We start from the raw sequence: 72,089 nt of genomic DNA on the forward strand, positions 1-72,089 counted from the left end.
CTCCCTCTCTCTCCCCTCTCTCTTTATCCATCCATCTCTCTTTCCTCCTCTCTATACCTTTTCCTCACCCCTCCCTTTAAAAATAAAAAATAAACTACATTTTTATAATTTTACTTTTTCCTCCATATCCCATTCCTGGTTGTTCCACAGCCCAAGAGTTATTAACTGAAAACAATTCCCTCGAAATGAAATCAAACAAACAATACGGGTTTTAAAAAACCGGAGTGGCGTTACTTTTAAGCATTTGTTTCCCTTCGGAAATATGCGATGATATTTGAAGAAAAAAAACAACTGTGAATATCACTATAGCACAGGGATTAAAATAGGCCATTTGAAAAATCCTAATGGTCACCATTATCGATCCTTCTGAGATTGCCCGTTTAATCGCCGATCACGGGTATCGTGAATATAGTTGATTCTATCTCACGATTCGGGCGAGTCAGTGACGTAGATATATTGTGACGTCGACAATGCGCATGCACTGTCATAAAGAATGCTTGGGAGGTCATTATTATCGGGCTATGACTTTGTTTATAAGGCAATAATGATAATACCGTATTGCTCTCTATGCATATAATAAAGGCATTACCCCCAATGCCTTAGCAGATGCACGGTATGACTCATATTATTTTCATAATTTCATTTTATGGATAAACGAAGGCGAAAATTCGTTATGGCAAGGACACCTACACATTTCCCAATTTCCTAAGTAAGAATCCGTGTTATGACGTCATAATGCTATCAGTTCAGAAAGTTCCATTTATTTGGATTTTGTATAAGCCCGGTTGACCATTAAACAATCACACCTACACCTAATATCAGTCTTTTTGTCACCCGTCTTTGCAAAGTATTCTAAAAGACTTTATAAATTACAAGGGAACACTTTACATACCAAACCACGACCTACAAACACACTCGCACAAACAATTCCCTCCCTTTCTCTTTCTTTCTTTCTATGTTCCTCTTCTTCTTATTCAGTCTTCATCTTCTTCTTTTTATTCTTCTTCTTCTTCTTCTTTTCTTCTTAATCTTCTTCTTAATCTTCTTCTAAATCTTCTTGTTCTTTGTCTTCTTCTTCTCAATTTTTTCCTCTTCTTCATCATCATCATCTTTTCCTTCTTCTCCTTCTTTTTCTTCTTAGTCCTCTTCTTCATCATCATCTTCTACTTATTTAATCATTCTTCTTCTTCTGTCTTCCCTGTTGACTTCCTCCTCTTTCTTCTTCTATATCATCATCATCTTCACCATTACTTTATTCTCCCTTTTTTCATATTTTCTTCCTTATTTTTTCTCACTCTAATCTTCTCTTACTTTATTACATTCCCGTATTTAACTATTCCTCTTTTCTTCCTCCTTTTCCCGATTTTTTTCTTTTTTTACTTCCTTGTGTATTTTTCTCTGATTATCATTCGTTTTCATCATTAATCTACCTCTTTTTCTTTCATTTTGTCTTTCTCTTTTTGCCCCATTTTGTTTGAAACACATCCGACTATAACCCATCCTTTCTCTTTAAAACTCTATTTTATTATAGTCGATACATTTTATGTTAAGACACGAAATTGCTCAAGATGTTAAGTGTTTACCCTTTCTACGTTAACTTGCCTGTGACTTATTCCTTCCCCCATTTGAGTTTCAACTTCCGCCTATCGGTTTTCGGCTTTTCTTTTCTTTTTCTATTCTTTCTTTCCTTTTGTCTCTTTATTTTTCTTGCGTAATTTATTTCGTGGAAAAAAGTTTTACTTCAATGACTTTCTTCCTCATATAAATTCGTTTGTACGTCTGATACACACTTAAAATGTTGGGCATCATACTGTCCACTGTGTAGGGTAATGTATGTCGTTGGTTATATAATTATACATATATATATACATATGTATATATATATATGTATATATATGTATATATGTATATATATATAGTATAGTAATACGCCTATATACATATATATATATATATATATATATAGGCGTAAATAATTCAAGCATTGACGCTAGACGTAGCTTTCAAGTATCTCATTTATTGCTAGCTTTCGGCCAGTAGGGCCTTCCTCAGGCCAATAAATGCATTGAAACAAACAAAATCATACAAATAAAATCGTAATAACAACAAAGTAAATAGTTAGTACTGTGAATAAAAATAGGGGATAATGTTTCATGTAAAACGACAACTCGTTTCAGTATTATTCTATATTTTATATTTGAGTACATAACTATATTGATCCGTTTACGTAGTATTCAAGAAAGTGGTGATACAAGTTATAGTCTGAGAGTTTGACATTAAAAAGGTACATTGTCATGCGCAGGGAAATATATACGTATAATTAATATTGATGTTTGAGCGGTTTGAGCGGTTTGAGTCGTTTTACATGAAACATTATCCCCTATTTTTATTCACAGTACTAACTGCACAAGACTTACTACTCCTCCAGATGCACATAAACCCAAGTTAATTTCAATGCTGGTAAATGCCTTGTCTTTCTACACACTTAAGTTACCCAATCGTTTCTATTGTACTCAACATTCTTGTTTAAGTCATTACCCCCTCTGTTGTTAGTTTTTGTTATCTTACTGTATAATCCTTCTGTTCTGTACCCTTTGTTACCCTTTATTTACTTTGTTGTTATTACGATTTTATTTGTATGATTTTTTTTGTTTCAATGCATTATAGGCCTGATGAAGGCCCTACTGGCCGAAAGCTAGCAATAAATGAGATACTTGGAAGCTACGTCTAGCGTCAATGCTTGAATTATTTACGCCTATACATGGAACATGACGCGCTGCAACACACGTTGTGCAAAGGGCCCTCTTCCTTTGTTTATATATATATATATATATATATTCTGGGCAATTATTTTCCAATTGAGCAAATGTATTACACAATTAATAGTTTTTATGACCCAAATTGGACAGATTTAAACCAATATTTGTGTGGACAGTAAGTGCCCAGTGATGATTAAAAATTGGGCCTTTTTGCCCAAAGTTTTTAAAAGTGTATTCATTTTGATCAGAGTCTCTCAGAAATGTTCGATATTATTCAATTTTCATTATATTAAAATATTATCGATTATTCTACTTTTTGAACTTAACAGAATTGCTGTGACGATTACAACATATTTGCTTTATAAATTCCTATGGAAACTAAAATTTTAGCGTTGAAACAGAAATATCGTTATCTTGTGAAATTAAGTTTTCTGAAAAACCTATGCAGATGTATCCTTAAATGATGAAAATTCCACCCCATTTCCATATACATTCAAAACTGTGTTTGCCACGTTCGGACGTAAAAACATATTCAATAAATTCATTTGATAATTTTTTCATTTAGTATATTAACCCCCTTCAACTAAGGTTTTCCTCAAGTTGGAAAAACATTATTCTTCGACTAGACGACCTAATCATATGAGTATCGGTTTGATCATATAAAGTGACTCGATTCTAAAAGTGATAATGACCAAGAATATGTTACACTCTTAAAAAGGTTGGGAAAAGAGGCCCAATTTTAACCATCAATTAGCAACATACTGTCCACACAAATATTGGTTAAAATCTGTCCCAATTGGGTAATAAAAAGTAATAATTGGGTAGTAAATTTGCTCAAGTGGATAATAATTGCCTAGAATATATATATATATATATACCAACATACATGTCCTAACACAGTGGACAGTATGTTGCCCCATTATTTTAAGTGTGTAATATCTCCGGGTGATCCTTGACAAAATAACAATGTTCTAGTCGAAAGTTTTCCAATCGCCCAATTCTGGTCAAAATGACCTGATTCTACTCAAATATTTTTAACCAATTGACATAATCATATGGTTATCGGCATGAATCTGGTCAAAAATTCCTTTTTATTATATATTGACATATACCATATTGTGCAGTATGAAAAAAAAATCAATTCATTTCTAAATCGAATCGAAACTAAAGTGATAATGAAAAAAATATGGTGAAGTATCCGAATGGTGCTTCACAAAAAACGACTGTTCGAATCGAAAGTTTCCTTGCTGATTAAAATGACAAGATTCTGTGAAAGAAATTTTGACAATCAAATCAAAGAGAATATGCGCAAAAGAAACCTCAAAAGAATAGGTAAAAGGGTTATCACTTCAAAAAAGGTTACAATTATAAAAATTCTGGTGATGTTTTGTTCCTTTTCATTTTACAAGTATGTAAGGCCTACTGAAGGGAGTGCCGAAGTAAAGCTGAAAATTACCACGCCGAAATTGCTCTATTAATAAATTCCTTAATGTAACGCTTTTCAAGTTTTACTCTGTCATTACAGAGCAATATTTCACTTAATTTCTTTTAGGGAAGCAATTAGAAGGGATGATGCAGTGCATTAATGGCTAACACTCATAGGTCTGTATTTATAGTCTAAGATAATTGATATTCTTCTTTTGAATATCAACCTATTCCCTTTTTTCTCACCCAAAATTCCGTTTCCTACAAAGTTTAACTTTTGTTTTCAGATGAAATGGCATTTGTTTTATTTCAATCCCCTTCTAGCTCCGTTTGTCGTAATACTTATATTTCGCTCTATTTCGTTTGTGATGAATCACTTTGACAAATGCACAATAATGTTTCAATAGTTGGCGAATTGCATCATACTTTTGGTTTGTGCACAATTGATTCCACAAGTGACATTTAGATTCATTTGCATGATTTATAAAAAAATAAAATGTGAATACAATGGAAAAAGTATGCATAGTAGAAATGTAAATCTACCGAGAAAGTGCGATATATTTAAGCAATTTGAAGTATTAAAAAAAATGAATGTTTTTGCATTATTTTCATTGAAACTCCGTAAGTGTGATCGATCGCTTAAAAGATCATGTCGCGCATTAGAAAGTATCGTTTGCAATGACACGTAAACGGAAAATCCGCGCCATCTGAAGTGTTTACCGATTGATCGTGTTGTGACTGATGCCGTCATTGTAATCGAGAATATTCTGCCGCCCTCGCAAGCGGTTGTGCATGGAACGTTGATTGATTTTCGTATCGGCTTTAGACATTTAAAACCATATAAAGACTTCCATTTGCCCATTCAGATTTTTTCCTTTACAGGAAGAAAAATGTAATGCGATGTGAAGCCTTTCGAGAATTCTTGGAATAAAAATACTTGCCCTAATGTATTCTGTAATGACCTTTGTCAACGTAACTTTATATTCGTACTACTAAAATATTCGTAGGAGAGAGGCGAAGAGAAATAGACAGCGAGATGTTTCAGTATTGTCAGACTTTGAATGGCTGTATATAGGAGATAGTCCAGGATAGGCCCCATAGAAAATTGTCCAAACCTTGTTTTTTCATATATACAATGTTTTTTTATGGTTTCTTGTCAATTCGAGGGTGCTGATTACGAATCTGAATGATGCCACTCGTGTAACCTTGAGCATTTTCCGCAAATTGGCAAATCCAATATGGCCGCCAAAATATGCAAATTACCCATTAAAATCATAAAATTGCCCGCACATTGGTTATAAAATGTATGTATTCGTGTTGTAGGAGTGAAATACTCTCTGAAAAAAAAACGATTTTTGACATATATGATTTTGACAGAATTTGGCTTTGCTTGACTATAAGTATTGCATATAATTGTGATGTAAGAGCGAAATATTGTCTAAAACCATGGTTCCTAACGAGGTATATCATATCTGGTGTATTTTAGGTGATAAATGCTGCATTATGAAATGGAAAATGGCCACCATGGGCCCTTATTGTATTATGTACAATTTGAATGAGGACAGATAATATTCACAAAAGGGCATATGGCGGCCATTTTGAATTTTGAAACATAACATTTATCACCTAATACTGTTGGGGCCTGTAGCGGCCATTTTGACTTTCAAAATACAGTATTTGTCACCTACCTGGCAGAAGAAGTGATATATCTTGTTAGAAATTATGCTTTCAGAAAATATTTTACTCATAGATCACAATTACGTGCATTTATGGTGCTCACTCGTGTAAAAATTTATTACCTAGTTCGCATTGTAAATAATACAATCAATGTCTATGGCGGCCATTTTGAAAGTCAAAATACAGTATTAAAACACAAACTTTAAACCTGAATGGTATATTTCGTTAAAAATTATGTTTTTTAGACAGTATCCCATTTATTCAACACAAATAAATCCATTTCAGTGCTCACTCTAGACTTGTGATTTATTTGGTCCTCTTTCTCATTGTACATACTGTTAGGGCCTTTGGCGGCCATTTTGAATATCAAAATACAGCATTTATCATATACATTGCATATTAAATAATACATTTCGTTAGCAATTGTGTTTTTGGTCAATATTCCACTTGTTTCTCTTAATAATATGCATTTTAGTGCTCACTCTTGCGATTTTTGTTGGCCCCTTTGCCATAGAAAATAAGACTATTTGGGCCAGTGGCAGCTATTTTGAATATTAAATACAACAATTTTTCCATACATGACATAATAAATAATATATCATGTTAGCAATTCGTCCATAGATCACAATTACTTGCAGTTTAGTGATAATTTTTGTGAAAAATTAATTTTCCCTATTCATGTTGTACATAATAGGGAATACAGAGGTCTGTGGCGGCCATTTTGAGTATCAAGAAATAAAGATTTTGTCAAAAAATGATTTTTTTTCATAAAGTATTCACTCCTGCAAAACAATTACATACATTTTATAGCCAATTTGCTAGCAATTTTATGATTTTCATGGGTAATATTCATATTTTGATGGCCATATTGGATTTTGCCAATTTGCGGAAAATGCTCAAGGTTACACGAGTGGCATCATTCAGATTCGTAATCAGAACCCTCGAATTGACAAGAAACCATCAAAAAATATTGTATATATGAAAAAACAAGGTTATGCCTCTTCTATCCTGGACTAAGAGGGCGCTTTCCGTGTGCACTTTTATCCCCTCCCATGTGTGACCGGCGTGTTGGCTCAGTTGGTAGATTATCCGTCTCACAACCGGGATGTCGGGAGTTCAAACCCTCGTCACGTCAGACCAAAAGACGTGAAAGGATGAGAGTTGCTGCTACCCTGTTTGGGGTTTAACAAGTAAAGGGATAGAGCCTCGTCGATCTGGCGCTGCTGGGCCCACTATCAATCGGCAAAGCAAATTTGCGGAGTATTTCATTTCATGTATATTTCGAAAAATAAAATATAGATTTTCATCTTTCATATTTTTTCGTATTTTCTCGGGGGAAATAAATGTTGTAATATCCTAAAAGCCACTTATTTAGCGTATTTATGTTTTATAACATAGAAAATGGACGCCCCCCCCCCCACCCACCAATGATATTTAATAGTGACAAAGAGATTATAAAAAGTCGAAACCAACGAAAAAGCAAGTAATGTAATAAACTCTATATCACCCCTGGGCGCCGTTGCATAAAAAGTTACTGTTATTAAAACTTTGCCATCCAATTGTAACTTTCATGGAGTCCTCGATTTTGATTGGAGTCCTTAACTTTAATGCAACAGGGCCCTGCCATTAAGTTAAGAAGTCATATAGGCCGTCACCAATCCCCTACCCCCTTCTTTATGATATAATACCATTTTGACCCCCCCCCCCCCTGGTAGTTTATAACAGTGGTTAGTGAAGTCTGTGACATGATTCGCCAAGTGTAAATAGCTTTCAAACTTTTTTCTTGATCACTGACTGAACGAACCCGCTGCTCACAATCTATACAACACCAGACCGCAAGGTGGCGCTATGGCAAGGAATAATTGGTCAGAGTCAGACATGCAAGAGAGGTCATAATTATGATTGAAATGGTCAGAGCATTTATATATGATATAGGGCAATTCCATAAAATATGTACGTCCGAATTCCTTATATATGGGACCTTCATGAAATTTTCTGTCTCTGATTTCTTGTTCTTTTGACAGTCTGTAATGTTCTCAATGGACCATGACTTGGTCAGTTTATGAAGTTAAGCAAGACTTGAGAAAAATGGGGGTCGGACGTCCAAAATGATGATCATTTTATGGAATTGCCCTAAATTTATCTGTTTATCTTTACTTTGCTTCATTCACTTTGGGGTTTGGTCGTGAATTATTTTAAAAGTGGGTTAAATAAATACAATATTAATAACACAATATGAAAATTAATGATAACAATCAAAGTATATAGTTTTAAAATCATCATTTCATGGAGATTTATTTTTTTTCATTTTCACGAATGATGGGCGGAATCATTTCAACGATGATATTTTTAACCTTCATGTTTGTCTCACCTGCATAGCAGATCGAGACTATTAATAGGCGCCGGCGGCGGCGGCAGCGTCAACACTGAATCTTTATCATTAGGAAGTATATGGATCCAGTTTATGAAACTTGGACATAAAGGTAAACAAGTATTACTAAACATGTCCTGTCTGAGTTTAAGGTCACAGGATAAATGACAACGGTCATTAGGGTAAAAGAACTTAGACCATGTCGGGGAATCAACATCGAAATATTAACCAAGGTTAAATTTTTTAATTGCCATCTTAACTTTAAAAGTTTATGGATCTAGTTCATGAAACCTAGGCATAACAGCAATCAAGTATCACCAAACATCATGTGCGAGTTTCAGGCTACATGACCTAGGTCAAAGGTTATTATAGGGTCAATGAACTTTAACCATGTAAGGGGAATTAGTTGAATTGCCATCATAACTTTGAAAGTTTATGGATCTAAATGTAATGAAACTTGGATATAAAAGCAATTGAAGTATCAAATTATGCATCAAAGACCTATTGTAACTGGGGGAAGTTCCATTGACTATATGAAAAATCAAAAGAAGGATTTTAAGACTATGCGTTCCTTCAGGGGCAACCAGTGAAGAAATTTCAATATAGGGGTGATGGCTGCGCTTGCTAAATAGAGTTACATTACGCGCAGCTGCATTTTGCAACATTTGCAATTTTCCAAGTTGAGAATCTGGTAAGTTGTAAAGGAGGCTATCACCAAAATCGAATCGTGAAAAATGAGTGAGTGTACCAGTTTCTCTGTTTCTAAGCGAGTGAGATATTTTCTTATGAAGCCAATATTGCGCAATTGATAACGAACTGATCTGCAAATGCTTGTAAGCTGGTTGGACATGGACATGTGAGAATCAAAAATAACACCAAGATTACAACATGATTTTGACAAGGGGATGTCATTGCCTGAGATAGAAATGGAATCAATGTTGAATTTTTGTTAAGTTGAAACTTTGAGCCAAAAACTAAAAACTCACATTTACTATGGTTCAAAAGTAACGAGATTGTCTTCAACCAAGTGACAATGTCCATTATGCATCTTTCGAGATTACACAGGGCTTGTGTGGCACTAGTTTGATCGGGTGAAAACGATACAAAAATCTGAATATAATCTGCATATAAATGATAGTGAACAGAGTGACGTTTGAAGATATCTTGAAGCCCTTTGAAATAAATGGAAAACAAAGTGGGCCCTCCAACAGACCCCTGGGGGACGCCGCAGACCAGTGGCCTAGATAATAATAATATAGGTATATTTATCCAGGGTAGTCACTTCAGTTCCGAAAACTGTTCTCCCAGCGGGCCCTGCTATTATTACCCGGCTAAGCTAGGCTACCTATTCGGTGCACACAGCTTTTTGAGGAATTACTTCCTGCCGGTACCCATTTACCTCACCTGGGTCGAGTGCAGCACACTGTGGATGAATTACTTGCTGAAGGAAATTACGCCATGGCTGGGATTTGAACCCACGACCCTCTGTTTCAAAGTCCGGAGACTAATCCACTGGGCCACGACGCTGAAGATGAAGAGGTAACACCATTAATGAGGACTGACTGAATGGAATGAAATGAAAGCTAAGATTTCAGCCATTGTAAGGCCCTTGCCCTGAACACCTAAACTAGTCAGAGTGTTAATAATTAGGGTGTGGTCTACGGTGTCAAACGCGGCCGACAGATCTGGAAGTACCATTGCTGTGACAGATCCAAAATTCGTAATGTAAATATACCGTTCTGACACAAGTGCCCCCCCCCCTTTTATTTTGAGCTTGTCAGTTCTTCCTGGACGAAATGACTTTAAATTATGGGTGAAACTTTTTTGGGTGGTTTGTCAAAATGTCCCCCCCCCCCCTCTCCCCTTTGTAAAATCCTGGATCCACCCGTGATTTCAATACAGTCACACCGTTGAATGTGTAAGATAAACAATAGAGGGACAAGTTCCTTATTTGCAATACAATTCATTTATATACAGACAGCAATATAGTTGATGAAGTTGTTGAATATTCATTACATGGCAGTTAATGAATATTCACAATGGCTATCTGTAAATAGTCTTGGTGTTGACTCATTGCAAAGCAAATATATCTTCCTGAAGATGGGCTCACTAAAAGAGCTAACAAAATAATGTCTAAACGTGTCTTGAAGACGTTCCAGCTTGATAACTGGTAGGACTATAGGAGCTGAGCAAAAGCAGGCCATTGGACCCCCCCCCCCCCTTATATTTTTTTATAACCAACAAAATAATAAAAGAGAGAATAAAGAAGAAAAAAACATAGTGGAGGGGGTTAATGAGGACTATCAACGAAGAGCATTTTCTTTTTTACATTGACGTCGTAAATATTTCCTTTAAAAATGGAAGGGCGAATCTCAATATTCTTTCAATATAATTATTCAAAATTATCATCATTAAACTCTCAGATTTCGATCACGATTTTTAAAAACCCGCTCGACCAAACCCAATCTCCACCCACCCACAAACCCCCGCAGACGCGACGCATGATCCATGAACAAGATCATTTTTGCTACGTGTAAAATCTTACTATATACATCGATTTTGTATTATTATTATTTATAATGGTAATAATGACAGCTATGCCTCCGTGATACCATTTTCCTATAAGATGCGTAATAGGCTTCACGTATAATACTATAACGAACGAGCGCGCTTCACGCACAGATGACGACACGTTCGGATAATATTCAGATATTGCATACGGAAATCTTACAGTGTTTACTTGCATAACAGGTGTAAGTTGTGTTGATAATATGGAGTAATAAGCAGCACTATTTAAGCTAATTGAAATGCGGGAATACTTTGGCGATCCGGGACAAGAGACTATTGCACAGAATATTGTTATTTTGACTGATGTCGATGAGTAGCTCTGGTGGCGAATCCCAAAGCGCCACGAAAATGCAGTTGCTGATTTAGTGAAGAATAATGAATTCAGCAGAAAAGTGAGAATCGAGATAGTTTGCTCTGGCGACGTTAGAAACGGGATGCAATTATGACTGCCGCAATGGAAAGAAATTGTGACATTTTGGTAAGTGAGCCTTGACATGGACGTAGGCCATAATGCGCAGTATAAGTAGGGAAGGTTTCAGGGATTTGATTATTATTATTTTTTTCAGATAAAGTGGTTTTCAGCTTTCGCCGATATTCTAAAGACCATTTCGAAATGGTGTATTGCATGGTATTTTCTCACTAGGAAATATCATGTGTGCCTATCAAAAGATAAATATATAAATTCAATTCAATTCAATATGTGCATAATCTATTGAAATTGTTTTGCTCTTTTCTGAATCCCCCCCCCCCCCCGTTCTGCCCCCATCATAAGTTCAAATGCTTTGAAGTCGAATTATCCTAAAGCTTTATAGCCGTTCAGTCGTCATTATCGTAAGCATGATACATTTTGAATCGCTTTAAGTTTGTATATAATAGCTTTTAGATTAGATCGGCTTGTATATATACGGTCTTGTTGATTTGATCACGTTTTTTTCAGAAGAATCTCATTGCCAATTTTCCAAAGTAACATTTAGGTGAAATTACACACAGGATGTAGTCATTGATGCATATCAACAAAACAGCTATTGTTAAGTAGCCTCGATTACTCTTTAAAAGGTCCTTGAATTCAACTTTATCGTGTTTATATGCCACATCAAATCGTATTCAATGGTGCATGGGTCGAATGTATTTTCATTCTTTTATATACCTCTCTCGTTGCCCCCCCCCCCCCTCTTTCTCCATCTCTCTCTTTCCCTCTCTTCCCCCTCCCCCTATCCCTCTCTTTCTCTCTCTCTCTCCCCTCTCTCTCTCTCTCTCTCTCCCTCCCCTCTCCTTCTTTCTCCCCCTCCCCTCCCTCTCTCTATCTCTCTCTGTCATATTACCACTTCCTTCATATTTCCCCCGTATATTTTACCAACCTAAGCTCTCAAAAGTAAAGCAGTACAATCCACCCAACGTATAGGGCCTACATTTTTCAAGCAATCTGCTTATGATGACAATCCTTCTCCTGCAAATTGTAAATATCATATAGTTAATCATTTTTGTCTGAAATTATCTTTTTAATACTCTTTATTTATGATTCATGCCAAAAATGCTAGCATATTATGTTTATTATGTTATGAAAAAATGTATTATACCAATGTTATGGATGCAGAAGAAATAATAAATCAAATCAAAATACATGACTTGTAAGATCCATACGATCTCCATGTTCATGTATGTCGATCTCTTTCGAATAGACGATAGATATTTTTCTCAGTTTTATCGTTTTATCCTTTGAATATTCTTTATCACATTAACCATGTCAAGCTATATTAGAATGAAACTGAAATTTAGCTTTAAATTCTTATAGAAAGCGAGTTATCATATCAAGTCATCAAAGTCACTGAAGCACAATACGAAATATATATTTTGTTTTTATTCCCATATCGCCATAAACTAAAAAAAAAATATTTTCTTTAAGTCTGTACACATTTAAAATCTGATAACTATTCTCAAGGAAGTACCTCGACGATAAGATACGACAAAACCAATATTCTCAACAATAACCATCGTACATCATAATCAGTATTGTGACGTCACTCAGAGACCCGACCACTATATCTAATCAACCATACTATAACATAATAAGAACGGAGACTCCTCTGAAAATAGACCTGATTTCTGCATATTAATTGGGGCAATGCTGCACCAGACGAGCGTTCGTTAAAAACAGACCTTTGGGAAAGGTTTCACGGAAGCTATATATATCGATCGCAAACCAACTGAAACGATGAATATCATATCAACCTTAATGCCTGCGTTATCAACAAAACAACTAAATTACACCAAGTCTTTTTCGTGGAAGCAACCCCTGTTATCACACGTCACAATGCATATTTGGGGTATTTAACACGTGATCAGCCGTGTGGGAAGGCACCAGATGACGCCATTTATAGCGAGTTTATAATATACATGCATTTATTCTGTGGCAGAAATTTCTACTCGTTTGTTTTCAAAATTATATACACCTCGATTCAGAAATAAGCAAATACGAATTTCATTCATGCTTTATCAAAAATCCACTCACAGTCTTTTGATATACAGTTCTCTAGGTGTATAGATCCTATTTATTACTAATGTCATTTACATTTAATTTTTAATGACTGCACTCTAAGTCTAATCAGGTTTTACCCAACACATGATTTTTTTATCGAAAGGGGATCTTTTTGTGGGGAAAGCTAATCAAACACAGCGAAATTTTCAACCCATTACTCAATAATCATGGAAATTTACCCATACGACGTTTGGGTGTTTTAATATATTCATTAAAATTGAATCATTAGAGCATTTTGTCATTTCAATATTATCCCTGACTACGAGTAAATGTAATAGTAGGCCTAATAGCAGTACTAACAACAGTACTAATAGCAGTAGAAGTAGTAACTTAGTAGTAGTATTGGAAGTAGTAGTAGTAGTAGTAGTAGTAGTAGTAGTAGTAGTAGTAGTAGTAGTAGTAATAGTAGTAGTAGTAGTAGTAGTAGTAGTAGTAGTAGTAGTAGTAGTGGTAGTAGTAGTAGTGGTAGTAGTAGTAGTAGTAGTAGTAGTAGTAGTAGTAGTAGTAGTAGTAGTAGTAGTAGTAGTAGTAGTAGTAGTAGTAGTAGTAGTGATAGTAGTAGTGGTAGTAGTAGAAGTGGTAGTAGTAGTATAGTAGTAGTAGTAGTAGTAGTAGTAGTAGTAGTAGGAGTAGTAGTAGTAGTAGTAGTAGTAGAAGTAGCAGAAGAAGAAGTAGTAGTAGTAGGAGTAGTAGTAGTCGTAGTCGTAGTCGTAGTAGTCGTAGTAGTAGTAGTAGTAGTAGTAGTAGTAGTAGTAGTAGTAGTAGTAGTAGTAGTAGTAGTAGTAGTAGTAGTAGTAGTAGTGAAAAGTACTAGTAGTACGATATCCAAATTTATTGGGCAAAGTTTGTAAAAAAGATTAAATCAATGATATCATTCATAATATTTTCATTTTAATAACCAAGTTCTTCCCATAATTACGTTCAATATTATTGCCTTATATATAAACATAGGGCTAGGAAAACGCTCATTCATCTAATAGCTTTATATCCGACAGTATACACTTGACATTTCAAGAACACGGAGCTGAATGGATCATTGTTTGTCTTTTTAATCAAACATCAGATAGGAACTAAAATCTCTGGACAAATTTGCCATTCCCTTGTGAGTACACACCATCATGTAAATGGTATGCATGCATTACACCGAGGACTCGTGCCTCAGTCACACGAATACTACCCTTCCAAACTGATCAACGGCGTGCCGTTGCAAATAACGTAATAGCTTTGATCGGTCTGGAGTCAGGTTCGCTGGTGTGACTGAGCTGTCCGGCACGATGATTAGAGCCGAAATTGTAAAATGCATGTGGTTTTGTGACGAAACATCAATCAATTCAATCGATCCTTTGGTTCGGGCCAACGTCAGTTTCATATTCTACGCATAATTCACAATCGTGAAAAATACTCAATTTAGAGAAGAAAAAAATGAGAGGTAAATCAATAATAACATAATGATCGAAATTGATTCGAACTATATATATTTTCTGTTTTCATTCTGGGGAATTTGACTTTCTTTATTGAAACGCTTGGCGAACAATCAAGTGTCGCTCATTCACTCTATCGATATTCTACCACTCTAATATATTGTTCGTGCCTCTGAATTTATTATTTAAGCCCATGATGTACGCGTGAAATCTAGTTTAAGACAGAGCAATAATGCGGTGTAAGCATATATAGAGCGCGGTATATGCCCTCATGCAAGTATACATTTTCCCTTTATCTCCTTTAAAACTGAAAAAATATATTAACAAACTTGGATAATTTTCCAAAAAGTCGTTTCATTTAATTTCAATCATCTCAAATCCTAAACCACAGTTAGTTGCATCTTCAGTATACTAACATCACTGCAAAAACTCCGGTGTTGATTTAACACCAGCCCGGAATCTATATATGTCCACACAACACCACTTTGGAATCAAACCGATGCCGTAATACTAATTGGTGTTGTTTAACATTTGTCTGTTGTGGATATATAGATTATGGGCTGGTGTTTAATCAACACCGGTGTTTTTACAGTGAAGGAATATAAAGGAATAATTTCTGCTTTAAAACTAAAAGTAACCGTAAAAAATAGGGGATTATCGTTACGGTTTCTGATGATGCTTTTGATTCAGTTATAAGTCCATGCATCTAATCTATGAAATTAAATGGAAAAGAATCAATAAAAATGGATTCAAAATAAACGAGTAAATATTTTACCATGCATGCCTCCATCTGGCGTGTCAGTGACGTATTAAACATGATATGTTTTTCTCCTTTGTAACTTCGCATTGTATACAGTGGTGCGGAAAAGTTAGTGAACCCCACCAGAAAATGAACATATATAAAGTGTTCAGGTTCTGACATCTTATAGACATTTAATTGTGAAGTCAGGTGATAATATTACATTTAATAAAGTTTGTTTCTCTGGGCTCACCGGACATTGTATAGTGTTGTTGTCTACTAACATTCAACACTCAGCATGAAGGAGTGCATTTCCTACACTGCAAAAACACCGGTGTTAATTTAACACCAGCCCGGAGTCTACTGTTTGTCCACACCAGAAAAGTGTTAAACAACACCAGTTTGGTTTTGGTCTAACACCAGATAGGCGCAACACCAATTAGTATTAAAACTGCATCGGTTTTTATTCCAAACTGGTGTTGTCGTTCTTGTCTGGTGTGAACGTAATTATATATAGATTCCGAGCTGGTGTAAATCAACACCGGAGTTTTTGCAGTGTGGTGGGGTTCACAAACTTTTTAGCACCACTGTATATATGTTTCAATTTTGTAATTACTTCAGAACGAATTGGATAAAGAGCATGGTGAACAGAATGACTTCGAAAACCAATTAAACAGCTCTAAAGATGGGCCAGGATCACCAGGTAATACGGCTAAACATACCCTGCAAAAACTGGTTTATTTCCAATTGGTCTAATGCCAATTCGTCCAATTACCAACTCGTCTACTATCATTTGGTCTACCATCAGTTCGTTCACTATCCACATGGTCTAATTTCCATTTCGTCCACTCGCCATTTCGTCTAATAACCAGTTGGTCAAATAGCCATATACTAGTAGTCCATATACCATTTGGTCTAATTGGACTCAGTGTTAATTGGGCGAAAATAATGTAAAGAAAATGGGTATCAGGCCAACTGGTTATGAGACGAAATGATCATAGATGAATTGGTGATTAGACGAAGTGATTATTGGACCAATGTTTATTGGACTACATTGGTTGTTAGACAAAATGTTGATGGACGAAATGGCATTAAACTAAATGAAGGTAGACCATGTGATGAGTGGGGAGTTGGCAATAGACAAATCGGCAGTTTACCCACAAACTATATGGTGTAAAAAGATCGCTGTTTTGAGAGAGAACCACACCCTCAGCCTCTCGAATATATCACCAAATAATGTTGATATATTAACAGAAATGACATCAATTGATGTTGAACTGTCAACGTGGCTTTACCACTGGTGTAAAATACTTGGTGCAGTTCTCTCACACGGCATTCTCGTGGGACTTTAACTAAACGTTCGATATATTTTAGCACAAAATGAGGAGCACTAATTGCTGTTCAGCATACACTCGACTATACGGTGCAAATGCTTGGTGCGGTCCTCTCACAAGGCCAACGGATTCAATTTGAACTCCACGGCTTAATTCTTCAGCTTATATCCATCGCCAAGCCTTTCTTAACATTTGTTTTTTATTAAACTTTCGGAGTTATGCCTATTTGATTTTCTTCATTATTCAATGTAACGGTTTTGTAAGGATGAACTTGACCTTTTATTGATTGATTGATTGATTTTATTCGCCAAGAATATCACAGGTGATTTTAATGAAATTGAAGAATACCGTGACAGGATAGCCCGTGAAAGCCGAAAGGCTTATTTCCAATGTGGTCCTATTGTTAGTATAAAACATTGATATATTGTAACAACAAAAAGTATAAACTACAACAAGTACTGGAATATGGTTTAAAAAAATACATATCCATCAGTCGAATAATTTGCAAACACCTGTAATAGTACTATTTAAATCACGTCGACATGATCAACTTATAAGGCCGATAACTCGATATTATTTGGTTAACACTGACTACCTTTAGTTAAAGAATGCAAAATTGGTCGGGAAGCGTTGAACACACCTACATGCAACAACCTTCTTAATTATTGCATGCCTATTTTCGGTCTGTTAATTTCCTACCTCCGTAAAAAAATACCTCTACAATGTAGTTCTCAGGCTTCAGGGCGTGAAATATTGCGTCATGTATATGGTGAAGAATGTCATTACAGGCATATATCCAAAGAAGGGTCAACAACGGCAGGATATATACGCCCTATAATATCATAAACAGCCACATAAAATATGCATCGTCGATGTTTAACATGTCTATAAGTGAAACATGTTTAAAACTGCTAGAAGAAATTGTTAAATTTGAAAAATGCTCCATTTATTTTTCTTTAGAGTTGACGATACCGGCCGAGCAGACCAAACTAGACGCCGTCCGTCGAGTCTCGACAGGAATGTACCTCACAGCTTCGGAGGCTCTCGGTTACGGCATGGGCAGCGTTAAGCGTGCTGCATCAGGCATCGGCGCAGGAATCACCAGGGCGGGACAGAACGTCGCCGACAAGATGCAGAAGTCTCCGAAGATTCCGAAGGCGATGAGGAAGCGAGCCGAGGTCGACGACCTCAGCATGAATATGATTTCCGACGACAGCGATGACGGTCTCGACGATGATGAGATGCTGATGATGCCGAAGAAGAGCTCCAAGGAAGCACTGGTGAGAAAGAAACGCATGGACAGCAAGAAGAAAGAGAGTAAGCAGACATGGTAGGAGTGTCAAAGGTGTGGCAACATCTTGACGTGACGTCACAATTTGTTGGCAATGTAAGAGTCTTTAACTTCAACAGATACTACAAAACTGTAAGGAACTTCTGAAGACTCACATTTTGATCTTCCACTTATGAGAAAATGAAGTTTGTTCGACTAAAAAGTTTCGTATGGCACATGTTTGCTAAAGATTCGTTCTGACCTAAAGAGCGTAATTTTCATGACTACATACCATTTGCTAGACACGGTAAAGTTCAGGCCTGTTACGACCAACATAACGAATTGCCACTCGAAAACTTTCAAGTTAAATGAATCTGTGAACGCTAGGTCTACAGGTAATTGATTTGCCGAGATTTTTTTGTCAGGATCATTCAACATTGTCGACGTCGGCTTCATGGATCGAGGAATACTCCTGTAAGAAATCGTAAATAAAATTACGGCAGGGTCACCTCTTAACATGTTGATAAAGAAAGGAATATATTTAAATATTCAAGTTTTATTTGACTTTTTTTACTATGAATTGTAGGTTATACTTTATCACTGATGTTTTCGCGTGGTGCATTTGGTATTATCAGCCTTTCCTCGGAACGGTTAGAAAGTGAAAGAAGGGTATACTTGACATCCACATTAGGTTATGACTATATTGGCGTGTATTCGGCAGACTCAGTGCCACTAGCGTACCTACGGGGGGGGCAGGGGGCAGTCTGCCCCCCCTGACGAGTCACAACCCATGCAAAGGACGTATCCCTTCCCCCCCCCTGACGAGCTTGAAAACCTATTTTGCCCCCCCCCCCTGACGAGCTTGAATACCTATTTTGCCCCCCCCCCCCCTGACGAGCTTGAAGACCTTTTTTTTTTTTTGCTTGTCAAATTTTTCGGCGAACGGTTTTGCCCCCCCTGTGGAAAATCCTAGGTACGCCACTGCTCAGTGCCCAAAAGGGTTTATTCATAGTCAGAGGCAAAGGTCCTGGGCCTAGTCATGATAGTAATTCTTGCTGGGCGAATCTAGGATTATAATGACAGATAATGATCGATTTTCTTTTGAATAGTTTTTAAGCAAAAAAGGCTATCGCACCAAAAGAGCTTGTTTATCCACAAGAAAAATTGACAAGCAAACTACAAAGTCCCCCCCCAAAAAAAAAATTCCTACCTTCATAGAGCCTCGCCACCCCACCCCCACCCCCCCCCCCCTCCCCCTGGCCTTGGACCTGCGGTTGATTCAGTACTTTACGCTTGGTTTTATAGCAAGTGTATAACCTCTTGATTGAAAACACTTAGCTACCATGAAATAGATCATTGTCGTTCTTTCTGTTCTATATTGTTACTAGAATACGAATAAATACGAATCTTGTTTTACTATGTGTATTTGAAACAAAAGCGTTGAATATAATGATGGAAAGCTAATATTTTTTGTATCCATATTTTCTTTCTCTAATCAAAATCGAGCTGGCAAGGCGACGGCTTGCAGTCAACTATTATTCGAATCAAAGTGACTCGAATTTCTGAATTAATTTGTCTCAGAATTGTGCGGCACGAGAACCAGCATAATAAGTGATTAATTCGTACGAAGTTGGCTCCCAAAACTCCAAATTTTCTAGTCAAATTTGACTCAGCATAAAGTAAGAGTGTTATAACAAAGAGAAAGTGCAATTTATCCACCTTGTCATATTATGTTCAATTATTTATTTATTATGTACTACGAAACTAATTTTATTACTTTAGGTAGTGAAAAGTGTAGTTGTCTATTGCGTTATGCCTTTGCAGTTTTTATAAACATATTATAGATGCTGGTTCATGTACTTCCATATATCTTTCATGAAATATGATATTACCCGCATTAATTTGCTTGTTTTCATGTGAAGTTTTAATTGCAGGCCTGATCACGTAGTCATTACAGCTTATAAAGCCTTATGATACAGGAATGCGGTTAAAATATAGCAGACATTAATTTGTTCAAAGAGAAAATGCTTGATCATGTTTATGCGTTTATACCAAAGGGTGAGAGTAAATGTTTGTTCCTCTTGTTTGTAACTTTCCGTATAGTTTCTCAATATTTTTCATTTTCTTTTTTTTTTCATGAATATGTTAATTGTAGGTATAGCAGATGTATGCATGTCGAAAAGCTTCAGTATGTCCGCTTTTTTAAAGATTTGTTGCCAAATATTAGATAGTGATGGGGTACCAGCTAAATTTTTGTGATATAATAATGATGACAATATGATAATAATACGAGGATCTTTCTCTGTGCGCAATACTCGCTATTCATAAGGAATATCATGGAATAGTCTTCGGCAAGTCTTGTGCCTAAAGTGTACATAGTCTGTGTATATTAGTGCCACAAAATTGGCACAATATTGCATAGGATTTACGAATTCATTTTGCGAGATTTTATTTCAATCCAAATAATATGGTATGATATAGATCTCCATATTCCAGTATATGTGGATACACTGCAAACACACATGGCCGTACGAAGCCGGGGAAAGAGGCAGTTGCCCCCCCCCCCCCCCCATTTTGAAAACTAAAACTTTTTTACCGAAAATTTCCATTCACCAGAAGTGTACACAATATCAACTTCACTTTTGAAAATACAAGAACGCCCTCATGACACCTAGCCTAGGTCGCTTCATTCCCCCCTTCATTTCGAGTTTCTTCAAAAATTGTCATTCGCCTTGCCCCCCTCCCCGGAAAAAGAATTGCGTATGGCCATGCTCATCCACCCCCCTCCCCCCCCCCCCCCCCCCACCATGAACACCGAACGACACCCATGGTGTGCCGCCATGCAAACACTGTGGTGCTTATACTACTTCGCAGGAGTTAAAGGGATGCTCCGGGCCGACAAATTTTATATCTAAGTAAATGAGTAAAATTTCATTAAAATCGGATAACAAATAACAAAGTTATTGAATTTTAAAGATTTGCATTATTCCGGTGAAACAGTTCTTGGCATGCCTTCATGATTATTCATTAGGTGGGTTGATGATGTCACATCCCCACTTTCCTTTTTCTTATGTTATTACATGACATCATGATTGTTTCATTTTTTCATAAATGTGTCTCCTTTATAATGAAATAAGTTGCAGCAATGAAAGTTCTCGGTAGAAATTTTTTGAATAATGTAATTTCATAAAATACAAAAGAACAGGTGGTGATATGACATCATCAGCCTACCCAATAAATATCAATGAAGACATACCAAGACCATAACTGTTCACTGGAATAATGGAAATATATAAAATTCATTAACTTCGTTATTTGTTATCCGATTTTGATCAAATTTTCAGCATTTTGCTTTGTGATATCTCAAATTTATTGAGATATATGAGACAAAAATATCTTCAACCCGGATCATTACTTTAACATTATGGCCACATCAACCATTTTACACTTGATTTCACACCCATTGTTGTTATGGTGTTATTATAGCCCATTCTGTTTTCGTGTTACATTCAAATTTCACGGTTTAACGCCCAAGGATTTGGTCCTCCAAGAAAACGGACTGATGTTGTTCTTCATATATACACTTCTACAGTGTACACGTCTTAGTTTATTCCACGGTCTTCCAGTGCTGATGTTAATAAAGAACACTATAGATACATCACTAATACTATATGATGTACTATGGTTTTGTGTGTTTGGGAATTTATTGTTTATGTCAATAGAAAAAGTATGTATATCTATCGAAAAAAATAAATGCCTATTGGAAAATAATGATGAAGCCAATTTGTAATACGCTCCAAACATTTCAAATTTTTCATGGGTGGTGGAGTATAGGATTATCTTTTGTAATTTGGGGGATGCAACAATAGATCCCCCCCCCCCCCCTTGAACAAAGAATAATCCTCCGCTCCGCCGCCCATGAATTTAAAGTGTTTAAATTTAGGGTAGAAATTAAAATGATAAAGGTTTTGCTTAAAACACTTCTTAATGTTTTCTTCGTCATGTTTTTATGAAGGTGTCGTGTACGTATGATTGAATTTCATTTAAACAATTTATCAGACCACTTGATGTTAGGCAAGAGTTGGCCTTGAATAATAATGCATTCGAGACAAGAGGGACTACTTTGATCAAAAATAAAGTAAAGTTAGGAGTAGGGTACAGGATTTCATAATGAAAGACCGAGGGCACAAAAAACTTATTGATTTTGAATGGCAATTTTTGTTGACAAGCCAAAGAGACAATATAGATTAAGATTGTCACTTTCAAAACGGTAGGCCTATCCCCCAAAAAAAAGTAAATGGGAAGTAGATTTACTCATTCAAAATGGAGGGCATAAAAGTGAGTGAATAAGGGGCGGGGCTTCTCATCACAAGGAAAGTAACAGTGGATAACCTTTGATCAAAAGAGGGACACCCCTCCTGCCCCGCCTCCCGCCTCGGGTAGCAGAACTTTATGTTCTGCAACAAAAAGACTTGTTCATTTATTAAACCATCGTTTTTATTACAGATAATGTTGATTAAACCTGACTCCATGCCGTATACCGGTATATTTCGAAAGTGGTCAATTTTGATGAAGATGGTAAAAAAATGCCGCCCTCTCTTGAGCGAAACTATACGTTAGAAAGATAGGAGAAATCTTTGGGGAGTGTCAGAGGGGGAAATGTGTAATTTGTTTCTATGTAATGTTAAGAATTTGACCTTTAATCAATATGGATTATTAATGACATAGTTCATATTCTACTTTCTTTTGATAAAACATATAGTTAGAAGAAGTCAATGGATAATACAATAAAATCATGACAAAATAATACAGATATCATCTTGTCCATTGTCTTCTTTACAACAACCGTTGAACAATTCTTAAACTTTATTTCCTATACAATTATGTTGAATTTTTAATGACGTAAATAGCATTACCGCGAGAGAAGGAGCTACGGCCAACGAACATAATAATGCAAACAAGCTTAAAGCCCCTTTCACAATATTGATGGTGCGATTGCTTTTATACAACCGTTATCGCAAGAGCAATACCATGAATATACAAGGTGGTTTTCGCATTTACTACGGGAAAACTCTCTCCAACGCATCAATTCCTTTGAAAATCCAATTAAAATCACAATGGAGAGCTGAGAGGCTTTTGTCAAAAGTTGGTGGGCTGGGACAGCAGATCATCCGAAGAGTTGCACCGGACGAACAATTGCAAATATGTCGCTGTCATTTTCGTCACGATCGCGGGGTCAACGACCGAGATCATACACCCCCCCCCCCCCCGCCCTCTAATCTTGTTTAGCTTTCAAACAAGATGTGATGTTAGTGGTGATGTTAGGGTTAACTTCGGACTATAACCTCAACATCACCCCGTGAAGGACGGCGTCTGGTGAGCCAGGAAGTGGGAGCGATTGGTATGTTTCCGCGATGCCATCATATCCTTTAGAATACAATCAGAAGGGCGTATCTGGAATTTTTGCTGCTGAAGGGAAACGGTTTATTGATAGTTTTTCTCACTGTGTATGTAGCATGGCCGTACGCAGAATTATTTTTTTTTTGCTGGGGGGCAGGACACATAATTTTTTTCGGAAAAAAAAAAACTCAAAAGCGAGGGAGCGAAGCGACCAAACTGGTCATTGGGGCGCTTTTGCCCTTGGTAAAGTGAAATGATTTCTGCATTACTCTTGGTGAATTTTGTAAAAAAAAAATAATCAGAAAAAAATTGTAATTTTTCAAAATTTCAAACTGTAATTTTTTTCAAAATTTCTGGGTAGCTCCCCCCTTCCCTGCTGCGTGCGGCCATGGTATATAGCATACAATACGTAAAGAAAATATAACAAGAAAATATTAAATTGACTTCGTCTTCTATGCTCTTGATCTATTTTACTTTCTCTCTCGCATTATATCTTTCTTTATTTCTATTTTCTTTCTTTATTTATTTCCTACCTTCTCATTTCTTTCTTTTGTTCTTCTAATTTTGGGTGCGGGGCGACCGCCCCCACCCCTCCCCCAATTATTTTGACAACTTGAAAAGTGCGTAATGCAGAAATCTGCTTTTAAAAGAATTGGAATGCACTATAAAACTAATAAACTTAGCAAAAATAAACTATTACATATAGGGGAGCTATACAAAATTGTCCATTTTGAACCCGACTTTCGCGCAGAATTTTGTGTAGTAATAATTATGGACGCTAATTTTTCACTCTTGCCCCCACATTCGAAACGCATCGACGGCCCTGCTTTTGACTTCGGTATCTATTTTGTCCTTTTACGCCCTTTTCTTTCCTTTCATTTTTAATGTTTTTATCTTCATCCTCTGTGAAAAATCATTAATAAATGAGAAGGCAGATCTACGATATTTTCCCCCGCACATCTCTCCCTGCATACCCTAACCACTATCACAATCTTCAATTTATCATACGGTGCATTATATTCCCATTTCCTTCTTCATTTACCGTCTATTCTGTCTTTTCTTTTCCCCTTATTCATCACATTTTTCGATGATGAATAATTAATCAATCAAGAGCAGAGAGTGTAGGAGGGTGACATGTTTCATAAAAGATGGTCATTTTTTTTAAGATTCCGAACTCTTTCTAGGGGGTAATACCAAACTGCCCGGTCTCCAGCACCCCTCTCCAAACACCGCCACTCTTAAATTGATTTCCAATTGTTTTGGTAGACATATAGCAAAACATTGTTTCACCAAGCAAACCTCATTGTTTCGTTGAAGGTGAGGCACGCACTATTAGGTAAGAGATCGTTTTATACTTTTTTTTCTTTCAACGAATAAGATTTTATTTTTAATGTACTTTGAAAAAGGGATGCAGTGTTTTATTAGATATCGCGCTAAAATACTATTTTAAATTTATGTTTAAAACGGCATCAGCGTGTGTTATGAAAGCACAACCGACTTTTATAGCAAATAAACGTTGTGATGTTATTCCATTCGCCTGGTTATCATAAATAATAGTTATTATCTCACTATTCCTGCTCCAAAAATTGCCATTTTGATGGTATTTAGAATAATTATGCGAAGAAGAAGAAGAAAAAGAAGAAGAAGGAAGAAGAAGAAGAACAATAACAACAACAAGAAGGAGAAGAACAAGAACAAGAAGAATAAGAAGGAAAAGAAGAAGAACAACAACAACAACACAACAGCAAGAAGAAAAAGAAGAAGAAGAATGCATATATGCAGGGCCTACTGGAAGATTGGCTTATATACTGACGAAGTATAGTCCGAAGTATTAGCAATGATTAGCATGAAGGTAGTGCGTTAGGCTTGGGGCCAGTTGCAAAAAAGAGCTGAGGTCAAACGCAACTTCAAAATAAAATTGAATGATGCAAGTATTCAAATAAATAGATAAAAATTGATGACCAAGAAATAAACAAGAGAAAAAGAAAGCGAGAAGGGTGAAATTTGATATTATTTTTTGAATATTATGTCAAATTCTATAACAAGATTTGTTTTTTTTAATAAAAATGTCGATTTGTTTGCCCCCTCAAAATTTTGAGCTTATTAATTACTCCACTGATTCACATCACGTTGCATTGACTGTACATTTTTTTTTTTTTTTTTATAGGTTTTATTTCCACAAATCCGTTATGTTACAAGACTTTGATAACTTAACTGACATAACTAAGCTGAGCAACCATTACACACGTAGACTATATAAGTATAAATAGCAAGCATTCTTAATCACTACATATTAATACATGTTTAAGTACATAAAAACGGAAAAGTGGAGGAAACCTTAGAAGCAGAATGCTTGTAGATAAGGTTCCCTTTTTTATACATCACTTTTGATATAACTACTTAGTAATAATACACATGATTTCATGAAGTTGTGATTCTACTTCCAATAAATGCTCAAGACAAAATTACTTGGAGATAAATATTTCATTTTGCTATCACATCATAGGAGTAAGGAGGTTAGCCATGGATACCTCGAGAAAGGCTCGATTGCTAGCAGTCTTGATGATATTGGTGTCTCAATATGTCTTCGCAGACCAAGACGTCCCATCGGTGTCGTCTCCGAACTATCACGAACAACCCGAATCCGAACGACCTGTACCGAGACCTGAAGTCAATCCGAACCCTGAACTTGACCCGAAACCCGAAGTCAATCCGAACCCCGAGGTCAACCCGAACCCGAACATCGTAGTTCCTGAAGTGCCGCCGGCACCCGATGTCCAAACTGTCGAACCCGAGCAAGCACCCAATCCCGAGCAGAGCTATCGGGACTATCTCCAAGACTACGTTCGCAATAACTGCCACCAAGCCCCGGAACCCAAGTCAATTCCCGGTCCTCCTGGCCCGCCTGGGTACCCCGGTCCAATGGGTCCGAGCGGGCCTCCCGGAATGCCCGGGAATCACGGGAATAACGGGATTAATGGACTCAGTGGACGCGATGGTTTGGCCGGTGAAAAGGGAGCTAAGGGCGAGCAGGGGTATTCTGGCCTCTCAGGTAAGTGAGCTGATGATCTTCCTCAGAAGCACAAGAAGGGAGAGTGCGATCGCTGATTAGTCATAAATAAAATATTATAGATGAATCGTACACGTTTTCTTTGTCTGTAAGCACCCAGGAAATATTGAGATTCTCTAGCATCATGTTAGTATAAGGCCGAGATTGAGTACTCTAATGTATGAGCTTCATGTCATGTCATTTAGCAACTTTTGCATGCCAAACGTTGTAAGGTAGTTATATCTTGGGATCACGCAACCAGACACGGATGCAGTGGAGGTGCCCCTCCCCCTCCCTCATGTATAAGAGACGCTATTTTTCCAGCTTGTCGTTTGTTTAATACGAAAATGGTTTCCGTGATTGGACTACATTATATAAACTTGTTTTGGGATAAGAAGCTAGTACCCCTGGTATATCCTGGATTTACCTTTTGACTCAACAGCAATGTTGTACAATAGTAGTAATAATAATAACAATAATAGTAATAATAATACTAGCTGGATTTATTAAGCGCTTTTTGTCTGAGGATACAAAGCGCTGCTATTATTACCCGGTTTTAGCTGCGCTGCCATGTTAGCGCTGAAGCATTAAAGGAACTTCTTCCTACCGGGTACCCATTCCCCTCACCTGGATTGAGTGCAGCACAATGTGGGTAAAAATCTTGCTGAAGGAAAACACGCCATGACTGGGAATCGAACCCACGTCCCACATCTTAAGACGGGAGTTGTAACCACTAGACCATAATAAACAGCAACACTGACACCCATACGATTATTTTGATTTATAGGATTTACAACCTATTCATGGTATTAATTGTGCGTTTTTATTGTCTCAACAATTCTTATGACAAGAACTACCACTTTTCCCCTTTACAGGTGCACCGGGTGTACCCGGCATGAGGGGTGATGAGGGCCCGCGTGGATCCCCAGGGAATGACGGTATGATGGGCATGTCAGGGTCGGTAGGCAAACATGGTATACCTGGTCGACATGGACCCCCTGGAGATCAGGGCATGCCGGGGATTGAAGGTAATCAGGGATGTGATGATGATGATGATGATGATGATGATGGTGATGATGGTGATGATGATGATGATGATGATGATGATGATGATGGTGATGATGATGATGACGATGTTGATGATGATGATGATGATGATGATGGCGATGGTGATGAGGAGAAGGAAAATGATGATAATGATGATGGTGGTGATGATGGTGATGAAGATAATGTTGATGATGATGAAGATGATGATGGTGATGATGATGATGATGATGATGATGAATATGATGATAATGATGGCAATGGTGATGATAATACATGTGATGACGATGATGTCATGATGGTGATAAAGGCGTTGACGATGTTGACAATGAAAATGCTGTGGAAAGAAAAAGTATTGACAATAATGGCAAATGTGATGATGGGGATGATAATAAAGACAATGATGAGTATAATAGTGATGATAAAGGTGCTGACAATGATGATGCTGGCGATGATCATGATGATGTTGACGACGATGATGATGCAGATAGAATAAGTGATGATGATGATGATGGCATTGGTGGAACAAATAATATCAATAATCATGATGATGACGATTATAGTGTGGTTGATGATGATGGTGATGATGATGATGATGATGATGATGATGTGATATTGATCGTGATGGCGATGGTGGTGTTGGTGGTGGTGATGATAATGATGATGGTGGTGATGGTGATGATGATGATGTGATATTGATGGTGGTGGTGGTGGTGGTCATGATGATGATGATGGTGATGATGATGATGGTGTTCGTGATGATGGTGATGATGATGACGATGATGATGATGATAATGACGATGATGGTCATGGTGGTGATAATGATGGTGATGATGTTGGCGATGGTGGTGATGATGGTGGTGGTGGTGCTTGTGGTGATGACGATGACAGTGATGGTGGTGATGATAAATGACTGTGGTGGTGGTAGTGATGATAATCGTACATGTGATGACGGTGATGCCATATTGTGATAAAGGCGTTGACGATGATGATGCTGTTGATGGAAAGAAGTATTGACAATAATGACATATGTAATGACAATGATGATGATGATGATGATGATGACGATGATGATGATCGTAAATGATTATGAAGTAGACGTATATAGGATAATACACAATTCATTTTTTTTTGCTGTGTTGTAACTACTACTACTACTACTACTACTACTACTACTACTACTACTACTTCTACTACTACTACTACTACCACTACTACCACTACTACCACTACTACTAATATACTGCTACTACTACTACTACTACTACCACTACTACCACTACTACTAATATACTGCTACTACTACTACTACTACTACTACTACCACTACTACTAATATACTGCTACTACTAGTACTACTACTACTACTACTACTACTAATATACTGCTACTACTACTACTACTACTACTACTAATATACTGCTGCTACTACTACTACTACTACTACTACTACTACTACTACTACTACTACTACTAATATACTGCTACTGCTGCTACTACTACTACTACTACTACTACTACTACTACTACTACTACTACTACTACTACTACGACTACTACTACTACTACTACTATACTACCTAAACGATAAATGTCATGTCGTATAATAGATCGTCGCACCTTCTTGTTTGTTGTTGTACCACAGGTCCAGGGGGACCGCGTGGGTATAAAGGCGATCAGGGTGACCCCGGTGTCGACGGGGTCTGCAACTGCGACTCTCAACCGCAGCAACGGTACACACCCGGTTCAGGAACGTCGGCTTTCTCCGTCGCTCGGACTTCGGGCCTGACGGCGACGGACGGTCCGTTAACGGTGACGTTTCAGCATGTCTTTGTCAACGTCCATGATGACTTCGATATCAACACGGGGAAATTCAACTGCTCTTTACCAGGTAAGTTCGTAGTTACTTAATGAACAATTTTGGTCAAATGACCTTTCATTTCTTTCATTATGATAGACAGATTTCAAAGCAAGATATTACGTAAGCTTGCCTTACATAGCAGGGTGAAGAAATTGAATAGACCAGGTGACTAGAATAGCACATCAATGAACACTTTTGAAAGTATTTGTTGCATTCCCACTTTGAATGCACATCATAGCATGTTACACAATGTACTTGGCAAACTGTGAAATACCAGTCGTTCGTGGACGCATTGGTGTTTTTTTGTGGATGTAAATTAAAACCACAATTCAAAAGAATATATGAATAATCAAGACATCAAAGTTGGTGCTTATCTCATTAGATTTTAAACCACCATGTCACTTTAGTACAAATGACCTTCCTCTGATCATGCGTAGAATCTTTTGATCATGCGCAGAAAGGAACTAATGGACAAAAATCAGTTCGTATTCGGGTCGCATCGTGTATATACGGCGGGCTTGATTCCTAGTTTAAAGGACAAGTCCACCCCAACAAAAAGTTGACTTGAATAAAAAGAGAAAAATCAAACAAGCATAACGCTGAAAATTTCATCAAAATCAAATGTAAAATAAGAAAGTTATGACATTTAAAAGTTTTGCTTAATTTCACAAAACATTGGTTTTGTATTTTATTATATGAAATAGGGAATATTCTATTTTTCTCCTCATTGTCAAGTGAAACAACGATTAATTCCTCCCTGAACATGTGGAATTAGCATTGTTTAATACTATATGATTCAGTCAAGTTGGTCCTCATTGTCAAATCTATAAAAAACGAAATATTGTATATATTTTTTTAAACAATAAATAATTTTTTCTGGGCTGGACTTGACCTTTAAAAACACCAATTTGAACTGCTCAAAATCTTTTATAATAGCTGCAATCAGTGGCGTACAGATGGGGGCGCTCGCCCATGGCCCTGGGAAGTTGGGATGCTGCGTGTATTATGTATTATTCTCCATAGGCAGCACCCTACACAGCAAAAACTGTGGTGTTGACACTCTTTGGTGTTATGTTCAATCTCTAGGGTGTTATTTTAACACCTCAGGGTGTGGTCCTCTATTAACACAAATTGGTGTCAGTTTTAACACCACAGTTTTTACAGTGTACGTATTTTGGAAGATGTGTAAAAATTGAAAAAAATCATTTTGTAGTGAAATCCTTTTTTTTTTTTGCTTTTCAAATTTACATCAGCATTCCCAGTAAAAAAAATCGTTCCCAGTGCCCTACGCTCGCCCCCCCCACCCCCGCAAAACAAAATAATGAATAAATAAATAAAATATAAACAAGAAATATATTGTAGCCGAACCGACTTTCTCTCCTGACGAGCTGGTTCGTTTCGGCTGCAATATACATGTACAACCAGTTGGTGTAAAGTCCGTCTTTTTCACTTCTGACTCTTTGCTCCTCAGTAACTTAGATTATATCTCCTGGATTTCAAACATCTCCATCATTCCGTATCTCTATTATCTCAGTCATTCCAGTAATTAGTATCTCCATAATTTCAGCATTTCGGAATCTCAGTAATTTCAGTACTTTAATTCAGTTTCCTCACTCATCTCAGTATTTTCAGTAATGTCAGTATTCTCAGTTAATTCCGTATTGTCAGTATCTCGGCAAATTCACTATTTTCCGTATCTCAGAAAAGTCAGTATTCTCACTCCTCTAGTCAGTACTTTTGCTTTACCAACCATGTATACTTGTCGCTCCTTACAACAAAATAACCACAAGAAGGAATCAAGTAATTCAGTTCTTATATCTTTCTGAAGAGAAATCATGCTCATCCTGTCGCAGCAGGTTTCAATGAATATTGAACATAGTTTCGGTCAGAAACCACTTACTGCCAAGCATAGCGCATGGCTCGTAATCGAGCATGGAACTTGATTGTGCTCCATGATACAGGAGGGAGATTGTCAAGCCCTAAAATTTGATCATCTTTTAAAACTAGTTAAACTTATGATATAAATCTTTACAACAACGGCAATAGTAATTATCACTACTTGTAAACATCGTTATTTCTCAGCAAATGGAGGTGCCGTGGCCGAGTGGTCTGAGGCGCCTGGCTATACATGAAAAAGTCCGGGGTTCGATCCCCGGCCGCTGCAGCTATGCCCATGAGCAAGGTATAAATCTACAATGCTCTTTTATCCTGCTTTCAAATAAATGGAAATGCTATATGCATTATTGGTAACTAGGAGTGGACTTGTTTTTAAAAAAAATAATAATAATAAAATAGTGTTTATATACATCTGAAAGAAAATACCTATATGATCGATTACAAACGATTACTGAATTTCCCTATGCAACTATATACATGTATTAAAAATTATTCTACGTTCTTCACCGTTCTGAAACAATGTTAACAATTAAAATAAACCATTCATTTCGTTACAATATATATATGTATATATATATATATATATATATATATATATATATATATATATATATATATATATATATATATATATAAACAAACAAATAAATAAATAAAGGGAAAGAGTAAGGATGAAATTATTTTTTTAATGTTATCTTCGTTATTAATGTCGAAATTTTGCTCACTCGCGTCGCTCGCACGCAACTTTATACAAATTTTGCTTGATACGCCACATTTGGCCCTCATTGGAAATAATTTCAAAAGTAAAACTCTGAGCTAACATTTGTTTTCTGTTTTTTCATGTGCATGGTATGTTCTCAATGACATACATTTGGGTAGATGCTGCACGTGACGTCACAATAATCATGTCAGTTCATAGATTTGAGAAACATATTTTTAAGCCATGTGTTATATATAAGAAGAATTGTAAGAGCAATTACATTCATTTATTTAGTGATCTTCTGAAGAACATTCCAGAATGTGTTTGTAAAAGCTTTTGTTCTGCAGGCCTCTTGCCTATTTAAAGGCCAAGGATTATTGTTATTTTTTTAATAGGGAAAAGCAGACAATAGATTGCTACACAATAGCCAGCCTGCAGTGAAAAGAACAGTAGGATTAATTATGTTATCGACAAATTTCACCGAAGTCATTCAAGAGTCTTCCAGAGTGTGATTGCTCCAGAAAGAAGGAGAATGTTCTATCTAAAGACAATACTAGAAACCTCTAGAATAGTGAATAATCTGTATATAAGGACATCATATTAGATCGCTTCATCAGATCAGATCACTTCATCATATCAGATCATAACTCAGAGTTTCACTTCAAGAGATGTACATGTAAGACCAATATATATTTATTTATGTTTTATTGATTTATGAGTGTTATATTTCCTGTTATAAAAAAATAGGAATCAAATCTAAATTTCAAATTATTTTACTTGTTATTTGTTGCAGTATCGTAACACATTTTAGATATATATATATATATAAATGGGAACCAGTGTGAAATATATGGTGAAAAGTGCCGAAGCCTTCTGTCAGCCAGTTCTTGCCTTTCTTTTAACATTTTCAGGACTCTACTTCTTCACGATTAATGTCTACAAGTCCTCCACAGTTAACTATCCGCTAATCCAAATACTACTGAACGGTAAGTCTCGCCAAAAAGTTTGTCCTTTTGTACTAGTTTCTAGGTGTTCATGATGGAAAAATATTGTGTCATAAATGATATAATATTCGCATTGATATTTAGGAAATGGGGGGAGATGAATTGCATTTAAAACACAGTATAAAGTATAGGTCTACTTGTAAAACAAAAAATCATTTTGGGATGTAACAATGAAGGTGCACAGTTACGACTAAACAAGGCACGTCTTGTGGGAATTCTGTGTCTTTAATTTAGGTTGGCATATTCACTCGTACTGATTAGGGCGAGCAGGGTCCATCGACCCCATTGCCGTACGCATAATTTTTTTCCGGGGGCCGGGGGGAGGGACGGGTCGCTTAAAGGGGAATCCAACCCAGATAAAAACTTGTTTTTATAAGGAAAAGAAAAATCAGACAAGTTGATGGGTGAAAGTTTGAACAATATTGGACAAACAGCAAGAAAGTTATGAATTTTTAAAAGTTGTAAATATTGGTAATCACAATACCCATGGAGACTTCAAATTGGCCGCATATGGGATGTCATAGTGATGTAAGGCAAGACTACTCTTCCATGTACTCCAATACATATTATGGCTAAAATGTCATTTTTCCAAAAAGTTTTATTTCAAATTATATTTTTCTTTCATGAGGACATAAAACAATATACTACCTGGGTTATATTTAGATTACTGCCCCAGGGGAATGGGCACTTAGGAGAAAACCACTAATCCCTGATAATAAAGTACATGGCCTATGGGAAAGTTGTCCTTGCCCCTTATCATAATTTACTTACCCAGTTGCCAATTTGAAATCTACATAGTATTAGTGATCTCAATTTTAAAGCAGCTATAACTTTCTTATTGCTTGTCCGATTTCTTTCAAACTTTCACCATTCTGTTTCATTTATTTTTCTCCTTCCCAACACAACATTTAATGGCCAAGGCTGGATTCCCCTTTAAGTATTGGAAGAAACTGGAAAGCGAGGTACTGAAGCGACAAATTAAGTTTTTCATTGGCATGATTGGGGTGCTTTCATATTTTTTCAAGTGAAATTAAAGGATTTCGTGCATAATTTTGGTGACTTTTGTGTCAAAGATGATAAGTGTTCAAAATGTATTGGGGGCCGCCCCCTAGCCCCCCCCCCCCCCCCCGGCCATTGCTACATACGAGCATGCTTAGCACGTCTGACTGTTTTCACAGGTGAGCACCAGGCAGCGGTGATCGACTACGGGAGCACAGACACAGAGGATTCGACCACGAACAGCATCATCCTCAGCCTTAACCAAGGCGACCTGGTATGGCTCCAGCTCTACGATGGGCGCGAACTCTACAGCAGCCACTACAGATTTACCACGTTCTCCGGGTTCAGAATCGGCTAGACGTGTAACGTCTTAGCAAGCAAAGTGTTTATGGCGCACGTAGTTTAAGGGTGGATGTGTAGAAGCGTGCTTACAAAGATTGTTGTCTTACGATGTTAAAGTTACCAAGACAACTTTTCTTTTTGCTTTCTATACTTTTTTAAATACCATGTTACTTTAGAAGATGTGATTAAAAATCTTGGAAACCATTTCATAAATTGTTCATTGTTATTATAACAAATTTGCAATAACAATTTAAAGCTACTGAAATAATTCAAATTGATTGACTATTATGATTATAAACTTGTTATAGAAATTGTCTATTAGTTATTTTTATAAGTCTTTACTCTGAAAGGGACCCAGAAATCAATCTAGTTTCAGAGTGTGGTAAATTGCCAATTGGTCTAAACCGCTTTGCCTACTGCCCGTGTGGTCTAATCTCAGTACGTTAGTCCCACTCGACATTCGACAACCAGTCCAATTCGTCTAATAAACACTCTGTCTAACTTGCCACCTTGTCTATTTACCATTTCGTCTACCCTGTTATTTCACTATGAACCTTACAGTAGTTGTTTAAACAGTTTAGTGTTTAAAATCTTTAATTACAAAGTTTAATTTCGACTATTTTATCTTCAATAAATTGAGCATGGTTGTTAACATCTATGTACGATTCATATTATAGTAACCAGCGTTGTTTTAAATTTTTGAACAGCGTTTTTATTATGTCATTCTCATTTATAAGGCTTGGGCTATACCCATTTTGTCTAATATTCATTTGATATCTGACACCACGTTGTCTAGATGGCTAGCATGGGCGGAAATCCCAGGGGGGACGCGTCCCCCTACCCAAAATAGTAGGGGGACACGATATCAAATGTCCCTCCTACTATTATTAGTCTTTTATCATGTTTATGATGGAAAGAAATATATCATTCAAAATCGAAATAAGACATGTATTTTGGACGAGATGACCTTAATGTTTGGGTGATAAACTTTTTTTTTTTTTTTTTTTTTTTGCTCTTCAAATTCATTTTGGTCGAAATGACCTTACATTTGTACATTTGGGGTGATAACCTTTCTTTTTTTTTGCTCGTCAATTTTTCCAGCCCCTGCTCCCCCCCCCCCCTCCCTTACCTTTCGGGAGAGATTTCCGCCCTTGATGGCTAGATAAATTGTTCATGAACGGAACTTTAATTTGACAAAATACAAAAATTCAGACTAGACCTACTGGGCATTATATAGAGTAGGCCTAGACTGAAATTATATGAATAGGTTAAGTGTTGTGTAGACCGAACGGCAATTCTGGTAGTTGATCAAATTACGGGTTTAGCTCATTATAGTCTTAGACCTTTCAGAAATATCATGAGTATAGGCCAGCTGCTTGCCGTATAAATATGAATGCTCAGACTACCCCCCCCCCCTTATCACTTGAAGCCATTTTTTATAGTGGTCTTAAAGGGATGCTCCGGGCTGAAGGTATTTATATATCAATAAATAGAGTAAAATTCATAAAGCAAAATGCTGAAATTCGATCAAAATCGGATGACAAATAACAAAGTTATTGAATTTCAATAATTTGCATTATTCCGATGAAACAGTTCTAGGCATGTCTTCATGAATATTCATCAGGTGTGCTGATAATGTCATATCCCCACTTCTATTTTGTTTCTGTTTTTATTACATAAAATGAGGTTTATTCAAATATTTTTTTGTGTGTGAGGGTGTGCGGGTGCGTGTGTGAGGGTGAGTGTGTAAAAGAGAGTCTAAAGTTGTGCGAGTGGGTGAAACTGTGTGTGCATGTTACTCTTTTCTGCAAAACCCATTTGTTTTACTTTTAGAAAAACAAGCTTTTTTTTTTTTTTTTAATAAATCGATCAGTATTGAAATCATTAATGTCTTTTTCTGTTGTGGTAATTGTTCTTTTTTTCGTTGCTGTTGCCTTGTAGTAAAGAATGGTTATGTTTAAAGGTCAAGTCCACCCCAGAAAAATGTTGATTTGAATAAAAAGAGAAAAATCAAACTAGCAAAACTCTGAAAATTTCATCAAAATCAAATATAAAATAAGAAAGTTATGACATTGTAAAGTTTTGCTTATTTTTCACAAAACAGTGATATGCACAACTCAAATGAGATAGCAGATGATGTCCTTCACTCACTATTTCTTTTGCTTTTTATTGTTTGAATTATACAATATTTCATTTTTTATAGATTTGACAATAAGGACCAACTTGACTGAATCATATAGTATTAAACAATGCTCATTCCACATGTTCAGGGAGGAGTTAATCGTTGTTTCACTTGACAATGAGGAGAAAAACTGAATATTCCATATTTCATACAATAAAATACAAAATAAATATTGAGTGGATGACGTCATCAGTCTCCTCATTTGCATACCGATCAGGATGTTCATATAACTGTTTTATGAAGTTAAGCAAAACTTTAAAATGTCATAACTTTCTCATTTTACATCCGATTTTGATGAAATTTACAGTGTTATACTTGTTGGATTTTTCTCTTTTTATTCAAATCAACTTTTTGTTGGGGTGGACTTGTCCTTTAAACAAATCGCACAGAAAATTAAATCTACCCTCTAATCTTTTTTTATTTTTCATTTTATCGAAGATGGGGTCAAGATCATGGCTTTCTTCTTTTGTGACATACAGATATTTATGTTAGTGTATTATTAATGTAGTTATATGAAAGATAAAATTCAAAACTATTTGTTGTTGATTCAAAGAGCATGCGACTAATTTTTAGAAAGGAAAAAATACCCAAAATATGTAAATTTAGCATGGGATGGGACCTTCCCCGCGGGATGAGGAAACGTGCGCTCCCCCCTCTTTCTCTCTCTCTAGCTCTCCATCTCCCTTTCTCTTACTCTAATCGGGGAGAGTGTCTTAACCCCCCCCCCCATGCACAAAGCCAGGACTCTCGAAATTAGCATGCATGGATTTTAGAAATGCCTTACTTCTTCACGACTGCTTACCATCCCCCCCCCCCAAAAAAAAAAAAAAAAAAAAAAAAAAAATCGTAAATCAATTTTATTGAATTAAAAAAAAAGACAATGTGCGAGTTTTGTCCCACTTTTCACTCTTTTGCCCTACCCATCATCCCTTCAATGAGAATAGTCAATGCTCGTTATTTTTGTGTGTGTGTGTTGTTATCATTTTTTCATTCCGACGGACAAACCTTGCCTATTCGTCCGTAGCTTGTTGCTCGTTATTTTTTTAAGCTATAAGTTTGTTATTCCGAATGTTCACTATAATTATACCAAAGGTTCTTTATTCTGAGCTTTTGAAAAATATTTTAGTCCGAAAGAAAATGATTGCTCTAGGGACGCACTCCGAAAAAAACATGAAAGGGAGAGCGTAATCCCGGGGGGGGCACTCGACCAAAAAAGTGGTAGGGGTGTGCCGCGGGCGAGGCAAAAAACGGGGGCCTTGGAGCGGGCTTATTGTAAAAAGGAGGGTCCTCGGAGCGGGCTTCGGAACTACAAATATTTGTGAAAACGGGGCTCCTCGGAACGGATCTCCGTATCTCTGTGAGTGCGTATGCATCCCTATGGAACGGGCAATCGTGCATGACGCAGCTAGCGCGGCCTCCGCCGGGTGCGTTCGCGCTTAGGCGATGGTCGAAAAGCGCTCTACGGCCGCTTTTCACCAAAATTGCAGCTCCTTGTAGCAGATCAATGCGACCGGAACGGCGTAACGAAAAATATGCGAAGCTTTGGAACGGATTTCTTTCTTCTTTTTTCTCGATGATAAGAAGGAAATGCTATGCCTTGGAGCGGCTTTCTTTGTTCTTTTTCTCAAAAAGACAAAAATGCTATGCCTTGGAACGGAAATTTGAGTGAAAAAATGGGGGTCCCCTCCGCGGCACATACCCACTATGCATTATATACTGAGTGCCCCCCCCCCCCCGGGAGCGTAATGCAGTCGGGATTTTATTGGTAGGAATAAAGACAAGAAAAACTGAGGCAGAAGAAAGAATATCGAAAGAAAGGAAGGATCTGTGAATCTGCGGAATCTGAAAAGGAGGTACGCCCTCTACGTCGATGAAGCATACATCCTCCGAGGGAATTCCCCGTTCAAAATTTTTGCGCCCGCCATAATATGCACTGCACTCGTACTCGTACTCGCGCGAGTATTAAAAGCTAGCTGACTGCGTGTTGTTTTGTCTCGAAGGGGATCACATTCTTTGACTCTAGCTACTTCACAAGTTTTTTTTTTATCCAATGAATTTACTCTTGTCGAGCAAGTCCCGAGGCGTTTCGGCGTAGAGACCATCTGATTCTGAGACTGAGTGCACTCACAATTGCGAGGTTAGTAATAGTATAAATATTAATATAAAAATTATAATGATCTGAGACTGAGTCTGAGTGAGACGAGTGCCCGAGCCTAGCCTGGAGGCGTCTGGGGAGTGAAAATCATAGTACTAACGTACGCTCACTCCCCACTGACGCCTGGCTTCCTTGAGCATTGGTCTACACACACACTAGATTTATAAGTTAGGGTTAGGATTTTTACCCCCGGGGGGGCCACTTACATTGACGAGTGGATACCATGGCCATGCGCGACCCAAAAAACACGTAAAAAGGATGTCTTTTTCAAGATAGGGCACGTAACGTGATAAGGGTGTCAAAAATAATGAAAAAAGGGTATCTATTTCGCTATGAAAATTACGTGTTTAGGGTCAAATTTGCGGGAATGATAAAACAAAATAAAACAAAATTAAAATGTTTCATAAAGGATGTCCTTTTTGCCCCAACACTACGTGTTTAGAGTCCGATTTGCGCGAGGTGTGGAAGGTGGGGCCGTACTAAACCACATGATGTGTATATACAAGGTAAGACCGACGACCGAAGGGCCCGTGATAAAAATTCCTGTACTTGTTTAGGGCCACTAGGGGTTCATTTCAGGAAATATTAGCCAAGAGTATCGTTTTTTTCCCCAATACTTGTTGGGTAGGGTTTCACACGCCAATACTTGTTAAGGGGTGCATTTTCAGAATATGGAAATTACGTGTTTAGGGTGCTTTTCGAGACCCCATGGTCGCGCATGGTATCCACTCGTCAATGGAAGTGGCCCCCCCCCCCCGGGTTTTTACCCCAAACTACTGTACATGGGCCAAAACTAAGTTTTCCCCCCAAATTTGATATATTTGTATATATATTCCTTCATAGATATTATAAATATGAAAAATAATTAAGAGCACGAGCGTTGACTTACCAAGTCTGTTTTGGTCGCCATCTTGATCTCTTTGTTATCGATACCTAGATACCACACGTGTGTATAGCTGCCAATTTAAATTTAAAAAATACTTGCATCGGCCGATAAATATTTTTGATCGTAAAATACTTGTCTCGGTTGATAAATATTCTAAAATTGCTTCATGATGGCGGCTGCACAATCGCGAGCCGTCTGTGTACGAGGAGAAATAAAAAAAATTAAAATGTTAAAAACTCCTCGAACGGACGGCTGCCAGCTCTCTAGTTTACTGACTGTCACTCGATCAGAGCCAAAAGCGATGAGAGAATGATAACGTGTCTTGTACAAAAGAGCTCACAGTGCAAAGAACTAGAGAACCAAGAGTTACGATTTTTAGCTGGTTGGGCCAGCTCCACACTCATACTGAGTTTCAGAATCAATTTGTTCCACTTCCACTTTCGCCATGGGGCCAGGACCTAGACCTCGAACTCAGTGACTCAGGCTCGGGTTGACATATAATTTTTATAAGTCGAATCGGCGAGATATCTCGCCGTGTCGACATATAACTTTTTATAAGTTGACTTGGCGAGATACTGTTTCTTGCCATGTCGACATAATAAGGTTATTATGTCGACATGGCAAGATAAAGTATCTCGTCAAGTCGATGGCACTTTAAAGGCTCCGTAGAAATGCACGAAAAATAAACTTAAAAGGAAAAAAACAGTGACTTTGGCTGTCGCGCAACTCCCACTTCCCTGGTTTATCCGAACTTTGTACATTTAAGCATATGGCCATTGAGTCCCTGTACAGATCGAATTAGAACTTTGGTCTATGTATTGGTGAGTGGAGCCAATGGAGTTCAGCGGAACAACCAATATAACAGAGACCAAAGCTTTTGGTCTACAGTAAAACCAGCTAGGCCTAGTGGATTCCCAGTGCCTTTATTATTTTTTTTATTCATTAGAATATCAGGTGAAAAGCCAGATCAGCAAGAAGCTGTTTATCATCAATGATCAAAACCTTTTAATAAAATTTTATCATAAATCTAAGATGCTCTAAGACTAGACTCTAGTCTTATCATCCAGCCAAATGACACTCACACTAGTACAGTAGTAGATCTAATTCTTGAGAAATTGGCAAAACATGCAATGATTAAATAAATTTTGACAAGTCGGGTCCCTTTCCAATTAATAATCAGAGGCGCATGGACAATATGGGAGATTTTCTCCAATATGAGAGACAATTTCCCATATTGCAGACTTTATTTACAAAAGGACAAAAGAAACGACACCCATTAGAGCGTAAGTTTTTCCACCCAAAATTTTGTCTCATGAGGTCAGAAGCCCATTTATTTTATGTGTGGATGACAACAAAAGTCCTAATGAAAACAAAAGTAGACGGTGAATTTCTAAAGTAGACAGTGATAAGGGGTAATTAAATTATTTTTTTCAATTTAAAATGATTTTATCACTTCCAAATCTTTAAAACATACATTATGGTTTTCACAAGGTAAAAATCCATAATCACTCAAATTCATTGATGCGAAAAAGAAGAAATAAGTTTACAGAAAGCATATAAACAACACTGTTCCTTTTAAAGATATATAGCATGGATAATGGAATAACAATGCAAAGATAAAGTTAACACATTCAACAAAACACAAGGTAATACAGCAAACCAACAAAGTGGGGAGAAGTGAAGGGTGGAGGGGATGCAGAATATAGTCCCCGGGGGGGGGGGGAACGCGGTATATACTGCGTGGTGCCGCGGAGAGGGCCCCCATTTTTGCAATCAAATTTCTGTTCCAAGGCATAGCATTTTTATCTTATTGAGAAAAAGAACAAAGAAAGCCACTCCAAATCATAGCATTTTCTTCTTATCGGGAAAAACGAAGAAAGAAATCTGTTCCAAAGCTTTGCATATTTTTCGTTACGCACTCACACGCAGGTGACCCGTTCCAAGGACCCCTTTTTTTACAAACATTTGTACTTCCAAAGTCCTTTTTACAGTAAGCCAGCTCCAAAGCCCCCGTTTTTTGTCTCGCCCGCGGCACACACCTACCACTTTTGTGGTCAAGTACCCAACCCCAAACCCCCCCCCCCCCCCACCCCTGGAAAATAGTATACTTAGGTGAGGAACTATAATGTATAAATGATTATATCCAGAAAGTAGTTTCATTTCATATTTGAATGAACATAGACGTCACGTAATATTGTTTTTAAGAATTCCATAATCCATATTCTATATCAGAGACTGAGGAATCTGCTTATCACATTACCATTTGACACCAAGGTAAATCCTTTTGCAGCAATATTTTTTGTTATATGATTTCTGATTCACTTTTGTTTGTATATTTTGAATGTTCTACATTGTAAAGCGCTTTGATATGGATTTCATGAAAAACGCTATTTAAGACTAAGTTATTATTATTATTATTAAATGTAAACAAAGGGAATTGGTCTCCCAAACTGGAAACTGTCTCTGAAACTGGATACCCAAATTCCCAGGCCAAATTCTTTACAAAAGTATCTGGGAGACAGACTCCAATATTGATTTGATTTGATTTGATTTGATTTATTGATTTCCGTTTCACAATTGTACATAATTATGATAAATATGAAATAACAAGGTCGAAAATACTGCAAGACATAATAAAATATATATAATATAATCTTAGATTTAAGGAACACAATTCAATAAATAAAGTTACCTCAGATGACATTTGTATTTAAAAGTAAAACGGAGGGTCTTGCCGAAAAAAGCAAAGCTTGTACAAAAGGCAACCCCCTAACTTAGTTTCATTACAAAATCACAACAAAAAATATTGGGTCGTTATGATATATAGAACTTTTGTTTAAAAATAAATACAAACATTTTTTGTGCACTTTACAAAAAAAGTAACTGATGGATCGTGTGAGAAATATTTTGTTTTATAACTTTAGGGAGAGAGGGGGGAGGTGAGGAGAAGAGGGGAGGGACAGAGAAGTGCAGTGTACATTACGTAGAAAGAAAGCGGGCAGCAGGAGCAGGTACTTTGGCTAATTGCAATTTTAAGAAGAAAAAAAGTAATAGCAAATAATATACATGTATATGTATGTAATATGAGCGCATATATACACAAAAGCTGAGTATAATTAAATCAGTTATTCAGCTTGACCTGTTTGCAGCGAGTATTGGCCATGCAGCTCTACTGATGATAATACATTGCCCCACATGTGCTTATCTGTGTTAGTGATTTTTTGTGTGATTTTTTTTTTCAGCTTTATTAGATTTCATGATTTCACAGAGTTCATTTAATGTAACTGTAGGCCTACCTGGGTCTGGTCCTGTTCCATAAAATGGTTCCTATTATGACCCGGGGAGGGGGGGGGGCAGTCAATTACATTGCTGTACTCATGCGTGACAAAAAAACATGTTTTAAGGGGTGTTTTCAGTTTTGGACGCGCGTGCACTCGTTAAGGGTATCAAAAACATTGATTTAAAAAGGGGTTTTTGAAAAAGTGGTCAATGGTCAATCGCGGGGTCAAACATATTGGGGTATTTTTTTTTTCAAAGCTTTTTTTTTAAGGACTAGCCAAACGTGTTCAGGGTATGTTTATTCCACTAGCTTTTTTCCTGGTCATGAAATTTGTCACCTCTCTGTCCATGCACACGGCTTCAGTGACTACAAGTCTATGGCGGCAACTTGTTTAGGGGCCAAAATGTGTAAATGAAGCCCGCGAAAAACAAAGGGGGTTATTTTGCACACAGAGAAAAACTAATTTGGGGGTGTTTGGAAATAATTTGGTCATGCATGTGTACAGCAATACATTTGACTGCACCCCCCGGCCCCCCTCCCCGGGTATATATGGTAACTTTGCCATCCAATGGTACATGAAATCAAGGATTGCATGCAAGTTACCATTGGATGGCAAAGTATGCTACGGGAACCAGATCTACAGTGACATTTAGCCTTAACTAATAATTAAAGATTTTCTCATGAAATCAGACTGCTTATAGGCCTACTCTCATTTGTCTTTAAATCACAGATATAATTTCCACTACTGGGCAGCAGAAATTACTTGTAAATCTGTTCTGGCAAGGTTTTTCTTTCTACTTCAAGAAGCATGGCTCTAAAAAGCAGACAGGATAGCTACGTTGGTTTAAATGTTGGCGGGAAGATTTATCGAACATCTCACACAACTCTCTTACATTATCCAGACAGCTTCTTTTCTGGTTTACTAGACGGCAACATCCCATCTGCAAAAGATGACCAAGGGAATTACCTCATTGACCAAGATGGTAAGATATTTCGTCATGTCCTAAATTTCTTGAGGTATGGGAAACTATTGCTACCAACAGGTTTCGATGAGTACGACCTGCTGGAATGCCAAGCCGATTTTTTTCAGCTCTTATCGCTCAAGTCATCCGTGAAGAGAATAAAAGCGGGAATAGTGGGACTTGCTTTCTCTGATGGAAAGGTCTTTGAGACCACAAGAAAAACATTGATGAGAGAGAAGAACTCGTATTTCACCAAGATGCTCAGTGAGGAAGTTACAGTCTCCAGAGACAATCAGGGAAATTACGTCATTGATAGGGATAGCTCTGTGTTCCACCATGTACTTGGATATCTCAAAAAGGGTGCTGTACTTGATCCAATCACAGATGAGGAGCTGGATGCTCTCGACAGAGATGCCAAGTATTTTGAGCTCAAAATACTTGCATGTCACCTTGAAAGCATATCACGCATGAAAGAAGACTATCATGACTACTTTGAACTTTATTTCTGTCAGGGTTGCGAAGAACACGCAGCCTATATAAGGACAATTAACAGGGAAACATGGATTTGTCCTTGGGATGGCAAGGATTACCGGGTGATCGATATGAGAGCTAGAATAATCAGTCACATGTCCGAAATCATTCCTGAAGTGAGTTCTGGAATGGTGGGCATAAATGACTTCGGTCTTAACGAGCCTGTTAGTGCACAAGATGTGAAGAATTTGTTTGAACGTCATGCTGATCCAAATGACAAAATTTTTGACAATCCAGTGACCACGAAATGCACAAAAGTCTCTATCACGGATGACTATTGTTAGGTCTTTGATAGGAGGCATGATATTGCATGTTCTTTTGTCTCAATGGAGAAGGGTGAGTTACTGACACATTATGAGTACTCGTTTACCAGATTGATGAGCTTGTAGGTAAACAACAATGTCACAGAGTACAATACCATATGCCACATCTCCGTCTCACTGTCATCGTCAAAGACGAGGGGCCATTGTGATCTGGCAGTCTCCTTTGCAAAACTGCAGACACACACAAATCATCAGGGGGGCATTTTCACCACAGATGGACACAGAGGCAAAAAAATCAAGTTGATATTCATGTCAAATGCTTTGTTTTTTAATAAAACAAGACCTGAAGTTTCTGAGAAAATTTTTTTTTCCGACTCTGGCAGCCATTTTTTATTTCAAAATGGCTGCCAAAGTATGGATACAAATTAGTGTTGAAAATAGTATGTTGATACATATTTTGTTTTGACAGATTTTTAAAGAACAGGTTTGATCATGATGTTTTCGCCTGTGATTTAGCTTGCTATTATAACACGTTTTAAAATCCCACAGAAAGAAACACCAGTAATTCATTCATCTGATAAAAAAACATTGATGAAGTATGTGATATGGTATGTAATGTCAGTTACCGAAAACATGAACTTTTTTTTCTCATTTCCTGGAAAAGAGGATATATTATATGAAACTTGGTAGATTTCCTCTCTAGGTAACACCCCTCCCTTCTACACCAAAATTAAAGATTACCAATTAACAATGAAGCCATAGGGTACCATTAAATATATGTAATGTCAGTTACCAAGTGGAAAATGTAATGTCAGTTTAATACCGAGATGTAATGTCAGTTACCATGATAAAATGTTGGTTACCAATATTGAAATGCAAATATGTGGTCAATTTTATGGTAAAGAAATATTGTATACTTGTTATTTAAGTTTTTCACTTTAAAAGTCACACCAGAATGAGCTTGCTATTGACTTTTAAAAGGTATAGTTCACAAGGAATACTATATGAAATTATGAAGGAAGTTGCATTCCCATCGTGCAAAAAAAATTACTATGAAATTGTTTTGTACATGCACTTACCAAGTACCTAATTGTTTGTATCAGACAATTTTTTGTTTGGTTTTCGGGGGGGGGTAGGGGGTACTTTTCCCAACCTATTGCCTAAATCTGCAACATTTTTTAAGCTTAACATTGTGATGAAGGGGATTTCCAGGGTCCCTTTTTTAGTTTCTAGGATTCTTTTGAGCATTGCCTCGCTAAAAGTAAATTCCTGGTTTTTATACCTGTTAGTAGTGTGGATGTGTGATACAATTTTGTATTTGGTTTACAAGTAGGGCCCATAGATGAAAAGTGAAATTTTTCAATTCTGATCAATGTTGCATGGATCTACTAAAACTGTTTTTTTCTTCTAATGTACAAATAGTTCAGTTTCAGTTTAGAAGCTGGAGTTTATTTTTTGTTGACAGCTTAAAAAAGAAATTAGCAAAGAAAATGATTAAACAAATTATGAAGAGAATTGAAATCCGACAGATATGAACAAGCATTGCTTGCACTGACCAGAATCAATAAAACTACATGGCTGCATGAGATTCGGGGGAGGGGTACGTGTAGCCTAGGGGAGGAGACCCTTATTCATTTTGCCTTTTTTGAGGGGAGGGGGAGGTTGGAGAAGGAAAAAGTTTAAAAAGTCAATATAAAACTGATGAATATATTATGGGTGTATAGTCAGAAAAATCCATGTGTACAGTCAATGCAATATTAAATTACTATAGGAAACATGTAGCTGCTATGACCCACCCCCCCCCCCCCACCCCCGAGTAAGTAAAACATACATTTCTTATCTTTTGATAATTAAAAATGTGATGTATTATAAAACTTTTATGATTTTAAAAAGCTTTACATATAAGTACCAAGAAAATTATGTCATTGAAAATCATATAGCACTGGTAAATGTAAATGTGTATTGTCAGTTACCGACAAGTACTGATAAAAATTTTCAAATCAAAGAAAGGAATTGAGAAAAAGAAAAAGTTTTTTCATTGAAATGTTCCTAGAAACTCGGGTATACTTCCACATCAAGCTCACTTTCATGTGAAGCCCTGCATAGAAGATACAATGCAATGATTCCACGCATTTGACTTCCATGTGTTATCTCTATGGCAAATTAAGTGTAATGTCAGTTACCGTAATGTCAGTTACCAGCATGGTTGTGGAAAAATTATCATAGCCCCCAAAAGACAAAAAAGAATTGTTTAATATTTTGACACATCTTAACCTAGTAACGGAGGTGTATTAACATATTCAAATTATTACTCTATCTACTCAGGGACATGAAATATTTCAATTTTAATGAACACCCTGACATTGCATGTCCTTTTGCGTAATGTCAGTTACCGACACATTTTTGCTTGCTGATGCGTAAAAAAATGTGGTTACATAGGAAAACTTAGTATCAGAGTATACAGCAAGGTTCACTTTATTAACTCTATCAAAAGCAAACTCCCATCATTTGTTGTTTTAGAGATACACACAATGAAATGTGTGAAAACATTGTGCCGTGTAATGTCAGTTACCGTGAAAATGCCCAGGGGTGTTTGTTCGAATGTGTTTTCTTGAGTTACCTTCAAAGACCACACACAAAACTGCAGGGTTGTTAGAATGTGTTTCCTTGAGTTACCTTGAAAGACCACACAAAATTGCAGGGGTGTTCATAGTTAGAATATGTTTCCTTGAGTTACCTTGAAAGACCACACACACAACTGCAGGGGTGTTAGTTAGAATGTGTTTCCTTGAGTTACCTGGAAAGACCACACACAAAACTGCAGGGGTGTTAGTTAGAATGCGTTTCCTTGAGTTACCTGGAAAGACCATGCACAAAACTGCAGGGGTGTTAGTTAGAATGCGTTTCCTTGAGTTACCTTGAAAGACCACGCACAAAATTGCAGGGGTGTTCATAGTTAGAATATGTTTCCTTGAGTTACCTTGAAAGACCACACACACAACTGCAGGGGTGTTAGTTAGAATGTGTTTTCTTGAGTTACCTGGAAAGACCACACACAAAACTGCAGGGGTGTTAGTTATAATGTGTTTCCTTGAGTAACCTGGAAAGACCACACACAAAACGGTAGGGGTGTTAGTAAAAATGTGTTTCCTTGAATTACCTTGAGGATTGCTAGTTAGAATGTTTCCTTGAGTTACCTTGAAAGACCACACAACAAACTGCAGGGGTGTTAGTTAGAATGTGTTTCCTTGATTTACCTGGAAAGACCACACACAAAACTGCAGGGGTGTTAATTAAAATGTGTTTCCTTGAGTAACCTGGAAAGACCACACACAAAACGGTAGGGGTGTTAGTAAAAATGTGTTTCCTTGAATTATCTTGAGGATTGCTAGTTAGAATGTTTCCTTGAGTTACCTTGAAAGACAACACATCAAACTGCAGGGGTGTTAGTTAGAATGTGTTTCCTTGAGTTACCTGGTAAGACCACACACAAAACTGCTGGAGTGCTAGTTAGAATGTTTCCTTGAGTTACCTTGAAAGACCACACACACAAAACTGCAGGAGTGCTAGTAGAATGTTTCCTTGGGTTACTTTGACAAGACCACACACAACACTGCAGGGGTGCTAGTTAAAATGTTTCCTTGAGTTACCTTGAAAGACCACACACACAAAACTGCAGGAGTGCTAGTAGAATGTTTCCTTGAGTTACTTTGACAAGACCACACACAAAACTGCAGGGGTGTTAGTTAGAATGTTTTTTCTTGAGTTACCTTGAAAGACCACACACCAAACTGTAGGGGTGTTAGAATGTTTCCTTGAATTACCTTGAAAGACCACTCACAAAACTGCAGGGGTGTTAGAATGTGTTTCCTTGAGTTACCTGGAAAGACCACACACAAAACTGCAGGAGTGCTAGTTAGAATGTTTCATTGAGTTACCTTGAAAGACCACACACAAAACTGCAGGAGTGCTAGTTAGAATACGTTTCCTTGAGTTACCTTGAAAGACCACACACAAAACTGCAGGAGTGCTAGTTAGAATGTTTCCTTGAGTTACCTTGAAAGACCACACACAAAACTGCAGGAGTGCTAGTTAGAATGTTTCCTTGAGTTACCTTGAAAGACCACTCACCAAACTGCAGGGGTGTTGCTGGTTACAATATGTTTCCATGAGCTACCTTGTTGACCACACCTTGATTACCATCTTAGTGTAGTATACTTGTTATACTGTAAGCATACTACACTGTGATGGCTACTGGTTACTCCTCAATGGGGACATTCACCCTGACAAACAGACAAAAGGTTAATACAGTATATTGGCGAAGGTTTAAGAAAAATCCATCAAAGAATAAAAAATAGTTATTCAAATTTTAGTTATTTGATTTGTGATGTCATATGCGAGCATCTTGCGTACCTATCGTGTGGTTAAGATCAATAAAATGTGATTTTCTCATAAAATTGAAGGTGGTGTTTATTGTACCTTTGAGCATATCAATATATCATTTCATACCGGTTCCTAAATAGAATAAAAATCATCACGAACCACTAAAACATTGAAATTTATGCATTTTATATTACATAACATCATTGGGCAGCTGCTCTTTATGATGTCGCATATATTAACAACTATTTAAAACTTAAAATTCTAATAACTTTCTTAATCTTTGATGAATTTTCCTCAAAGTACCTTCACCAACATTTGTTATTATTTTTTTGTCAGGGTGAACTTCCCACTTAACACTGCCACATCTCAGTAAATGTTGCAGGGTTAAACAGTTCCTTTATGACCCATTTGAAAAACCAGGGTTTAGCAGGTTTTATGGGTCTTTTGTAATCGAGTTTGAGCACCAATGGCCATCTGTTGGATACTACGTTGACTATACTATGTCTTATTTAAAGGTCAAGTCCACCCCAGAAAAATGCTGATTTGAATAAATAGAGAAAAATCAAACAAGCATAATGCTGAAAATTTCATCAAAATCGGATGTGAAATGAAAAAGTTATAACAAAATTTTGCTTATTTTTCACAATAGGCCTACAGTTATATTATGCACAATTTAGTGACATGCAAATGAGACAGTCGATTAAGTCCTTCTTTCACTATTTATTTTGTTTTTATTGTTTGAATTGTACAGTACATTATTTTTACAGTTTTGACAATAAGGGCCAACTTGACAATAAGGGCCAACTAGTATTGAAATAATGCTAATTCCACATGTTCAGAAAGTAATTAATTTTTGTTTCATTTGACAATGAGGACAAAAATTAGAATATTTCATATCATAAAGTAAAAAAAGAAATAGTGAGTGGATGATTTTATCAGTCTCCTCATTTGCATACCGATCAGGAAGTGCATATAACTGTTTTTTTTTAATTAAGCGAAAATTTAAAATGTCAAAACTTTCTTATTTTACATCCGATTTCGAAGAAATTGTCAGTGTTGCTCATTGGATTTTTTTTTCTTCTTTTTCTTCTAATAAACGTTTTGTTGGAGTGGACTTGTCCTTAAATGATATGTCAAGGCAACTTCTGGTCTCTGCAAAATTTCATGAAGTGGCTTCTAGTATTTTAGATGCTGTTAACAAATTGAAAGTAGTTATAATACAATCATTCTTCGTTGTTCATATAATGTAAACGATATCACAAGAACTTGGTGAGTTATTCTTTTGTGGGGTAGAATCTTAAGTGTTTAGTTTATGTTGGGGGGGGGGGTTAAGACAAAAAGTCGAATCCTGCTATTTCAGGAATTCATAAATGTTGGAAGAAACAGATCTTGTCTTGAAACAGTGATATCTTGAAGTTATAGTTATGAAATTTACACTGTCTTAAAGTCAGTAGAAAATAATTGCCTTGTTTTGCTTCTTTTTTGTGGGGATGATTTGAAAATACAAGTCCAGGGACCTGTCTTACAAAGAGTTGCGATTGATCCGATCAATCGCAACTATGGACGGCCAGCAATGTCAACATATAAAATGCATGTTTGTTAAAAAAAAATCTAGATATGAATGTATATCCATAAATTCATTGATTTCTTAACAATTTGGTGTGTTCTCCTTTGTTTACAAAGGACATTTTGCAAATTTCCTGTAGAAAAAATTATGACAATGATGGATTTCCATAGAGTTACGATTGATTGGATCAATCCTAACTCTTTGTAAGATGGGGCCCCGATCTATCCTGACTTCCATCATTATGATCTCTTCTTTATTGATATTGGGTGGTGTTTTATAATCCTTAAAAAAACTAGGACAAGTACAAGCTCCAGATACACCTGTTTTGTTTTATCTTAAATTCATCATTACTGAAATAAAAATTTGAAGGTATGAAAAACACAAGCATTTTTCAGCAACAAGGACATGTGTGGTATTGTCTTATTTTACACACACACACACACACACATATAATATATATATATATATAATTAAGTCCTATACCTGGTTAATGTGTTATGAACACAGCTCATACAAATTTTAAAATGCCTAAGTCCAAGTTTTACCACATGACATGGACATGTATTTATTTGGTTGCAATTTTTTTCTAAATTAGGAGTCCACGTCATTAAAGGAGAAGTCTACCCCCAACAAAAAGTTGATTTTAATAAAAAGAGAAATATCTATATTTCACAGAACAGTTATATGCACAGCGACAATAAATTAAGACACGGAATCAACTTTGTAGTTAGGATCAATATTTAATTAACCGTAATCAAGTCAAGAGTCGGACAAACGTGTTGCCGTATAACTGACGCAGATGGCGCTATACCATTAGATACAAATCAACTGGCGTAATCACTTTTTCCTTATGTAAATGAAAATAATTTTGCAATGATCCAAGGCGAGAAGCTTTGTAAAAGTATTGTCATATTAAAAAGGAGTTAACTCGCAAACAACTGCAAAGCAAATGCGCAAACATTAACGCGAAGACATTTTTTTTTTTCAATTTGTTTCCCCTCCACATGGATTTTATTATTATTTAAACATTACAAGATATCTATTCAATGACAAATCAAATTAATAACAACGAAATACAGTACAACAGTAATTGCAATAAATATATAAATTGAACTGTCAGGTTCACATAATAGTAAACAATTTAAGGAACAAGCAAGGAGTAAATGAACAATAATATTCGTATGTATATCATTGTACATGGAAAGGGAACTGAACAGATCACATCATGTAAACATGGCACGTAATTGAAACCATTTCTTTGTAAACTTTACCATTTTACAATTTGACTCTGCGATATATTTTTCATTCTTAAAATAATTCTGAAGTGCAAATTTGATATTATCAAAAACAGGTAATTTATGTTTTACTCTGGAAGTGTAAATCATGTCGTATCACTATCAATAAACAATTTAATGCATAATTACTTGAACCTCTTAAACCAAATAATTTTTCTTTATTAGAGAAAAATATTCTATTTCCAGTTTTAAGAAATATCCATTGTTCAAACCTGTCCCATATATGTTTAATACATGTACATTCACAAAGTAGATGAGTAACTGTTTCAAGGTGTACATTACAAAAAGTACATTATTTTTGTTGAGCTAAATTAATTTTAAACAATATTTCATTTGTATATAAAATACGTTGCATTATTTTGAACTGAAACCAACGTAAATTCACATCGGTAGTACAACTGAATCCAATAGAGCAATACGATTGCCATTGCTTGTCATTCATATCGAATATACACTTCCACTTAAGAAAACTTTTACATTCCACTTTTCTTTTCTTTTTAAGAATCGTATAGATGTGTGAACAACCTTTATTATATTTCATAACAAGTGCTATTGTATCAGGGATAATAGGTTCTTGGAACTTGCTAAAGTGTGTGCCATTGCTAAAACCGTCTCTTATAGCATCACATAATCCACGGTAAAAAAGAAAATTTATTTGAACATTGTATTTTTCCTGAAGGTCATTCAAAGAGAGGAAATTGCCATGTACATCTAAAATATCATTAACAAAACGAACACCCCTATTATTTAGAGATCTACTGTGAATTGAGCTATTACCTATTTTGATAAAATCATTGTTCCATAAGGGTTAGCAAGGTATATCATTACAGAGCATAGATAACAGTGTGCTATACGCTAAGAACATTTCTTTCCAAAAAGGATTTTTAATTTCGTGTGCCAGCCTAAAAAAATAGATATTTCCCATATAAAGATCCAAGTTTTGCGTTTTATGCAAAAAAGACTGAAGAAGACAAATAATATTACCGTCAATGGAACCGTTTATCATTTTTTTCATCCAAGAAATTTTCAATGACTGGCAATGCAGATTTATGTCTATCATTTTTACTCCACCTTCAGAATAACTCTGAGACATTTGATTTCTACTTACTTTATCTGGTTTCTCTCCCCATATGAATCTATGAAATTGGGAATTTACATCTTTTAGAAATAACTCACTTGGATTCGGGAGAGAAAGAATTAAGTAGTTCAATTTAGACACAAACAATGACTTGACAACCGTAACTCTTCCAAGGACCGTCAGGTAACGTCTCAACCATGAAGTCATTTGACTTTTGATCTCTTAAAACTTTTCATTGTAATTATGCACTGTCATTTTCTGAAGATCTGTACAAAAATCTATACCTAAATATCTGAAGTATTCATCAAATACCCAATTCAAATTCCTATTGGCAAGAATACAGTCTTTCTTGTTCTTGTATCCTCCAATCCATATTGCATGTGTCTTGGTTATATTTCATCTAATGCTCGGTGATTTTGGACTTAGCTAGGAAGTAAATTGGAATAACATTTTATGGTGAGTTTTAACAAGTTTTAGAAACGATTGATTATAGCTGCTAAATGAAGTAATTTGCTTTCCAAAACTGGTATACACTTTACTGATTTCAACTTTAGTCCCATATGACTACTTTCACGATGGTACCCGTACTTGCTTCAGCTTGCCTGATAGCAACAGTCCTAAGGTTTACATTCCTCAGCTACCTGCTACTGAAGGGAAATCATTGGATTCCAATCTGGCCGAAAGAATCCGCCTGTTACACCCCGACCTAGCAACGGATATCCTAACACCCGCCGAATCAGCAGGCGACCGCTTTTCAGCGCTGCTTCGAGATTTCTTTGACGAGATCCCTGATTACTGTTTGTCAACAAACCGAGTTGTAAACAATTCACCCGCCGTGACCCGAAATTGATGGATGAGGCGAGGAAGCTTAAAAACCGTCTTCGTCGAAGAGCGTTTCGTCGATCAAGCTCCAAAGAGGATAAAGGTCTCTTCTACGATGCTCTCAACACCTCTACTCACCTGAAGAAGCAGAAAGATGATCAAACACATCAGAGGAATGTCCGTTATGAGGAACGATGCTTTAGATCCAACTTTTGGGATTTGTGCAAGAAGATTGTAAGTGGTTCGTTCTACTCACCGCGTGTCTCCCCAACATTCGACTGCGACGCCGCCGATGCATTCTACAAGGACAGATACGAAGCCACTGCACCATTTGACCATCAAGATGCAGCTTGGATACGACAACTTAACACACTAACATCGGACTTAAACATGAACTCAATTAAACCAAAGGATTCCAAGAGTATTCTCAACAAAAAAAGTTCGAAATCAACCCCAGGTCCGGACAGTTTATATAATGGTATGCTACATGTAAAGAAGCTTCCTTGTACACATCATTTTTTGGCTACCCTGTACAGTAAGCTTTTGAAACACCCTGTCCCACCCTCTCATTTGGTCCCATAGTAGAATCATTCTCATTCATAAGAAGAGGGATACCTCAGAACCGGGTAATTTCCGTATGATTGCCCTATCTAGCATTATTGGGAAGATGTGTGACCAAATCTTAACCCAATAGTCCGGTCTGTTACCGTCAAAAATGCCCTACTTGTGGACACGGTGGACAAAAGCATGATTTTTTCTCCAGACCTTTGTTTATGTATAAGAATTAAAAATGTGGTATGCTCCAAAAAATCTGGCTGCAGGAACAGAGAAAAAATGGGTGAAAATGTCAGAATTTATGAGTTTAGATTGGTCTGATATATAGACTAGCGCCAGTGCAAAACTCAATAGCAGTGCATTATTTTGCATTGGTTTAGTTCTTGAATTCAGACCCTTTTTGAACAGATGTTCTGTTTGTCCTCACATTTCAATGCACCAAATATCTGAATGCAGATGCTAAACAAGCCGAAGGGTGGCGGTGGAGGGGGTTGAATGTTGGTGTGTATGTACATATTTTGGTCTTGGGGTAAAGATGTGCAAAACAAATTTTGTGTATGTGTTGGAATTGGTGCTGCCATGGTAACAGTGTATTATGGCAAAAATAAGGTAAACATCTTGCAGTTAGAACTACTTCCTCTGTTTTCATCTGATTCTCATGAAATTTGGCACACACATTGGTCCTGAGGTGAAGATGTCTTAGACACATTTTTGTGTGTCTTTCAGAAATCTCGTTGCCATGGTAACAACATATTATATGGTGAAAATTGGGAAAAAACTTACAATTCAAACTGCTTCATCAGTTTTCAATCAATTCACATGCAATTCAGCACACACATTTGTATTGAAGTAAAGATGTACAAGGCACTTTTTGTGTGTGTTTCAGAAATTGTGTTGCCATGGTAACAACATATTATATGGCAAGATTTAGGTAAAAACCTTGTAATTTGAACTACTTCATCAGTTTTGAACCAATTCTCATGAAATTTGGCTCACACATTTGCCTTGGGGTAAAGATGACTGTGCAAGAACCATTTTTTTTGTGTATTTGTCAGAGAGTGCATTGCCATGGTAACCACATATGATAGCCAGAAATGCAGGAAAAGTCATTGTGGATCAAACTACTTCCCCTGATTTTAGTCAGTGCTCATAAAAGTTGGAAGAAATATTCATCTTGGGGTAAAGATTCATATTAAATTCTAAATGTCTTCTCTGCATTAAAATGTTCACGCCAGAGTGTGGGGGTTTGAATCACCTTCAGTAATATTTCTAGGTTTTTTGGGGGGAGGGGCGGGATTGGTCCTTAAAATCTGACATCAAAATAAAGAAGGTTAAAGGCGGTGGCCATTAGGAACATAAAAATGATAAACACTCTTAAAAGAAGCACCCCCTCAATGGCATAGGCTGGGGGTACACTGGGTGAATGTGAAACCTTCCGCTGAGGCAGAGGAGTTCCAACAGTGGCAAGCAAAATGAAAATGTGTACCCCTTCAACTTTCAACAGCTGATTTTCCAAACCTTAGTTCCACCTCCCCAAGATGTGCACCCCTCCCCATACCACTTTTAGTTCTACCTCCCCATGCTCAAACCAGTCTACGCATTTGCCCCTCAGGGGTCTTTGCATTTTTAAAGCGAGACATTACTCCTTTTTTTTTGGGGGGGGGGGGTCTTTAGAAATTGACCTCGTAAAAGTAAAAGGATTTTGACTAGGAACTTAACCCCCCCCAAAAAAAAATAGGGGGCAGATATATTTTTTGAGCAGAAAAATGACCCCCCCCCCCCACCTTAAAAGGCAAGAAGAGTCCTTTGCACTTCAGACCATTCATTTGAAGTTTAATGCATTCTGATTTGATAAAAATTGTTTACGTACCCAATTAATCATTGTTTATTTATATTCTCCTACTCAGTCTTTTATTCATATTCCGTTCCTACTCTTTCTTTTTAACTTTATCACATCACTCTTGATTTTGAGCTTCACCATACCATCATCTCCTTCTGTTTCCTCTCTCCTTTTTTACTCACTCTCCAAGTATATATTTTCTGACATATTTTAAAGTGTACCTTTAATCATGCAACTAATCATAGAAATATAAATATATACAAAAATCTCTGCACTTGTTTTAGAAAAGTTGCTTGCAAATCCATGACTCAATAACAAACCATATCAAAAATATACATATGTGCGCAATAGATTTTAGCCTTCTATTTTCTTTCATTTTATTTTTTCAGTATATTTCTGTGACAGCCCCTGCTTTATACATCCTACATCTCCCATTGTCAAAAAATGAATATTATGTTTCAGTAGCAAAATTGTCGGATGCAAACTCTGACTGTCATAAAAAAAAAATGCAAATAATTTTCCATTGGAGTAAAGACAAACTTATTCACTGTTCATTGAGCAAAGATTTACTGATGACTTTTATTTCTCTACATATAATCATATTCTAGTCATATCCCTTTCAGATGGTGGTAACTGCAGGAATGGGAAAACTCAGTGATAAACTAAAATTTTCACAGAGGATTTTCGGAAAATAACTAAATCCATTTTTTCAAGCAACAGTTATTCCATTCTGAATGCTGCAACCTTGTTAACATGAATTTGATGCACCTTTACCAAAATATAATATCATGACAGTCATTTCTTCAATTCTTTAAACTAGACATTAAATATTGCTAATAGTACTATTCAGGACAGAGTGTAGCCAAAATAGAGTTTATAAGATTATGAAAAAAATGAATGTCATGGTATTATATTTCGGTGTAGGTGTAAGCATTCAAAATGGAATAATTGTTGCTAGATAATAATGGATTAAAATAGCAAAGAAAAATGTACTTAGAGAAGGAGACAAAGAGGTGGAGAGAGGAAACAAATCAAGAAGGTATGGAAAGATCAAAAGTGCAAAAAGTGATGTAAGAAAGGCAGAGTAGGAACTGAAATGAACAAAAACTGAGTAGAAGCAAAATAAAACATTGATTAATAATTGGGCACCGGAAACGATCTTCTATCAAAGCAGAATGTTTTAGGCTTTAAATTAATACGCTGAAGTGTAAAGGTTTTTTCTCCCCCTTTTTTTTTTGGGGGGGGGGTTAAGTTCCTAGTCGTAATAATATCCTTTTACTCTTTATGTGGCAATTTTCTAAAGCCCCCCCCCCCCCAAAAAAAAAAAAAAATTGAAGGGGTGCTTTTATTAATAAGAGTGTTTAAGTTCCTGACGGTCATGGCCTTTAACCTTCTATATTTTTATGTTGTCAGTTTTTAATTACCTCCTCCGCCCCCCAAAAAGAACCTATATTATTTAAAGTGATTAATACCCTGCGCTATTATATGACATTAAAGTGGAATCCAACCCAAATAAACACTTGTTTTTAGAGGAAAAATCAGACAGGTTTATAGGTCAAAGTTTGAACAATATCGGACAAACCATTAGAAAGTTGTGAATATATAAAAGTTGTAAACATTGGTAATCACTATACCCATGAAGACTTCAAATTGGCTACATATGTGATGTCATAGTGATGTAAGGCAAGGACTATTCTTCCATGTACTGGAATAATTAATTGGCTAAAATGTCTTTTTCAAAAGTTTTACAAATTATATCATTCTTTCATGAGGACATAAAACAATATACTACCAGGTTCACATTACGGCCCCAATGGAATAGGGATTTAGGAGAGAACCAAAAATCCTGATAATTAAGTATAAGGCCTATGGGAAAGTTGTCCTTGCGGCCTCGCCCCTTGTCATAATTTACTTACCCAGTTGCCAATTTGAAATCTACATACTAGTAGTCTTAGGGATCTTAATTTTAAAGCAACCATAAATTTTGCTTGTCCGATTTCTTTCAAACTTTCACCATTCATATTTTTCTCCTTTTCCACACAATATTTTATGACCAAGGCTGGATTCCCCTTTAACACTGAATATGAATCTTTACCCCAAGATTAATATTTCTTCCAACTTTTATGAGCACTGACTAAAATCAGGGGAAGTAGTTTGATCCACAATGACTTTTCCTGCATTTCTGGCTATCATATGTGGTTACCATGGCAATGCACTCTCTGACAAATGCACAAAAAATGGTTCTTGCACAGTCATCTTTACCCAAAGGCAAATGTGTGAGCCAAATTTCATGAGAATTGGTTCAAAACTGATGAAGTAGTTCAAATTACAAGGTTTTTACCTAAATCTTTCCATATAATATGTTGTTACCATGGCAACACAATTTCTGAAACACACACAAAAAGTGCCTTGTACATCTTTACTTCAATACCAATGTGTGTGCTGAATTTCATGTGCATTGATTGTAAACTGATAAAGCAGTTTGAATTGTAAGTTTTTTCCCAATTTTCACCATAGAATATGTTGTTACCATGGCAACAAGATTTCTGAAAGACACAAAAAAATGTGTCTAAGACATCTTCACCTCAGGACCAATGTGTGTGCCAAATTTCATGAGAATCAGATGAAAACAGAGGAAGTAGTTCTAACTGCAAGATGTTTACCTTATTTTTGCCATAATACACTGTTACCATGGCAACACCAATTCCAACACATACAAAAAATTTGTTTTGCACATCTTTACCCCAAGACCAAAATATGTACATACACACCAACATTCAACCCCCTCCACCGCCACCCTTCGGCTTGTTTAGCATCTGCATTCAGATATTTGGTGCATTGAAATGTGAGGACAAACAGAACATCGGTTCAAAATTGGTCTGAATTCAAGAACTAAACCAATGCAAAATAATGCACTGCTATTGAGTTTTGCACTGGCGCTAGTCTATATATCAGACAAATCTAAACTCATAAATTCTGACATTTTCACCCATTTTTTCTCTGTTCCTGCAGCCAGATTTTTTGGAGCATACCCCATTTTTAATTCTTATACATAAACAAAGGTCTGGAGAAAAAATCATGCTTTTGTCCACCGTGTCCACATAAATCCGCTAACAGACCAGACTACAAAGAATAGAAGTTTATGTAACTGAGAACAATCTAATTGATTCAACCACACAACAGGGATTTCTACATGGTATATCAGGTTGTTTAGATCATAATACTGTTGTGCATGAAATAATGAAACATGCCAAACACTCACGTAGGACTGTTCTATGGAAGACGCGTTTGGTTCAGTCTCCCATGTTTTGATTAAGTTTACATTGTTACGTAATAAAATTCCAACAACCGTATGCAATTACATTCTAAACTTGTACTCTTCACTAACTGGATGTGTATCAACAGATGAATGGACCTCACAACCCTTCAAATTTAACAAAGGAATATTTCAAGGCGACCCTCTATCTCCCATTATGTTCCTGCTATGTTTTAACCCGATGATTGAGTTTCTAAATGATAACAAAAGTTTTGGCTACAAATGAACGATGAAAATTTTATCACCGCCCCATTTGCTGACGACTGTTGCCTAATTACCGGAAACAAAAAGTCACACCAGCGTCTTATGAATCAGATCGCTTCACATGCACGCTCTTTGGGTCTGAAATTAAAGCTACCCAAATGCAAATCATTATCAATAGTCGGTGGTTCCCTAGCCTCTTGTCGAGGCCTAGGCCTGTCGGCTGCTTTCCGAGCGAACATGGCAAAGCACGGGAGAGAGCGAAGCAGAGCGCCGCGAGACAGGGCCTCTGGACATCTGTACCGAATTTCACCGACTTTCTTTTGTTTTTTATTGTTTTTACCAATTCACCGACCAAAAACTGGTCGGTGAAAATCATCCAATGAGAGCGCGAGCTGCTATGACGTCATATTAAATATTCATGAGCTCTTCTTGAATGGCGACCCTTGGATTCTTGGCGAAGAGTGACGACGAAATATCAAAGAGCACTGCATATGCCTCTAAAACTCTGAATATTGACCGATTTAAGGATTTGCAAGTCGATGAAATTAACTCTGCACTGAAAGGACGAGATGTCTTTGTAAATCTACCCACAGGATATGGAAAAAATGTAATATTTCATGCGATTCCACCGGTCGATCCGGGGCGTCGATTATCGATCTCCGCTGTGCAGTGCAGTGAGGGAAGCTGCCCTTACAAAAAAATTCCTGCAGTACTTTAGTGGTACTCTGTTGTACCTGTGTGATACTTCTGTCATACACGACGGTACCGCAGAATTACCACAGGACTTATGTGGTATCACTCTGTGATAGTTCTGTCATACTTCTGTGGTACATTAAAATATGAAAATTTCCTGCAATACCTTAATGGTACTCTGTCGTACCTGTGTGATACTTCTGTTGTACAAAACTGTATAGGGAATTACGACAGGACTTCTGTGGTATCACTCTGTGATAGTTCTGTCATACTTCTGTGGTACATGAAAATATGAAAATTTCCTGCAATACCTTAATGGTACTCTGTCGTACCTGTGTGATACTTCTGTTGTACATAACTGTATACAATATCACTCTGTGATAGTTATGTCGTACTTCTGTTGTACATGAAAATTCTAAAATATCCTGCAGTACTTCTATGACAACCCTGCGATACTTCTGTTGTATATGAACATTTTTTAAATTTCCTGCAGTACTCCTATAGTCCTATTACTACGCACTTCTATGGAAACCCTGTGATACTTCTGTGGTACATGAACATTTTGAAATTTCCTGCAGTACTCGATCCTATTAAAGGCACTTCTATGGAAACCCTGTGATACTTCTGTGGTAAATGAAAATTTTGAAATTTCCTGCAGGACTCAATATATAGGCACTTCTAAAATTCTATGGCAACCCCAGTGCTATACTTTCAAAATTTCCTGCGGTACTTCTCATGCAGCCACCCCAGAAATATGACTGAAACTGTATCACAGACGTTATGGTGTATTTTCTGTGGTACATGAAAAATTTAGTTTCCTTCAGTACTTGCATGGAAGCCCTGTTTGTACCACAGACTAATTTTTTTTTTATTTCCAGTGAGGGATTTATCTTTTTTCTTCAGTTTCGGGAGAGGTCAGTAGCGTATTGAGTCTTATATTTTTAGAAGGCCATATGGCTTAAAAGGGCACCATTCATTTTAAAAAGTACAATTTTTTATATGAAAATTTAATTTTGTGATAGCTAGATTGTGACATATAGGCCCTATTTGAAAATTATATTTCACCCTGTCCCATTGTGTAGGTCTATATCAGCGAGGGGGGGGGGGTTATGCCTACTGAGACTCAGAGGTTTTAAGTTTGATAGCTTCTATTTCTACGAGAAAGGGTACTATACGTACTAGATCAAAACTAGAAGCAAAGCGCGAACTGAAAAATGCGAAAAATTATTGACCCCAAAATGGGCAACTTATATTTTGAGGACTCTTGTTCTTTTTCAGGGTTATTTCTTTTTCATGCGCTCTTTTAAATTTCAATTATCATTTGTTTTGTTTGTTCGCCACTTATTTTTCATAAAAAACAGGATGAATAATAAAAAAATTGACTACATTTAAAAGGGTACGTGTTGAAATATACAGGACACACCTAACACCCTTATAGAGCTTAATGGTTGTGAGGAAGCCGGGTTGAATTTCAAAGAGATATTGTAATGAATAAAAATATAAGCATGAACGTATTATTCTACTTCATCCATCTCTTTCTAACAATACAAGAAAATAATTGAAGGGGAGGTCAAGGCTAGAGATAATCAATAAATAGAGTAAAATTCACAGAGCAAAATGCTTAAAATTTATTCAAAATCGGATGACAAATAACGAAGTTAAGTTGAATTTTAAGGATTTGCAATATTCCCATGAAACAGTTTTATTTAGGCATGTCTCATGAATATTCATTAGGTGGGCTGATGATGTCATATCCCATGTTCTTTTGTACATTATATGAAATTAGATTTATTCAACATATTTCTACCAAGAACTTAAACAATTGGAATGACAACTGATTAACCGCATTAGTTATTTAATGCAGCAACTTCATTACAATGGAGACACATTATTTACACATGTATTGAAAAAATTAGATAATCATAATTTCATATCTAACATTAAAAAAGGAAAATGGGAATGTCACATCATCAGCCCACCAAATGAATATTCATGACGATGTGCACACTATCTGTTTTCACAAAATATTGATAAACAATTAACATAAGAAAGTTCAGCGTTGAATGTTGATTAAAAAATAAATCTCAGTTAAAATGCTATCTAAGATTTTGTTTTACATGTTTGATAACCAAGTTTTAATGCGATACTGGCCCCTTGAAGTTTTTATTGCGAGAAAATACATTTTCCAAGTTTCCCATCTATTTTTTTTTATTTATTTTTTTTTAGTAAAAAGGACCTATTTTCTTACAAATATATTTTTACAAATAAAATTACTTCAATATTTGTTCTCCTATTCACAATATTTTTTTCTATTTTACAGGTGGAATAGGATAAACTAAAAATAGGATATTTAATTTCCATTTTAAGGCCTATTTTTTTTTTTTTTTGCTTTATATCCCCGGTTTATATCTTTGCAACCTTGCAATATGTTAGCCAGGCTGGTTTATATCTATTTCTTTTTAAATCAAATAAATTTGTATATTTTCAATCTATTTGTATGATGCGAGGCTATATATAGTTTGTAAATATGTTTTTTAATTGCAAGAACAATCTTGTATCTCTGTTCACATATGATGGCAGTTTATTTTGCTTCTTTTTTCTAATTTGTATGAAGTTTGTATCTATATATTTTCAAACTATTTTCCATCCTTAAAGTGTCACGACCGATGTCATTATTTTTTTACCTCGTTGGCAAAGTTATTATCTTTTCTTATGTTTTGCTTCAAAATGGTATCTTTATATTTGCTTGTCTTGCTCCTCCACCCCTTATCAAAATACCCTGCCGGCACTTGATCTAAGATTATTTTCTTTTACTACTTGAACCTTATAAAGGGATCTTTCCTTCGATCGCAAGAAAGGATAAAATGTGTGTTTTTGAAAATAAATAAAATGAAAAATACATAGGATTGGAGCTGTGATTTTCCTCATTGCTTTCTTTGTCATCCTACTTGCATACTAGTAGGCCTATATAACATATTTTCAGTAAAAGCTAAATTGTGAGACATGTTTTTAAATCCTATCCTTATATTAAAAAAAAAAGAATAAAGAGAAAGAAAAAATTAAAAGACATAGAAAAGAAAAAGAAAGGAAGAAGAAATAAATATTTGAATTTTACTTTATCCAATTACTTTACGTTAATAATATGATATATATGATGGCGAAAATAGTCAAATTGTCTGGTTGCCAAGTAAAAAGTAAGACCCCCCCCCCCCTCCTCCCCCGTACAAATTCAAACGCACGGACCGCGGCTAACTAGTAATTTGCACGCGTACCGTATACGTGTTTCCGGTTCCGCCATTTGAAAAAAAAACGTTCGTAACTGCCTCAGCTGAACCTGAAGCTTGATGAAGAAGGCCGTCAATATTTCAACAAAAACTAACAGAATATGGATCAGATTCGGACAACGACTTCTTAAGACATTCACACAACAGGCTAAACAGTAAGTTAGATCCATTTTTCGTAGTTTGGCGCGGCATGCACTTAAATTTCTTCGACTTTTTTAATCATTACCGTACGGCCACTGCACTGCCGTTGTTCCCGATCGCTTAACGGGTGGGGGCTGATCTGCGGTGTGCGCTGCCGGGGACGGCCAACGGCTGGCTAGTATTGATGGCGGCGGTGAGGATGTTTGTATTGTCATGATTGTAGCCAGGTCAGGGGTGGCCCACTCACACAACATGCGAGGTTAGTATACTAACCTCGCACAACACATGTGATTTCATAGTGCATTTTGACGTTTTCATTCATCACACGAATGTGAGGGACTAAACTACGCCAAACCTTTCAATATTTGTCCACTATGTTAATCTTGATCGTATGATCAAGTTTATTTGAAAAAGCAATTATAAATTATTTATTAAAGTGTTTTTATCGCTTACCTCCAAATCTCAACCAGGATACTTCGCTCGGTCCGTCCTTAGTCATCCTTCGTACTGCGGTGGAAATTACGCAAACAACAATCGAAATGCGAAATTTTCCTATCGAACATTCTCGATTCAAGTCGTCGGCGCATAATAGGAAATTGTACCAAAAATCAACATAGTTCTCTATTTATTCAAACAATTTTTTCTGGGGTGCACTTGACCTTTAAGAGATTTTCCAATGAAAATATTACATGGAACTTGGAAATACAAATCATAATTTGGTTGAACAAAATGTTTTCTGTTAAAGTATAAAACAGAAGAGGAACATATCCTTCACGTATTTTTATATCCAAAATATGTTGCCTTAGTATGGAATAATCACAATGACATAAAATGAAAATGGGTAAAGTACCTTTCTAATGATCATTGAGATTTCGCCTATGGAATCATTGTTTGATAATTTTCAAAGCTTTAAATAGATGAAAATGTTCATTGAGAAAATATACATATATATGTATGAACAAAATGATAATGTCCCGATTGTTTCGCATTACGTGTGTTAGATTGCGGGCGTTTGTGTGTGTGTGTAGGAAGCAAGATGTTCGTGTTAATGTTTGCACAAAAAAGGAGAGGGAAAGGGAAAGGAAAAGGGAGGGGGAAAGGTAGAGGAGAGAGAGGGAAAAGGAGACCATAAAATAGAAAGAAAACAAAGGAAAGGAAGAGGGGAAGGGAGAGGGAAAGAAAAATGGAAAGAGCGAGAAAAGAGTATATAGGGGAGGGAGAAAGGAAAGAAAAGAAGGGAAAGGAAAAAGCGAGAAAGGGAATGGAGGGGGCGGGAAAGGAAAGGAGAGACAATAAAAGACAGATCAGGGGAGGGGGAAAGGTAGAGGAGAGAGAGGGAAAAGGAGACCATAAAATAGAAAGAAAACAAAAGAAAGGAAGAGGGGAAGGGAGAGGGAAAGAAAAATGGAAAGAGCGAGAAAAGAGTAGGGGAGGGAGAAAGGAAAGAAAAGAAGGGAAAGGAAAAGCGAAAAAGGGAAGGGAAAGGGAGAGAAGAAAAGTAGGGAGAACGAAAATGGGGAAAGGGAGAAGGAGAGGGGATAATGAAGGGGATAGGAAAATGTCAAGTTTGAAGATCTGAATATTAACACTAAAACAAAATTAGACTCCCATGTTTTATTTATAAAAATACCATCTTTTTCATGATTATAAAGGTTCAACGTCCCTGTTCTAGGTCTAAACTTCAACATAAATCTACTGGCGCTTCGCGCTTGAATTCTGGAGGTCATTCCTCTTTTAAAAGTATAGGTAATCTGTCGGACTTTTCAAATCCCAAATTTAAATCTTAAGCGCAAATGCCCTCGCATTATTTTTCATTTAGATACAGTCCTGTCATCAATATCAAAAACTCTAAGCGCGAGCTTCGCGCTGGCATCATTTTTGTAAGTGACATTTATGATGTTGTTCATATTTTAAAAATGTCCATTTGTTGAGGTTTAAATGTCCAAAAGTTCAGCGCTCGCATAATTTGTAAGGTAAATAGACCTTCCCTTTAAATTGTTATACAAAGGCGCTTATACAACGTCCAGAATGCAGTTCGGAATATTGAAAATAACTATTGGTCCCGCTATTTCTGCCCGTGCGACAAGCATTTATCATTTTGAATCATGAGATTCACCTTTAAAATATGATGAAAAAGTATCGTTAAGACTGAATTAAGAAAAAAAAAGAAGCTCACGTTTCACGCTCGCATTTTAATTGATCCGTTAGCTTGTGATAATAATGGTGACTTCGTTAATATATCTTAGCGGACATGTCCACCTTTTGGTGCTTCAAGAAAAATAAACACAACACACAAATAATAATAGAAAACGAACAAGAATAGAATAGATAGTTACCTATTCCATTCATGAATTCTTATTTAACAGTCCCCAAAACGTATTTTTTTCGTGTTAGCTTATTTCATATACATATATATATAAATAAATATATATATATATATATATATATAGGCGTAAATAAATCAAGCATTTTATATATATATATATATATATATATATATATATATAGGTCTCCTCATCATGGTTATAAAAAGTGCTCAGAATGTTTTATTTTCAAGTCCTTGTATCAGAATTTTCAGCTCGGGCAGCTCTATCGCATTTTGATTACTATCCTGTTGATTTATTTACTTGAACAAAATATTTAAAATGTCCAGCTTTTAGAACAGATATCAAAAAAAGGTATTCACCTTTGATCATAGATGAGGAAGAAGAAAAAAGTGAGAAAAAAAATAGGAAACAAACTAACGAATTAATGTGACATAATTTTTCTTCATTTCAAGGCGACTCTTTACATTTCATCATCGCTGATGGCGCTACAATAGAAAATACCGCTTGACAGCAAAAAAAAAACAGAAAGAGGAAAATAATGCTGAGCGTCTAAAATGCAGCTAGCAGTACAAGCTGCAGAACCGTAAACAAACATCTTGTGAATAATATCGCGCGCCCTCTTTAAGCAAAAGTTTACAACCACAATGACCCTGCGGTATCTACGTGAAGATCACGAGAAAATGCATTTTTTTTCTTAAAAACACACCAAAGAGAAGACAAGAAACGATCCATATGGTTCGGTAAGTGTCATAGCACAATTAGAAACATTATTTTAAAAGGAATGGCATAGTTATTTTAGTAAAAAGGGTGTGAAAAATTCGCGTGCACCATGTGCATATGAATCCTTCGCACGCGAGATGCATTGATCCCATGAGTGGGGGTGGCCTGGAGGCGTTTGGGGAGTGAAAGTAATATATGGTTGGAACTACCCCTTATCGACCACCTAATCTTCTAAGCATCGTATCTGCGAAAATATCAATTTTACCCAGTTTTTCGTCTCATTTGTGCAGAAAATTGAGCAGATTAAAAAAAACTAAAAGATTAGATTCCCATGTTTCGCTCGGCGACTCCAATTCAATCCGCGTATATATCGACGAACAACGAATGCGACGATTTTACATTTGCTCATTTGCACCCGTCTTTTGAAACCGACCACCCGCGATACACTAAGTTTACGGCCGATTCTGGTCGCGGTTGTGAAATATTTTTACTCTTTCAAATCAGTTCTATGACGTCAACATGCTAAATGATCGCCTCACTACTTCCACTGCGAGCTCCGGCGCATGATTCGACGATTGACGACGGATATTTGTTCTAAAGCCGTTTCCTATCGGATTTCTTGGTTTTTCAGCAGGGTTTGGGTTTGGTCAATACAATTTTGATTTTCTACTTTTTGTTGATTCTTTTTTTCTCGTAAAATTGATTCTTATCGTTTCTATGGACACTGCGCCTACTCTCCCGCGCGTATCGTTTGTAATACGCAATAATTTTAACGCGCGCAAGGTGGTCGGTTTCAAAAGAGGTGGTCGATATGTGGTAGTCTCACCATACTGTACGTATGGTCACTCCCCTAACGCCTGGCGTTTGTACTTATATACGGTATAGGCTCCCACACACCAAAGGAAAATGCAACTATATGTATAAAAATTCGCCAAACTGCTAGTTAAAAACTTTAGATTCCAGTTTTAACACTTCTGTACATGGGTAAAAATATTGGTCGGCAACGTTTGGCAAAAAAGGATAGTTATGGTTACAAAATGATGTCAGAATTATATGAATTAATTAAAGTAGAAGAGAGTTTAGTTTACTTCCACTTGTTGACATCGCCATCTTTGATCCTTTGTAAATGCAACCTAGTTACGTAACGCGTATAGAGGGCGGCAAAATCATGAGCGGTGCTAGATTAAAAAGTGCTAAAATGTCCAACCACTGAACTAGAAATACAAAGAGAAAACATGCATCTTGCCTTCTACGGCGCATTCTCGAACAATTGACCTAGCAAAATGCCGCCCTCGATCCCGACTCGCTCTAGATCTATATCTAGCGCTATAGCGAGCTGAGCGTAGCGTAGTAGCATTCACCGTACCCATCCATCGCGCGCTATTCACCGTGCTTGATAATACGTTGCTCCTAAATGCATTACTTTTCACATAAACGTGAGCAACAGCGAACACGTGTTTTTGTCAAAGTTGTGACCGCCGCAATTCAGCGCTTACTTCATATCACGAAGTCACAGAAAACTTCCCTTCATTTGTTTGGAGATTGTTGCCCGGATCGCCGTGGAAGTGATACTGAAATTATCGGTCGATTTTCATTATTTTTTATTGTCAATTTGAGGAGCTTGCGTTTGCAGCACATGTGTACCAGCGTATAATACGCAATGATCACTGTTGTAATTGGTGATTCTCAAATTGGCACCGAGTGTTATTGCGCAATGTTTTCGAGACCGGATCGTGGTACAAAAAATGTGGATTAAATCGGTTATTTTGGAAGTGAATTCACTCCAGCTTGGTAAAAAATATGTTTTCCCGAACTGAGCCTGTATTATATAGATCTAGTGTGGGGATATCACTCGTGTCAAGGTGAATACATTTAATTGAGAGTGTTGTTCCACGATCGAATGTTTTTTTTATGTTAGGGAGCCTAGGCTAAATTACGGTCCCCTTTTCATGTCGACATTGTCGATGTCGGGATTAATTTTTAAGCGACATGTCGACATTGATTTTTGTTTCCGACAACAGCACTAGAAGCGGGACATTTTAGCACTTTTTAATCTAGCACCGCTCATGATTTTGCCGCCCTCTATACGCATCACGTAACTAGGTTGCATTTAAAAAGATGGCGATGTCAACAAGTGTAAGTAAACTCTCTTCTACTTTTATCAATTCATATAATTCTGGCATCATTTTGTAACCATAACTATCCATTTTTTGCCAAACGTTGCCAACCAATATTTTTACCCATGTACAGAAGTGTTAAAACTAGATTCTAAACATAACTAGCAGTTTGGCGCATTTTTATAGTTGCATTTTTCTTTGGTGTGTGGGAGCCTATAAGTACAAATGCCAGGCGTTAGGGGAGTGACCATACGTACAGTATATTACTTTCACTCCCCAAACGCCTCCAGGCTAGTCAGGGGCCCGTTTTTCAACACCGTCATAAGTCTAACTTCTTGACTAAATCAAAGATAGTAAGCTACTTGTCCGCTAACCATTCAAGAAAGGCAAGATCGGGGGCGCTAATGCAGTTTCGCACCCGCCGATTACAGTGCTAGCATACCTCATCACCAATAGGCTAGCAATACTTGGTCCCAAATCATGTCTTGTCATGACTAGCCTGGAGGTGTCTGGGAGTAAAATTATTTCTACTACATGTATATGTAGGCTTACTCCCCATGATGCCTGGCAAGGCATTGGGCCACACGAAGGAGAGTTTTTTTAGAAAACAATGTTGCTCCAAAATATTTGATATATTTAACTTGCTTATCACACAATTTTGTAAATGGAAAAGAAGTTCATTTCCCCCATTAGGCACTTATAAAGTTTTTTACACGAAAAATAATACAAATATTGAGAAAAATCATGTGAGAAGATGAGCAGATACTCACCGATGATCTTGTCGCCATATTTCCTTCTTTGTTCGTAGCCTAGTTAAAAGACGCGTATAAGAGAGGGCGACGATATCATGAGCAGTGCCAATTTAAAAAAAAAAAATTCGGCCGATGATAATCGTGAATTATAAAATACTTGCATTAACCAATAAATATTTATGTGCTAAGCCTACGTATAGTAGAAATAATTTTACTCCCCAGATGCCTCCAGGCTAGTCATGACAAGTCTCTCAGTCACATTTCGTCGTCAATATACCCACTGCTTTTCAGGCGCTAATGCAGTTTCGCATCTGCCGATTACCAGCATACCTCATCACCAATACTTGTTCCCAGATGTCATGACAAGTCTCTTGGTTCACATTTCGATGTCAATATACCCACTGCTTTCCCAAATATTGTGAGGGGTAACGGCTGTATTTTGACTGCGATCTCGAAGACACCGAATCCTCAGTCAAACATCGCTTTGCTCACATTATTTGGTTGCTAAATTCAGTCCATATCAACATTACAGCGATGGCAAATCCAAGCGATCTGCGAAGCGATGTCTACGGATTAGATCAACGAGGTCAAGATCGAAGCCGAAATACAGCCGTTCCCGATCAGGATATTTTGAAAAGCAGTAGGTATATTGACATCGAAATATGACTGCGAGACTTGTCATGACATTTGGAACAGATATTGGTGATGAGGTATGCTGGTAATCGGCCAGTGCGAAACTGCATTAGCGCCGCTTTTCCAAATATTGCGAGCGGTAACACCTGTATTTTGACTGTGATCTTGAAGGCATCGATCGTTCGAATCCTCAGTCAAACATCGCTTCGCTTGGCTTCACCGCTCGCCGTCATGTTGATATGGACTGAAGTTATGCAACCAAAAGATTCACATGCGGCATGCTGGCAGTTCATTTGCCACATGTTCACATGATTTGGTTGCTAAATTCAGTTCATATCAACATACTGCGCACGGCGAATCCGAGTGATCCGCGAAGCGATGTCTACGGATTAGTTTAACGACGTTGAGATCCAAGCCGAAATACAGCCGTTCTCGATTACGATATTTTGTAAAGTATTGGGTATATTGACATTGAAATGTGACTGAGAGACTTGTCATGACATTTGGGAACAAGTATTGGTGATGAGGTTTGCTGGTAATCGGCCGGTGCGAAACTGCATTAGCGCCAGATTGGGGACAACAACCTAACTAAATAGTAAATATTTATGACACCTCCAAACCTTCAACCTGTCAACTTCTTTCTTAATGATAGACGGTAGTGGCATCACATGGAAAGCCAAGAGAGCACCGATGGGTGTATTACGTGCCGCTGTGTACAATGTCAACAGTTGCATGGCAATCCCTACCTCGAGCAAAGTTTGTGCAGGCTCCACTCCACTTAACTACGGCTACACAACACTACGCTCCACCTACTCGAACTTCGAGTCCATGAACTCGATCTGATATTCTGAGTGACAGAGGTGGGATTTTATGGGGGTGGGGAATATAAAATTCATGCAATATCTTGATTTTTAAAAAGAATTAAAACTAATATTCTTACTTTACACAAAGTTTCATTTAGTTCCATGCTTTTATCAGTCTCAAAATTGGTGATTTAGAGCCAACATGAAGTTCCTCACACATATTTATAATTCGCTGCCGATTTCAAAACATTGCATGCGGATGCAATATGCGCGAGATACCGGGTCTGGTCTGACCCGACCGACCTCACGCGCATGCAATGTATTGAATATTGATACGTGTGAGAAACTTCATGTTGGCTCTAAATCATCAATTTTGAGACGGATAGAGGCATGGAGAAGAAGTGAAACTTTGTGTGCAGGAAGAATATTAGTTTTAATTTTTTTAAAGAGCGTGATGTTGCATGAATTTTATTACCCCCCCCCCCCCCCCATAAAATCCCACTTTTTGTCACTCGGAATATCAGATCCAGTTCAAGGTCTCAAAGTTTGGGTAGGTGGAGCGTAGTGTAGCAATAGTGAAGTGGAGTGGAGCCTGCACGAACTTCACTCGAGGTAGGCAATCCCACAAATTTAAAAGAGGTTTCTATAAAATCAAGTCCGGCCTTCTATGAACATGACAAACTTACGAAAAGATGTGAAGTCAATTCACCCTAAATATCATCAATATCCCTCAAATAGCTTCATTTAAGCACTAATTTCTCTTCCGGTTGATAAAATATGGATCCGTCTTTAATTTCCAAAATTGTTCGTCTAATTAGCTAAAGAACGCATGTTTTATCTACATATTAAAGACACTACATAGAAAAGACTAGGCACAAAGACTATTATACATGTAAATCGATGCA

The 72,089-nt window shown here is 36.8% G+C and overlaps 3 protein-coding genes across 3 annotated transcripts; all 3 read left to right on the top strand.

Moving 5' to 3' along the window:
- The first annotated feature begins 10,943 nt into the window (after positions 1–10,943).
- On the top strand, positions 10,944–22,080 carry LOC135155515 (uncharacterized). The gene is made up of 3 exons (XM_064104817.1): positions 10,944–11,278; positions 16,118–16,199; positions 17,791–22,080. Exons 1-3 carry the CDS (start codon positions 11,243–11,245, stop codon positions 18,162–18,164), a joined length of 492 nt encoding a protein of 163 aa, XP_063960887.1. The 5' UTR covers positions 10,944–11,242; the 3' UTR covers positions 18,165–22,080.
- A 2,494-nt stretch (positions 22,081–24,574) lies between these two features.
- LOC135155516 (collagen alpha-1(X) chain-like) lies at positions 24,575–36,283 on the top strand. Its single transcript, XM_064104818.1, has 6 exons — positions 24,575–24,836; positions 26,007–26,552; positions 27,425–27,577; positions 29,239–29,484; positions 32,962–33,036; positions 34,233–36,283. The coding sequence occupies exons 2-6, from the start codon at positions 26,024–26,026 to the stop codon at positions 34,409–34,411; spliced, it is 1,182 nt and encodes a 393-aa protein (XP_063960888.1). The 5' UTR covers positions 24,575–24,836; positions 26,007–26,023; the 3' UTR covers positions 34,412–36,283.
- Positions 36,284–38,534: 2,251 nt separating this feature from the next.
- LOC129268734 (uncharacterized) lies at positions 38,535–46,885 on the top strand. The gene is made up of 2 exons (XM_064104321.1): positions 38,535–38,714; positions 43,629–46,885. The coding sequence occupies exon 2, from the start codon at positions 43,707–43,709 to the stop codon at positions 44,673–44,675; it is 969 nt and encodes a 322-aa protein (XP_063960391.1). The 5' UTR covers positions 38,535–38,714; positions 43,629–43,706; the 3' UTR covers positions 44,676–46,885.
- Positions 46,886–72,089: the final 25,204 nt, after the last annotated feature.

Source organism: Lytechinus pictus, chromosome 9 (genome assembly GCF_037042905.1).
Source record: "Lytechinus pictus isolate F3 Inbred chromosome 9, Lp3.0, whole genome shotgun sequence".
Taxonomy (NCBI): Eukaryota; Metazoa; Echinodermata; class Echinoidea; order Temnopleuroida; family Toxopneustidae; genus Lytechinus; species Lytechinus pictus.

Excerpts from the sequence above, each read along its gene's own strand:
- LOC135155515 (XM_064104817.1), top strand. The coding sequence starts at position 11,243 with ATGACTGCCGCAATGGAAAGAAATTGTGACATTTTG. Across the intron at positions 11,279-16,117 it reads AAAGAAATTGTGACATTTTG|AACGAATTGGATAAAGAGCA; the intron begins GTAAGTGAGCCT and ends TAATTACTTCAG. Across the intron at positions 16,200-17,790 it reads AGATGGGCCAGGATCACCAG|AGTTGACGATACCGGCCGAG; the intron begins GTAATACGGCTA and ends ATTTTTCTTTAG.
- LOC135155516 (XM_064104818.1), top strand. The coding sequence starts at position 26,024 with ATGGATACCTCGAGAAAGGCTCGATTGCTAGCAGTCTTGATGATATTG. Across the intron at positions 27,578-29,238 it reads GGGCATGCCGGGGATTGAAG|GTCCAGGGGGACCGCGTGGG; the intron begins GTAATCAGGGAT and ends GTTGTACCACAG. Across the intron at positions 33,037-34,232 it reads AATCCAAATACTACTGAACG|GTGAGCACCAGGCAGCGGTG; the intron begins GTAAGTCTCGCC and ends CTGTTTTCACAG.
- LOC129268734 (XM_064104321.1), top strand. The coding sequence starts at position 43,707 with ATGGCTCTAAAAAGCAGACAGGATAGCTACGTTGGTTTAAATGTTGGC.